Source organism: Cryptomeria japonica, chromosome 1 (genome assembly GCF_030272615.1).
Source record: "Cryptomeria japonica chromosome 1, Sugi_1.0, whole genome shotgun sequence".
Lineage (NCBI taxonomy): Eukaryota > Viridiplantae > Streptophyta > Pinopsida > Cupressales > Cupressaceae > Cryptomeria > Cryptomeria japonica.
Genome location: NC_081405.1, coordinates 250,927,983 through 251,000,071, shown reverse-complemented (window position 1 = coordinate 251,000,071; position 72,089 = coordinate 250,927,983). Strand labels below are relative to the sequence as shown.

Below are 72,089 nucleotides of genomic sequence, written 5' to 3'. Positions count from 1 at the left end.
TTATTAGTTAACAAGATCTAAATATTGATAATTTGTTGTAAAAAAATGTGTTTTGGGTTGACCAAGATACTTTAGCAATTCTTGGAAGATTCTACTTAACCTAAAAATTATTCAATAATCTCCAAAAGATTTGAGTGTTGGAAACAATTTCATTAACTCCAAGGGTTGCAAGCTTAGGAAAAGAGGGAAGCAAAATAACTAGCTTTAGAGGCCCTTCAAATTCAAAGAAGTGTATAGAAATAAAAAGATGTCACCTTATGAACAACAACCCCCATGCTTTGATTAGTTGAGTTCTCAACAAGAAGTAATTTATATCCTTTATTGATAGGTTAATTACCAATTTTCTTAGTTTCTATACTTTTTTGTTTCTTTTAAGGGTTTTTTTTCGATGATTTTGACTATGTTTAGGATAATGTTGACAATTTGGTAGACATGATGAAGAATATGGATAACAATGATGATGAGTTGGAGGACAATATGGAGGGCATGGATGAGGATCAAATTGAAATTCATAGTTGTTGTGGTAGTGGTCAAGGAAACAATTGTGGTTTGCCTGGCAATGGTAATGGTTTGGGTGATTGTAGTAGTGGTTATAATGTCATAGGAGTATTCAAGTTTATAGTAGTAATGACACTAGAACTATCCAATGAAATTCATTGTTGAGGATAAAAGATTATGTTGATCATGGACAAGGAATGCTCTATAATGGATACAAGTAACAACAAATTTAGAGGATGAAAATATAATAGTTTGTTATTTTAAAAAAAATCTTAAAATCCCAATAAATGTACAATAAAATATATTTAATTTTTTTTGTAAACATGATGACATCAAATAAAATCTTATTAGTTACAAGAATAATCGTTATAATATTCAAGTCTCCATCAATAACCCAGGGTCATTTAGAGTACCCTATCAAAAACATGGATAATTTGAGTATAGTTTTGACACCTTGTTCTACATAGGAGGCCATAAGTATTCATTCAAGACTTCAATCTCATATATACCTTAATATTGTTAATGTTGATGTTATAACATTTATTTACAAGAAGAAGAAAACTAATCATATTAGAAGAGATTAAAATGTCATATTACGTGACAAAATTAAGGAAGGCATGCAATTTATTACAAGCAAATAGATTAGATACAAAGCTTCTTACAAATTGTTATTTAGAGAATATCAACATTGTTTAAAAAAAGGTTTGAAAAGCATAGTGTAGGTTTTAATCTAGTTTTAATCAAATTCAAAATCTAGAATTAAGAAATTTGATAGGATCTAGTTGCTATTAAAGACAAATTTATTTAATATGTTATTATATGCAAATAAATGTGCAAATCATTTGAGGGGAGCACAAATGACAAAACTTCCATGATTTTGACTTTATATTTTACTCAAAAATCAACTTTTGGTAATTTATGTTGAATTTTAAAAATGTGGAAAACTATTGAAAATAAGATTAATTTAATTACATCTTAAGCTATTAATAAAGTGCACAAAAGATGATTAGACAATTCCAAGTGCTTCCCATAAATTTCATTAAACTTGTTTGAGAGATTCATAGAAATTAGTCATATAAAAAAATCTTGTAATTAATACATATAGAATTTGGTGATTAAATAGCAAAATTATGTCAAATGAGGGGAAAAAAAAGATAAATCAAAATGTAAATAGAATTTCAAATAATCTTTTATTTCAATTTTAAGAAAAATTATTTTGTCAATAAAATAAAATAAAGTGTGTTATCTATACTCTTGAATTTTGCATACAACAAACTACTCTTAAAGACAAATAAAATCTACTTTGATATGATTGATTTCCTTGAGTGTTCCTATATAAATAAGAGAAAATGCCTTTTGAAGATCAATTTATATTTAAATTATGTATCAATATTGATGAATATTCAAAATGCCATAAATATTCAAAATGCCTTATTTCGTATATGAATGAGACAAATATGGAGACAACATCTCTTGATCCTCTATATGGGTTTTTTTCACTTTAATGTAATTAACCAAATCATTAATCATAATCAAATAAATAGTTACCTATTTACGGGTGTGCTCTTTAAAATGGGAAATCAACCCAAACCAATTAAACTATTGGGCATTGTTTCTCTTTGTAAAAAGATAACCAATTAGACAATTTTGATGCACTATTTGAGGATCTGATGCATCCTAGAAGAATTAAGAGTAGGCATTTTGAGTATCCTTCAATAAAATAGGTTCAAACTAAGAAAAATGTTATTTAATATATTTTATTGAGAAGTTTTTATATTTCACTCTTGGGAATTAGAATGTTAAGTAATGGGCGGACATGTTTCAAGATGATAAGAGGAATTATAGAGAACAATTAAAATATTAAATAAATATTAGAATATAAAAAATATTAAATATTTATATGATAAGACATTCATCATATTGATTATATAACTAGCATATATATAAAGTAAGTTTTTTCTGAGATTTGTTTGGAAGGAGACTCACAATATAATCTTTAACATGTCTACTCTCCACAACTTCCAAATGAATGATCAAAGGAATGAAAAGATTATGGTCACGTAAGGCTTTATCCTCCAACTAATAATCCCTCCTGAAACTAATCTTCTCACCCTTACCCAGCCTCCAAGTTAAGTCAAGTCTGAGATAAAGACAACATGCCTTCAGGGAAATCCAAATACTCAAATCTCTAGGCAACTCACAAAAGAACAAATTGTCCACTCTTTTCTACAAATACTTAGCATAGGGAACCTTGCTTCAAAGCTTATCCTTCTCAAAGTAAATCCTCCATAACAACTTAGTGCCTAATGCAAGATTCATATCCTTACCATTTCTAATGCCAAGGCCACCCTAAACCATTGGCATGCATACTTGACAAGATTGTACTTGAATTGTTCTTCACACACTCTCCATAAAAAGCTACACCTTGCGTCTTCCATGTATTTCACAATCTTGCTCGACACTTGAAAGATAGATATAATATAAACTAGCAATGTAGACAAAGAGGCTTTGATAAGGGAGATTCTACTTGCCAAGGAGAGCCACTTGCCTTTCCACGAAGCCAACATAGTTTGCAATCTATTAGTGACATCACTCCATTTGAAGATCTATTGTTGAAAAGAGGTATGCCCAAGTACTTGTTCGAGAGGTAATCAAACTCAAAGCCTAATATCCACTGAATTCTCCAATTGCTCCGAACACCTATCTTTTTAAAAAAAAACTTTGGACTTAGAGATGTTGAATTTTTGCCAAGCAACACCCTCATACTTTCTCAAAATTTTCTTCAAATTGCTTGCCTCATAAGCCTTAGCCACCCTGAAAATGTGGAGTTTCATCAATAAATTGAAGGTGAGATATATTATCAGTGCCTCCTGAAACTTGTAATCCAACCTAGTTGTCATCTCTCCTCTCCTTAATTAGAATACGAACCAAAACCCCAACAACAATGAGAAAGAGAAAGGGAGACAAAGGGTCCCCTTGGAGTAAATCTTTTTTGGCATTGAAAAAATATGTAGGAACATCATTCACCAAAACAACATAGGTTGGAGTTGATATGCAACTGTAAACCCAATGACACCATGACTCACTGAAGCCAAACTTTCTCATGACCCTAATCAATAACTCCCAAGCAACCTTATTTATAAGCTTTGTTCATATCCATCTTGATGATCATTTCATCCCTCTTCCTACATTGCATCAAATGAATAGCCTCAACAACAGTTATGATACCATATGAAATTTGCCTATCCTTAAAAAAGTTGTTCTTTTCTTCAAAGATAATTTTGTTGAGACGCACCCTTAACTTTGAAGCCATGGACTTGGAAATAATCTTGTAAATAATATTGCAAAACGCAATAGGCCTAAAATGACCAAAGGATAAGGGCTCCTTAGATTCGGGAATCAAGGATAGTGTTGGCAATAACAATGAGAGAAAACTGAGAGGGGGATGAATTAGTTTTCTACCAGATCTACAAACTCAACCACACATATAAATCTGATAAACTGCAACAATAACAAAGATAAGCAAATTGATAGCACAACACACAACACCGAGATTTTGATGTGGAAAACTCGGTTAAGGGAAAAACCACGATGGGAACCTACCCACAATAAGATGATACTCTGCAGTAGTATGTGAAAATATTACAATGGGGAATGCACCAACATTTAGGCACACTGCCTAGAGCTTACAGCTCATAATACAAATACCAGAAGGCTACAACTCTCAAGGAAGGTTCACTACCTTCCAAGGAAGTCTCACTGACTTACAAAATGTCCGGACAACAATCTGGAATCAAATGAACTACAATAATAGCATCTGCAAATGCCTGATGACAGTTCCAGTTAAGCACATATGTTTGCTCCGCAATACCAATCTCTATTCAATCACAATGTCGAAGGATGAATCACTTGTTCGCACATACATCACTCTCAGATAATGCAGACACAACATCGACACCTAAATTACATGACAATACCATCTATTTATACAAATCATCAACCTTGACAATAAGGTCGGCTAAACCCTCAACTCACAATTACAAAATAACATCACACGATACAAAGATCGACCACTGGACCAATATAATGATATACATGATATAACATGGACCTAAATCAAATTCCCAAATGCTCATCACCACTGGTAATCATGCCAAGATCAACCACAACACGCTACACCACCAAGAATACTGTATAACATGAAGAACATCACCGATTTAGAAAAATCACCAAGAACTCACACAACGATCAATGTGGATCATCAAAACAAATAGGAAACAATTAGGAAACACCAGCAAGCATGTTAGAATCATCAGTAATAGTTGTACCAATACCACTTATCAAATCTTCATCAATCAACATCTGAACCTCAAAAACACTCAAGCAACTGTCATGAAGAAAAATAAATTGCGAAGCACCAAATCACGAACGATCTGAAATGAAGATACACGAGACCATCCCAAACAATCTCCCAAAATCTTAGCTCAAGATCTAATCACACCGGAATATACTAGAGGAAATACTGAACTCTGCAAAACACTGATAAAAAAAGCAAACTACAAACCGAATCATATGATATGATCAATTAAGCTTTCTGGATCACCAAAATCAATATAGAGAATATAATGATACTAGAGATACTTCCTACACCAAACCATGATCCCAATAAACCAATCTGCAATCATCGGAGCAGGAATATGTTGACATCAATCTCCCCCTTTGGCATTGATGGCAACATATGAATGTGAAAAACAATCAATGCAAAGAAAGAAAAAAACATCTCCAACAAACTCCCCCTAAGATCAAGTAGATAAAACAATTTTTCACATGCTTCTCTCCCCCTTTGACAACAATGCCAAAGATTCCAAAACATAAAATCAAACTCTCTTCCTTAGATAAGAAAATCATGATTCGCTCCCATATAACCAATCCAATAGACTACTCCACTAGAGGAGCAACACCAACTCATCAATCCAGACAAAGAGATAAGACTATGAAGTCCACTTGATTGATGCAACTCAATGCATCTAGTTCTCATCAAGAGGGGTGGATACCCCTAACTTGTCTCTCAAATAGACAAATGTATCTGCAAGTAAAGGATTAGTGAAAATATCAGCAATTTGTTCCTTTGTACACACATATTCCATCTTCACTTCATCTTCACTGACTTTTTCCCTCAAGAAATGATATTTGATTAACACATGTTTAGTCTTTGAATGTTGCACCAAATTCTTTGACATATTAATAACACTAGAATTATCACAATATATAACAGTGGGCTCATCATAGAGAACTCTAATATCCTTCAACATTTGCTTCATCCAAACTATCTGAGTGCAGTTACTAGCAACAACAATGTACTCAGCTTCAGCAGTAGATAAGGACACTGAATCTTGTTTCTTATTAGCCCATGAAACCAATTTCTTGCCCAAAAAGAAAGCACCATCGAAGGTACTCTTTCGGTCATCAACATCACCGACCCAATCATCATCAGTGTAAGCACACAACATGAAATCATCATTCTTCAAATACCACAAGCCATAATCCACAGTCCCCTTCAAATATCTGAATATCCTCTTTACAACAATGACATGACTCTTTTTCGGATTAGCTTGATATCTAGTAGCCATGCACATAGCATGCATAATGTCCGGTCTAGTCTGAGTAAGATATAGCAATCCACCAACCATAGATTTATACAAAGAGTGATTAGCTTTCGGAGATTCATCATTTTTAGAAAATTTGCAGCCAGTCACCATAGGAGTTCCAACTGGTTTGGAGTCATCTAACCCAAACTTCTTCAATAATTATTTCACATATTTAGTTTGAGATATAAAAATACCTCTCCTATCATAGACATCTCAAATTCTTTATGTATATCACCCACAAACTTCATACGCAAGTTATCATCTCCTCCAAAGATAATATCATCAACAAAGACTTCGACAATCAAGATTTTATCATTCTCAATCTTAAAGTGAAAATTACTATCAATAGTACCTTTATTAAATCCTAATTTCAACAAATATTTATCCAATCTAACATACCAGGCTCTAGGGGCTTGTTTCAATCCATAAAGAGCTTTCTTTAGTTTGCATACCATGTCTCCATCTTTTGATAATGAAAATCCACCAGGTAGCTCAATGTAGACTTCTTCCTCAAGATCACCATTCAAAAAGGCTGACTTGACATCCATCTCATATACCTTGAAATCCTTATAGGCAACATATGCAAGCAACAGTTTAACAACTTCAAGTCTGCCTACTGGAGCAAAAGTCTCCTCATAATCAATTCCTTCTTTCTATGAATATCCTTTGCATACCAATCTTGCTTTATTTCTAACAACTTCATCAGCTTCATTCAATTTGTTCCTGAATACCCATTTAGTACCAATCACATTCTTGTCTTTAGGTATAGGCACAAGTTCCTATGTGTTATTTTTTTCAATCTGATCTAATTCTTCTTACATTGCTCTTATCCAATTGTCATCTTTGCAAGTTTCAACAACATCTTAGGTTCAAATTTAAAAATCAAACATACATCTTCAGCAACTAGCCTTCTTCTAGTCATCACACCTTTATTCTTATCACCAATAATCTAATTTTCGGAATGATTCAATCTTACATACCTCAGAGTCTTCTGATTATTCTGACTTTCAGGTTCCTACACCTCTCTACCGACAACAATAATATCTGGATTAACTGTCTCTACCAGATCATTTTGCTTCAATTCTTCAGTTTGAATAGGAGTCAGAACAACATGCTGACCATCATCATATCCGCATGCTTTGATCTCTTTTCCATAGTTCTCATCAACCTTCACATTTGCACTTTCCACTATCTTTCTCAGTCTCTTATTGTAGCACCGATAGGCTTTGCTCTTTGTTGAATATCCCAAGAAAATTCCTTCATCACTTCTTACATCACACTTTCCTATATTCTCATCTCTCTTGATATAACACTTGCTACCAAAAATTTTGTAATATCTCACAGTAGGAACATGACCAAACTATAGCTCATAAGGAGTCTTACCTGTATCACCTTTTATATGAACTCAGTTGAATGTGTAAACAACAAATTGCTAACATCTTATGTCCAATAGATCTCGGAACATTCCCTTCAATCAGCATAGTCCTTGCAACATCCAATACAGTCATGTTCTTCCTTTCAACAACTCCATTCTATTGTGGGATTCTAGGAGCAGATAATTGTTTTCTAATCCCATGCTTCTCATAGAATGGATCAAACTCACCAAAACAAAATTCTTCTCCTTTGTCAAATCTCAGATATTTCACCTTCAGTCCTATCTCAGTCTCAACCTTTGCTTTGAATATCTTGAATTTGTTCACTGCTTCTGATTTTTCCTTCAAAAAGACAACCCACATAATCCTGGAATAATCATCAATTAGTAACATAAAATATATGTCACCCTGCACACTTTTAATGTTTGTAAGTCCACATAGGTCAGTATGCACAAGATCTAGTAATCCATCAGATGTATACTACTTTCTCTTGAAAGAAGTCCTTGTTTTCTTACCCATCTGACATTCCTTACATACTGGATTAGCAGGCTTAACAATTTTAAGCAAATCTCTAATAGCTTGTGTAGAATTGATCTTAATCATTGAATCAAAATTAACATGACACATTCTCCTATGCCACAACCAACTCTCATCAATCTGAAATCAAACAACTTTTCTCACCAGCATTCAAATGAAAGATATTACCTTCGGGCTTAGTTCCAGATGCAATCTCTATATCGGAGGCATTTAGGATCTTGCATTTACTATTCTTGAATTGTAAGTCATAACCTTTGTCTACCATTTGTCCAACACTTAAAAAATTATGCTTCACACCTTCAACATACAAGACATCATCAGTATTATGTTTATCATAAAAGGAAATAAGACCTCTACCATGGATCACACAGGCTTTGTCATCTCCAAATCTCACTATTCCAACATCATACCTTTCCATACTCACAATTTTTTTTTATCATCAGTCATATGATGTGAACAACCGTTGTTAATCACCCATTCATCTTTCTCTTCAACTTTAGCAGCTAAATCTTTCTCCTCAAAAGTGCATCTTGTGGAATCAACAGGTACCAGTCCATCTTCTTTGATAGCAATAAACACCACTTCATCTCCTTCTAATTCTTCATTTGTTACACCTTCATCAGCAACATAATAACAGTTCTTCTTATGCGTGTACTTCCGGTTAGACTTGTAGGGTTTATCATTATTTTTATGCTTCTCGTATCTATTATTCATATCATGCTTATCAAATTTATCATGCCTATCATATTTAGGCATTCTCTTCGGGCATCTAGAAGCAAAATGTCATATCATATTGCAAGAGAAACATTTCAAAGGTAATTTTCCATCATACTTACGAGCTCCCTTAGGCAATCTTCAGGCAATCAGTGCTTCAAACTCTTCCAATTCTCTTTCTTGCTCTTCCATCTCTCTTCTCTCTCTTTCATATATGGATATTTTGCATTCATGAGAATCATACTTCTTCTTTCCAGATACAAATGCTCTAAATGTCTCAAAATTTACATGTGATTCACCAAACTCACTCAGTTCAAATGCAACAAACTTTCCAACCAACATATCTCTTGTCACAGTAGTCACACTCTAGATCTCATCAACAACAACTACCTTATGTTTGTAAGCAGAAGGTAATGATCTCAACACCTTAGCAACAATTTCATCTTCTTCAAGGGTTCCATCGGCACATCTGATACCCAGGACAAGTTCATTCACCTTAGCCATAAAGGTATTTATGTTCTCATCTTCTCCCATCTTCAACATCTCATACTTCCCTTTCAAACTCTGCAACTTAGCAACTTTTACTTGATTATCTCCTTCATACAAGGTTTCAAGCTTCTCCCAGATCTCATGTGCAGTCTGAAGTCCCATCATATTAGCCATCTTTGAATCAATCAATGCACTCAACAATGCTTCCTTTTCTCTAATATCATTTTCATCTTCCTTGATCTCATCAACAGTAACTAGTCCATTCAGAGGAACAAAGTAGGCATTCTTAGTAATCTTCCAATAATATTCCCCAAGACATCTTAAGTGCACTTCCATTCGGTTCTTCCATATAGCATAGTTACTTCCATCAAATCTCGGACTCTCCTTCTTAAAGATAACACCTCCAGTTGCCATCTCGGATCTCCTCAAGCGGTTAAGCTTCTTCCGAAGGATCTAGCTCTGATACCAATTGTTGGCAACAACAATGAGAAAAAACTGAGAGGGGGGGTGAATCGGTTTTCTACCAGATTGACAAACTCAACCACAAATATAAATTCGATAAACTGCAACAATAACAAAGATAAGTAAATTGATAGCACAACACACAACACCAAGATTTTGACATAGAAAACCTGGTTAAGGGAAAAACCACGGTGGGAACCTACCCACAATAAGATGATACTCTACAGTAGTATGTGAAAATATTACAATGGGGAATGCACCAGCATTCAGGCACATTGCCTAGAGCTTACAGCTCAGAATACAATAACCTGAAAGGCTGCAACCCTCAAGGAAGGTTCACTACCTTACAAGGAAGTCTCACTGACTTACAAAATGTTCGAACAACAATCCGGAATCAAATGAACTGCAATAATAGCATCTGCAAATGCCCGATGACAGTTCTGGTTAAGCACTTATGTCTGCTCTGCAACACCAATCTCTGCTCAATCACAATGTTGAAGGATGAATCACTTGTTCACACATACATCACTCTCTGATAATGCAGACACAACCTCAACACCTAAATTACATGACAATACCATCTATTTATACAAATCATCAACCTTGACAACAAGTTCGACTAAACCCTCAACTCACAATTACAAAATAACATCACATGATACAAAGATCGACCACCAGACCAATATAATGATATACATGACATAACATGGACCTAAATCAAATTCTCAAACGCTCATCACCACCGGTAATCATGCCAAGATCAACTGCAACACACTACACCACTAGGAATATTGCATAACACGAAGAACATCACCAGTTCAACAAAATCACCAAGAACTCGCACAATAATCAATGTGGATCATCAAAACAATTAGGAAACACCAGCAAGCATGGTAGAATTATCAGTAATAGTTGTACCAACACCACTTATCAAATCTTCATCGATCAACATCTGAACCTCAAGAACACTCAAGCAACTGTCACGGAGAAAGATAACTTGAGGAGCACCAAATCATGAACCATCTGAAATGAAGATACAAAAGACCATCCCAAACAATCTCCCAAAATATCAACTCAAGATCTTATCACACCGAAATATACCGGCAGAAATATTGAACTCTGCCTGATCACCAAAACCAATACAGAAGAATATAATGATACTAGAGATACTCCATACACCAAACCATGATCCCAATAAACCAATTTGCAATCATCGGAGCAGGAATATGTTGACATCAATGACAACAACATATCCTAGCAGCATCAATGTCCAACAGATAGAAATGTTGAATTCCAAGACTTCAAAACTGATCTTCTCAATTTGCATTCTTTCATCACCCTCCAAACATCCTCGCCCACAATGTGCCAATAATGCTAAAAAATATTTATTGGAAGTCATCCGACCCTGGGGCCTTCGTCATGCCTCAAGAGAAAAGAACCTTCTTGATTTCCTCCATTGAGAACATAGCAAAAAGGGGCTCATTTTAATTGCCAGAGATAAGGTTGGGGATGCACTCAGTCATTTCCTCGAGTTTGAACTGTTGGGAATTAGTGTTCACATAGGTGTTAGGAATCAAAGGATGCATAAATAACTAAGCATAAAATAATTAGGTTTGTCATCATGGGGGGTGTTGATATATGTGTTATAAATAACTGTCATAATATTAAGTTGTTGAGAAACAACTTAATATTATTATTAGTCACATAGTTTGTTAAATAGGTTAGTATAATGGTTATATAAACTTCTTTGTAGGAAGTTAAGTTGTTAAAACAACTCATATATTTGGGAATTGTTATAGAGTTGTTTCCTATGAAATGGGTTTGGGGAATCCTATAAATATGTAATATGTATTGAATGAAAAAGAGAAAGAAGCACAAATAATTTTGTACAGTATCATTTGCAGCTTCATTTGTCTATGCCTATATTTATCATATGGTATCAAAGCCAATATTAAATCTTGGTCTATGGGCTATGCATTTGTAGTTGCATGTGTCTTGTTAGTGCTTTAAGCTATAAGTTTTAGAATAGGTGAGTTTTGATATAGGCTTTGGATTCTATAGTTTGTTGTTTGACAATAAAACTGAACCACTTCACTTATATTCAAAGAGCTTGTTGCACTAGGATTCTATATTGTTTTGTAGAAATTATTGATTTGAAGGCCTATTCTTCATGATGTTTTAGTTGATGCCTAAAATGATGAGGTTGAATCATGTTCCAAATGCTTTGTTGTAAATATGTTGGAGTTATAGTTGTTGCAATTTTACTTGAGCGCATGTCATTTGTAGCCCTCAATACTATTGCAATTCTAAGGAAATTGAAAAGTGGATATTACATGGTTGCTGAGAAGAATATCTTGATTGAATCAGGAGGAGATTTTGGGGGCTATTGCAATTGTGGAAAAGGATCTGAAAGAGTTTGCATATAGGAGTAGAGTTGGAAGATTTCACAGTTATTGGTAGAGCCAAGACAATGCTATTGGGAGTTGAACAAAACCAATTGGAAAAGGAATTTCTTGAAGAACCACATTATAACAAACAAAGATACACCATGTATTTGACCATCTACAATTAGAGTCTTTGTCTATAGTTTGAGCATGGTGTGATAGGATTTTCCATATTAGGTAGCTTACATTATTAGTGTTCTAAATGTTTAGAGTTTAGTTTTTATATTGTTTTATTTAAATTGTTGTGTCAAATTTGAAAAAGTGTTAAGGTGCATTATAGGTGGAACCTGAAACCTTTTATATTATTTAGATTATGGGGGGTGTCAAATAATTTTTCTTTAAATGGAGAAAAAAATATATATAAATATAAAAATTTGAAGGTTTAGAATTCTACACATGGCAAATCAAATTACAATCGACAATTATTGAAAAGGATATGTGGGATATAGTAAGTGGAACAACAACAAGGCCGACTGATCTTGATGAAAGCGCAAAGTAGACTACGCAGGATTGAAGAGCAATAGCTTCGATTGGTCTTGCGTTGTCAAATGCATACCTCCACCACATTGACTTATCAAAGACCTCAAATGAAGTGTGGGGTAATTTAAATGTTTTGTTTGGATCAAATTGTAATGAATTGCACTCAGCATGTCAAGGATCTCCTTGATGGCAAGTTAAATACAGATAAGGCGTTGGCTGTATATGATGATGAAGAATGTCTTCATGGGGTGGCTACTAAAGACCCTCCACACGAAGATAGTTAGGAGGGATATGTTATCTAAATAAAATCTACTAAAGGTTGGAGGCACAAGAGGTTGGAGGGCATTTAGCGACCTCTCATCAGTCACTAGCGACGGGGTCGTAAAATTGCATTAGTGACAAAACTATTTGTGCAAAAATGACTAAAGCCAAGATTGGTTTCCAAGTGGCAACAGAAACCATCTCATATCATTTGTGATCATAGTGGCAATTATCTATACTGTTGGTTGCATATGTGATAATGAGGGCTTGGTGTTCAAACTTTTTATGTTGTGGTTGGATGTGTTTGTCCCCAATCACATTTCTTGGTTGTATGTGAACAAATGTGAGTCCCTAATCATATTTCTTGGTTGTATGTGAACGGATGTGTTTGTCCCCATTCACAAGATGGTGTAAGTGATTGGAAGTGTTTGTCCCCCAATCACAAAAGTTGATGATTATGATTAGATGTGTGTCCCCAATCATAATTGTTGTGAACAGAAGTGTATGTCTCTATTCATAACCTTGATGTTGGATAGATGTGCTTGTCCCTATTCAAATTTGATGTAAGATATTGGACAGATGTATTAGTCCCTATTCTTGGTTCCATGGGTAGATGTGTTGTCTCACCCTTGGATGAAGGTACATTGAGCATGGTGAGGTCAATTCCACTATTGCTTGACATGAATAGATATGTATGTCCCTACTCTTACCTTATATTTTTGGTGAGCTACTAAAAGTGGTCATCAAGTATTGTGATGTACATTTTCCCCATGTTCACACTAAGGGTGGGTGTTGGGAATTAGTGTTCACATAGGTGTTAGCATTCATAGGATGCATAAATAATTTAGCATAAAATAATTAGGTTTGTCATTATGGAGGGTTGTTGATATATATGTTATAAGTGTCATAATAATAATTGTTGAGGAACAAAGTAATATTATTATTAGTCACATGGTTTGTTAAATTGGTTAGTATAATGTTTATACGAACATCTTTGTAGGAAGTTAAGTTGTTAAAACAACTCATATGTTTTTAGGAGTTGTTATAGAGTTGTTTCCTATGAAGTAGGATTGGAGAATCCTAAAAAATATTTAATATGTATTGAATGAAAATGAAAAAGAAGCACAAATTATTTTGTATTGTATCATTTGCAGCTTCATTTGTTTGTACCCATATTTATCATGAAGATCTTCACCACCAAGGGAACCTAAAAAATCAAAAAAGATTATTTTGCTTATGCTCTAATAACTTCAATATCCTCAAACATTCTGTTGTCCACCTTTTGAATGTTCCGAATCTTGTTGTGTTCCCTCCTGATCTTAGTAGATAGTTGAAAGAACCTAGTATCTCTATCACCTTCCTTGATCCACTTGACCCTAGACTTTTGCAGCCGGAAAATCTATTCCATTCTTAACATTCTATTGTGCTCTTCCACAAGATTAACCTCTTTATCCCTACTTGCTTGAGTGAAACTAAAATTGGAAATGATTTCCTCAATATTCTTCAGCTCCTTTCAACCTTACTTTTTTTAACAAACAGATTACCCATTGCCTCCTTATTCTAGCTCCTAGCCTCCTTCCTCAACCTGCAGTTTCTTTTCAACTACATATCTCTTGCAACCTCTAACCTCGATATTCCACCATTTACCCACCAAATTGTCAAAATCAAGGTCTTCAAACCAAAAATATTCCATCTTAAAAAGGATGCCAAGCAGCTTGTTGGAGCAACTTAGGGTAATAGAGATGGGCTTATGATCAACCCCCCCATACTGCACTACCTCCGAAGAGAGCCCTCCGATATCTAACAACCATTCAAAATTAAGGAAGAAACAATCCAATCTGCATTGAATGAAATCAACATCCAACCTCTTATTGCTCCAAGTGAACTAGTCATCTTTAGGCCTGATAGATTTGCAATAGCATTGGAGCTGACCCCCCTCATTGTCTTTTGGAGCCAAAATAGAATTAAAGCCGCCCCCAACAACCAATTTGTCACAGGGATGAGAGAGTTTGGAAGAGTGGAGGTAGTTCCAAAGCATAATTTGATCTAAATCCATATGAGGCCTATAACATTAGAAACCATCATGTGATACCCATTCCTCACATCCTTGCAAGTAATACAAAGGCCAAAAAAAGTTGCCTCAATGATAGAACCGCATAAATTATTTTCATTCCAAAGCACAACCAGCCCACTGTTAGAGCCACCAACACTATGAGCGAGCCCATCACCATTTTTTAGATCCTAATGATTATCTCCCTGAATCTCTCAACATCAATTTTGTTTTCTTATATAAGCACCATGTTTAGAATCTCTATCTCAATCAATCGCTTTACAAAGCGACATTTTTCAAGGCCATTGAGGCCCCTTCTATTCCAACTTAGCACCTTCATTGAGCATTGGTAGAAGGGAGGTGCTCACCTCCAAGAGAGATAAACATTCTCATCAACACCTAAGATCCATTTTCCAATTTCTCTAGTGCCTTAGACTTAGCCTTACGCACCTCTGACTTCCTACCCTTGTTGTTACTACCCCCAGTGGCAACCAAGAGAATAGGCTTGCCACCAAATTTATTGGTTTTCCTGATTGCTATGCTCTAGCCATTCTCCTTATCATCTAATTGGCTCACAGTCCCCACATCCTCTTTATCTTGAAGATTCTCACACTCTACTGACCTCTTCCCATTGTTTTCTAGAACTTTGTTAACATCAATTGTTTGGTAAGAGAGTTCTTTTGAAGAACACTATTGTTTCTAATTGAAGGTAAGTTGAATTCAACTAAATCATTATTATAGAATGTTTTAATTAGTAATCATTCTGCTAAATTTATCCTTGACTTGAATCTAACCTCATTTCTTATAGTGACAATCTTTTACACAACAAAAATTGATCCCCAGTAGATTCTTTGTGCACCAAACATTCTCACCCGTAAAACCAATAACCCTTTTTAACCTCTAACACTCCAATGAATCAATTAAAACAAATTTGCAAGGCAATTATATCTTACAACTTTCAGAATGTAATTGGATCAAATACTTACATGATATACTCATCTAACTATCCAAAGAGACTCAAAGTCAATAACATGACACAACTTTAATTAGGTTTTTCTAATTAATTCTTTTATAAACTAAGGATGATTCTGATTTTTCCCTTTCTTCAAATAAGAAAAATTCTTTTGAAAATAATGTTTTTTCCAATTGAATGCAAGGTGAAGCCAATTAATGAATAAAATTGAACAAGATAAGAATAAAAATACAGACACTGCAGTCAATTTGTTATACCTTCAATGTTCTGAAACTAGCAATGAGGTTAAGTAACAGACATCATCAAAGGGTCTTAATTATCCATAATCAGCACCAGTGATCATACTTGGAAACTTTTTCCTTTCATAGGGATAATTTTCTGATACGCATAACATTTATGTTGGGAAGTGATACTTTGATGCATATTGAGTTTGCGAATCTGTTCAACACCACAACTTATTATACTACTAAAATTACAGCAGGAAAAAATATTAGCTTCATTTTTTAAAATATATATTTTTAATTGGAAAAATATGGTGTTAGGGTTAGGATTCAGGGAAATTAGAAACACACCTTAACACAAATTGAGAAAACTTAAAAACCTTGAACTTTTTATTAAAAAATCATGAAAAAATGTCATAAATCTTTATTTTTCCAAATTTATCACGACTTATCCACAATTCAATCACCAGAAAATCGTGATTTATTAAAGAACTTTTGGGAATATATGTTGCAACAATTTGTTTCAGAAAGTATGTTTTCTTAGATGAAAAAAACCATTTTCTGATCTAATTTCCAATAAATCACTTTTTATGTGATATTTACTACTATGAATATAACTATCAAATGTTTGGAAAATTTAGTTTTGAAGTTCAAGTTGTGGCACCCTCCGAGACAAAAAACTTAAATACTAAAAGATTATCCACAAATAAATAAATAAATATAAACTTCATTTACCATTTCGAAACAAGTTCAACTAATGACAGGGATTTTCATATATGTATAAATCTAAGTTTGACATAGTTGTCTATGATAAGGAATTTGATACACGTTACCGTTTGAGAGAGGGTTACCTATGATAAAGAATTTCACAGCCAGGAAATCTTGATTCTTGATGCTACTGATTCCTCATCTAAACCATGAAGGGCATCTATCAGGTGCATCCGCAATGAGGCAGGCCCATTTGACTTTTCCATGCCGATTTCACCTGCCATCCCAAAAAGAGCAAGAGCAAAAGCAGTAGCCTCAAATGGAAGAGATGGGTGTGCTGCAACTAAAGTTGCAATAAGTGCAGTAACTGCACAACCGGATGCTGTGATCTTCTGCATCAGAGGTACTCCATTTCTCACACCCAGTAGTCTTTTTCCATCTGTAACAAGATCTACAGCTCCTGACACTGCAACTATAGCTCCAGTTCTACATGCTAAATCTTTTGCAGCTTCCAGTGCATCTGTTGATATGTGGCTGCTGTCTGTTCCCTTCATTATTCACATTAGGACAAGAAAAGCATAAGAAAATGACTTCGAAATGCATATCTATGAATGTTATATCTACTGATGTAGAGAGCTCTGCCCCAGCCCTGTCCATCTCACATTTTTAGTCACGCCACAGTATTGGATATAATATCAAGACTTAAAAAGGTTTTAGGAAGCCACAAATATTATCTTGCAAAACACACAAAAGAACAATTATTCTACAGGAAAGTATTCATCTAATAAAAGAGTAGAATAAGACCATACACTCTAACTAGTAAGATCAATGAGTTATAAGACATTCGTCAGTTCCATGATTGCTGAAGAACAGTATACTGTGTTCTAAAATAATATCTAATGACCATCTCAATAATGAGGTAAAAAGCTTCACAAAAAATCGGAAAAGAAAATGGGGACTACGGGAAAAAGAAAGAGAGAGAACAGTTACATAGATGAGTTAAGCGGTACTGCTTATCCTCTTTCTGAAATTAAGATATCACAAGGCTGTAAAACCAAGGTGGAAGTACCCAGAGGTACCATTGAGGCTTCATAGATTCTTTCAGCAATCAATACTCAGTAAACTCAGGGGCATTTTTAGGATAATATGGTCGACAAGACATTATATCAAAGGATTTTTTGAGGATTCCGTTCCTCTGGAACTGGTCTGTTAACAGCTTTCTCCACATTACCACCAAATATTTTGGGGGGAAACTAAGGGGAAAATCTAGTGCATGAATTGCTGCCTCGTGGAAATACAGCTCTTGAGTGATTGCTGCATATCTTAGCTCCTTCTCCACCACCCATAATAAACTGTTGCTACCCTAAAGTGTGCCTATGTTTGACATAGCAAATTGGTCTTCTCGTAAGCATAGATCAAGGCTGATTTTTATATGATACAAGGATATCATTCTAACAAAATGAGAGAACTGCATGTTTTGCCAACTGCATTGAACAAATATAATGAAACGTGGACAGTTAATCAAAGAGCTTTGTTACTAGAATACAAAACCAGTCTCAGTGGCCTATGTGACCTACAACTGTCTTTCATAACTCCAGCAAAATGGATTTCTGTTGTTGATGGAATTCCAGAAACACTAGGGGGATATTACGTTTCAGGTTAAGCCTATAGATAAAAATGCTATGATTCCCAGCTTGTAGAATTTTGGACATGTTTTGTATCATGACTCGTTAATGTATATTATATTATTCAGTGTTATCAACTGTTGTATAGTCATGAATACACTCACGGTAAGTTGTGAAGTGAGTCGACCTAATGATGAAAGGTTGCACACAGGTAAATGATATATCAGATACATGGAAAATACGATTCCCTTATGGAATTCCAAAAGCGGGTTCTCATGCACCAAATTGGATTCACTTGGTGGTGACCTAAAAAAACACTATATTAATCTTCACTTTCTAGATAGAGTAGAGTGACAACCTATAAAAATCCTGCAGCGATCATGAATATTCAATAAAGAGATCTATATGATTTTAGTTTCACCTAATTTTAAGGATTGACAGTGCTAATCATCACTAACAATAGAGGAAAGCCGTGGGGAACTATCAGCAGAGCTTGAAAATACACAGATGAAAATTGAAGATGGTGGTTCCCGCTGCTTCTACAAACCCTAAGGAGGTCTGTTTTGCAGATTCTGAGCAAATAGGCATGACAGCAAAAGTGGGTTTTAAAGTACATAATAGTGCATTCAGGTAGAGGTCCATTTGACAGACAATATCAACATGGGCCAGGATGAGGTACACAGGTGTGGTTCAATGCCGGGGGCTCCAATCACTCTAAGCAAGCAAGGTCAAGAGATGGTAAAAGGCGAGGGGCAGGTCAATGTGGAGGCAGTTAAGGGATGCAGCCCTAGATTTTGTCAGCATAAGGAATGAGTTAAAGGGACATTGGATGTGTAGATGATGGTAGCAAACTAAATATCAAGGTTTGTGTTGATCCATTGCTTTGGTTTACATCTGGTGCTGCTGTTGGGCAACAGAGTCTTGGGGCAAGAGGAGGGGGGAGGGGGGTTGTGTTATAGAGGGATGCAGGGATGGGGGAACCAAGGGCCTAGACTTGGGGATGGTGGCAGGATGGTGATGGGTGGGCGTTTGGGCAGCACACCTATCAGGGTTGAGGGGCAGCACCCTTTGTGAGGTGGGGCTAGAGCCACTAGTACGCTCTCATCCAAATTAAGGCCTTCAAAACCACACAAATGTTCATGGTGCATGCCATTTTCACTATTTTATCACTTCATTTTCTGCAGCACCAAGTCCTTACTGTTTCTAACCAAATATTCATTCTTCAGAAAACTAATAGTGATAATGAATCTGACAAGTCTAAATGATGAGGCCTGTGCAGTTTTTTCAGTAATCCAAAAAGACTTGCCACTTGCCACTTGCTCTTGCTCTCCCTCTTCCTAATGTTTGCACTGAACTGATGAAGACTTGGCTAATGCTCTCACTTTTCCTATCCTAATACTCTCACTATTGCAGCCTTTCTCATTTTTTGTGACTTCTTATGTGTGGGTGGTCTCCATCAACCATTAGGATTAGGGTTACTAGCAGAAATATTAAAAACACTACAATATTTTTTCTAAAATGAACTTTTGACCTGAATGACATTGTGGATACTTGGGCCTTTTTGGTGCATTCAAGGGATGCAGCTGAGTCCCCTGAGGGTCCCAGATTCCAGCATCTCCTTGCAGCCCTAAAACAGGGGGATACCCTGGAAATATCCCCTCTTTTAGGGAGGTGTCCCAGTTTGTCTTTTAACAAGTGATGGTGGTGGCAGGGCAGCGGGGAGACACTCCCCCAGAGTCCCTGCATCTTGTGGACATCCCTATACCAAAACTGGCTGGCTTTCCGACAGAGACATGTCCCTGTGGAACATCAGTCCTACCAAAGGAGAATACATATTCCAATTTTGTTTTAATATGTAAGTTTGATACCTTCTGCTTCTCTTCTCAAATGGATTTCGAAAACATGAGCTGGGTTTTATAGGATTCAACAGAAATTTTCCCAATACACAAAGATTTTTTATTCTACATTGTAAATCTTTGGAGGATAAAAGTAAATATTGGAGATGGACCTCTGGTTCTTAGATAAACATGTTTATTGGTGAAACCCTAGCTTCCTGTATCCAAGCCAATGACAGAGACCTATCTGGATTTGACTATCTTATCCACCCTTCCGAATTTGGGCAGATTCCTGCTTCCAAGGTATTAGAAATCTGTTAGGGAAATTTATGAAGCTAGATGCAGAAACTGAAGGAATGAATCCTTCCATTCGGCTTGAAAACAAGAGGAAATAGGTATTTCCAAAGATTTGTCAGAAGAAGTTTGGCTACAGGTGGAGGATAGGGTTTGGAAACAAGTTTCAGATTATGAAGAATATAATGTCTAGATGTAGGAAATTCTTTCCAATGGGCATGTAGCTGCTAACTCTTCTGCGAGCAAACCTTTAACAATTAAGAAAGCTGCATTGTAGGAAGGTGCTCGTTTATCACATTTGAGCATGAAAAGGACTCTTTTTGAATCTTTCACTGAAGATGCTAGTCCAAAAGGGAATGTTTGTTTGGTGGGTAGTGGGGAGATTGAAGTTAATACAAATCCTGTGAAACAGAGCGAGCTTCTTGCTTCTTCTTCCCCTTCCCAGCAGTCTTATGCAGATGTTGTGAAGATAGATGAGGCTCAGGATAACCAAGATGAGGTGGCTGATCTAGTAAAAAGAAATGAATGTGAAAGTTTTAGGATAAGTGGTCTGCAGGAACAATTAGAACATTTTGCAACTTCTTGGGTAATATCAATATGTCTCCTGTTGTTCAAAAACTTCTGATTCCAGCTACATTCAAACAGTGAAAAAAGGGATGGTCTTCCTATCTTTATTGCATGAGGAAGAATGGGGATCCGGGGATGGTTTTTCACATTCAATTCTAGCTCAGATTAATCAATCCTTGTCTACTTCTCCAGCGTCTACAGAGCATGAGGAGGAGATTGAGGATGTGAAATGGACATAACTTAAGAATGAAAAGTCAGTTTCAAATAAACAAGCTATAGTTGGACTGATTATTAGATCTCATAAGAAAAGAGGAATGATGTGTAATTTTTGTGGTTGCTTTCTATTTTGTTTTGTGTTTGTTTATTTGTTCTGGGCTGGGGGCCCTTTTATAGACACCCATAATTTATCTAAGAAAAAAAAATTGAGGAAAGCACAATAAGCATGAGGTTTTCGATGGTGGTAAGATGGCAGTGCATCCATCAATAAGTTTAGAAATAAGTAAATATGCATTTGTTAAGTTTTTTGGAGAGGAGCTATAAAGTTTCTCTTTTTATAGTTTGTGCTGGTGAGCCCCAGTGTTCAGATTCTATTTCTGTGTGTATTGGGATGCTTGAGTTCAAAACTACGCTGCAATGAAACTTTTCAACCAGTAAAACGCATGGTACGTCAAATGGTGACCAGAAATCAGGCCATCCTGATGACCCAGGGATGACATCTAATAGCAGAAGGAAACATCCTAGTCTGGGAACATTAAAAGCCCTCACTTATGCACGCATGGTCAGCCGCTTTGCCCCACTTGATTGGGTGTTTGCAAAGAGTGAGGCAGGGACCATTATATAGCATATCTACCTAGCGGCCATGTCTATAATTATCTACCTTGTACTCAGATAGATTGGTAAGAGAATTTATCACAAGATTTGTCGAAGAGTAACAAATTTGCACTATGTATAAGATATTTGGAACGAAAGCTTCATCTTGGCTTTCATAAGACGGATGTCATATGCCAAACTGGCATTTGGCTTGGGCTAAGATATAAAAACAAAAAATTTAAATTTACAGTCTTTTTAAATTAACGCCTATCAATCTGTGATTCAAGACAGAATGAAATAACAAAAATAAATACATCATAAAGGTCTGCAGTAAAGTTGCCCAGTCTATAACAAACTACAAACAAAAATCCATGAGCCCAAGATCCATATACCTTTGGTAACAGAAGCTCTTAAATTAAAAGAACATAACCTCTACAGTATACCATATGTACAAATAGCACTATAACAAACAGCATGCAATTGAGATTTAACAGTAAGATAAAGGACCAACCTTGGATGGCGCAACAGAATTAGCAGCTAGTGCCAAGATCTCTGAAGCATTTCCCCTTATGACCGTGGGGTTAAGCCTGACTAACTCCGTGCACATATCCATTCTGAATTTCGAAGCCCCAACAGCCACAGGATCCAAAACCCAAGGCTTCTGAGACTCAAGAGCCTTAACTGCAGCAGTTTTCATTGAAGTAATCCATTGTGGGGTGAGGGTCCCAATATTGATGCACAAGCCATCCACTTGAGGAGTAAAATCAGGTATTTCTTCTAAAGCATGAATCATGGCAGGAGAAGCCCCAGCAGCCAGTAGTGTGTTTGCCATTATGTCCATCGATACATAATTGGTTATGCATTGTATTAAAGGACACAATTCCCTCACTCTGCAAATACATTTCCAGGCATCACTTCCCCAGTTTTCATTGTTTTTCAAAGCCTCCATTCGATTCCTATAGAGTTCCTGTACTCAAATTCACCTCTACAACCATTCGATTTAGTCTATTTAGGCCTATTTCAACATTTTGACTCTCACCACCCATATCTCGGATGATATTTCTCCGCTTTTATGAAACTGCTAAGTCTTTCTATTGTTTTTTGAATGGTGTTTTTAAGTCGTCGCTGAAGCGGCTCAATGCTGAAAACTTCCCAAATGACAAAACAAGATTCTAATAATAATAACTACCATTTGCATCAAAAAGAGGTGCAAGGTTATGTTAATAGTAAAATATATCTTTTATAATATATTAGAGAGTACAAATCAGAGAAACAATTAATTTGCTGTTCGTCATTGATGTAGATTTCTTAAAATGAAATTTTGAGGGTGTTATATTTATACATTATGTATGAGTTATGGTACTTTTATTTTAAGTTAGTATTGCTCATCAATGTTGAATTTTTTACATTTGTAAAATCTTAGAATTAAAAACTCTTACTTAACATCCAAAAGCAAAAGAAAACTATATATATATATATGTTTAGTGTGCAACATAAAGATATATATAGCACCCAAAACTAAAAGAAAAAAAAAATAGTGAAGCGTGTCGTACGCAATGTAGTAACAAGATCAACTTTGGATATGACATGTATTGGCACGATCAACTTAAGATCACATTTGAAGAAGCCTAATTAATATTCAGTTTTTCTTTTGCCTATGATGCATAGTTTATTTAACACGTCCTTCACTTAAGACTGCACAATACATCGAAGCTGCAAATTTAATCCAAATAATTTCATTTGCATTTTGCATTTAATACTTTAGGGATCTTTTAATTGTCTTCTGAGCACGTGGGGATTTTGTGTTTGTGGTCATGTTTGAGAAACAAACAATAAAATCAAAGAAAGATGACAAACAACATAGGAACCAAATCTAGGAATTTTATTACATAAACAGAAAAGACAATGATACAAAAGAGCATTTAGACACACCACAACTCAAATTTAAAATATTGATCAACTTAGAATATGAAATTGTGCGCCAAAAGATAAATCAGATGAAGATGATGAGCTTAATATAGAGTGCACATCCAACTAAAAGAAAAGAATTTCCTTCATTACTGCTTTTCTTTCAAATAATGATTGTTTTAATATTGGGATAAGTAGGAATGTCGGGGACAAAGTTGTTTTACTTTTTGTTGATAACCAATTAAATATTCAATTTATACGAGTGTGATCGGGATTAATATTAGCTGCAAAAAAAAAAATTGACATTGCCATTCGCTCTTACTAATGTCTTGTTTAACTAGTCCAATAAATGGAGGCAATCAAGGCTAATTTGAGAGACTGTGATGAAGCTCTAAAGTACACTGTAAGAATTTACCTATAGCAACCAAGATTTAGAGGCCAATGGATAGCACAACACAAGAGAGAACAAGATAGACAAGAACAAATTGTATTCTCATCAAGATACAAAAATCGATCAAATATACACCATACATGAGTTTGCTTATAAAGGCAAGACCATAGGGAAATGAGAGCACACAATAATGATATGTGGCCCAATGAGATGCAAGGGTAGGTAGGGTTAGGTAGGAGAAATATTAGATAATTCCACTAAAGGTGGAACTATCATTCCACTATAAGTGGATATGAAAATGTGTTAACAAGATAACACCACCAAAGGTGGAATTTCTCCTACAACCATATTCCCTAGATATGCACTTCCCTAAGTGTCTCATATGCATTACCCTAAGTCAGCTTAAGTAAAGTGTAATTACATGAGACATAAATTACACCAACAACCCCCTTAAGTGCAACTTAGGGGAATGTAGACTCACACTAATAATGCAAGATGGGTACCAACAACTTAGCCATGCTAGGTACCCATGTACAAATGCAATGCAATCTCTCACAAATGAAGAAAGGGAGAAAACCCAATGGGAAAAAAATCCCCCCCCTGCAAAAGAGAGATGAACACACAAAAGAACTCTCAAAGAAGAAGAACAAAACCTCAAGAGAGGAAAAATCCCCCACTATAAGAGAGAATGGAGAAGTCAATTGACCCCCCTGATGAAATATTCTTCCCCCTAGGAGAGCTTGCAACTAATGAAACTTACTCTTAATGAACGGTTTGGTGAAGATGTTTGCAACCTGTTGTACTATGGAACAATACTGCAAATCAATGACTTGCTTTTGAAGCATCTCCCTAATCTAGTGCATGTGGATCTCAATGTGTTTGGTCCTCTAATGGTGAACCAGGTTCTTCAAGATCTGAATGGTACTCTAATTGTCACAATGAAGGATTGTAGGTCGTGGAGTGGTGAAGCAAAACTCTATGAGAATATTGTGAAGCCAAATAGCCTCAATAGCTACATTAATAGCCCCTTGGATACTAAACCTCAGTTGAAGAGAGATCAATAGCATGTTGTTTCTTGCTCTACCAACAAATGGGGCTCGAACCAAGATGAAAGCTCTAAACTGAAGTGGACTTATGATCATCAAGATTTCCAGCCCAATCAAAGTTTGTGTAACCAAGGTAATTCTTGTGCTTGTTGCATAGTGAATCCCAAAGCGACGTGTACCCTATATGTAGTGCAAGATGTGTTTGGCAGCTTTTTAATGAAGCTCATGTGGTCCCTGCATAAAGTGTGAAACCATGCCAATCACAAAGGAAATATCAAGGCATGTGTGAGTCAAGTAGATGAGACTCCCAACAAGTTGATGATACAATGTGGAATCAATAGGTGGAGTAGAACATTTAGCCTCAAGCTTGACTCTTAAAAGAAAGGGAGTTTCCACAAGCTTACAATCAACCATGTGGAATTGTGTTAGAAGATCAATAGCATACTTGGGTTGAGCAAGTTTAATCTCGAAAGAAGACTGAGATATCTCAATCCTAAGAAAGTAGTACAAAAGACCCAGGTCAGTCATAGAAAATCTCTCATACAAAGCGGATATGACACTACCAATGATGGATGAGGTACTCCCTGTAACTATCAAGTCATCAACACAGAGAACAAGTATCAAATGAGAGTCATCCTGTCACAAAATAAAAAAATTTAGATCTCAATGACACTTGGTGAATCCTATGGAGAGAAAAAAGGAATCCATCTTGACATACCAATCCCTAGGAGCCTACTTGAGGCCATAGATAGACGTCCTCAATTTGTAAACCAAAGAAGAATCATGAATGAATCCCTTCGGCTTCTCCATGTAAATATCCTCTTCGAGATCCCCATGAAGAAATGCACTCTTCACATCCATTTGATGTATAGCCCAACCATGAGTTGCAACAATAGCAAGTGTTAAGTGAATGGAGTTCATCTTAGCTACGAGTGCAAAGATCTTAGTATAATCAACACCAGGAACCTGTGAGAAACCTTTCGCAACAAGTTGATCTTTGTACTTATCCACACTACCATCCACTGTGAACTTATTCTAATAGATCCACTTACATTGAACCATCTTTCTCCCCTTAGGGAGAGGGAATAACTCCCATGTGTTGTTCCTCATCAAGGAGCTATATTCTTCCTCCATGGCGAAGTTCCACTTGATAACTCTTGATGCTTCCTAAAAGGATTGTGAATTGAAAGTTGTGAGAAATTTCCAAGATCAAGGGCACAATGAAAGGTATAAAAGAGAGACAAAAGAATGACAAGAACAAATTGTATTCTTATCAATATGAAAATGATCAACTGGATTAACAATACAATGAATATGGGCCTGCTTATATAGGCAAGGCCATATGGATATACGAGCACACAACCATGACATGTGGCTCAATGAGAAACAAGGGTAGGGAAGAAACACTAGGGATAGGTAGGAGAAATAATATAATATTCCACAAGAGGTGGATGACCCACCGAATGTGGAGTGTAACAGCAAAATAAGACCACAAAAGGTGGAATTTTTCCTACAAGCTATATCCCTATGTGCACACTTTCCTAAGTGTCTCATATCCAAACTACGAAGAGATGCAATATCCTAAGTTAACTTAAGTAAAGTGTAATAATATCCCTGATGAATATTTATTTACACCAACACCCCCCCTTAAGTGCAACTTAGGGGAATGAAGACTCAAGTCAACAATGCAAGATGGGTCTCGGCTACGAGGCCATGATAGCTACCCATGTACAATATGCAAATTCAAGCAAAACTATGCAATGCAATCTCTCACAAATGGAGAAAGGGAGAAAACCCAGTGGGAAAAAACTCCCCCCCAAAAGAGAGATGAATGTACAAAAGACTCTCAAAGAAGAAGGACAAAACCTCAAAGAGGAAAAAGTCCCCCCCATAAGAGAGGAAGGAGAAGTCAGTTGACCCCCCCTAATGAGACATCCTGCACCCCCAAGAGAGATCGCAACTGCTGGAACTTACTCTCAATGAAAGGTTTGGTAAAGATGTCAACAACCTGCTCCATTGTAGGACAATACTGCAAATCAATGACCTACTCCTGAATCAACTCTCGGATATAGTGCATATGGATCTCGATGTGTTTGGTCTGCTGGTGCTGGACTAGGTTCTTCGAGATGGCAATAGCACTCTGATTGTCACAATGTAGAACTGTCAGCCGTGGAGTGGTGAACCCAAACTCTATGAAAATCTGCTGAAGCCAAATGGTCTTAGTCACTGCGTTAACAGCTCCTCGATACTTAGCCTCAGTCGAAGAGAGAGCAATAGCATGCCGCTTCTTACTCTACCAACAAATGGGGCTTGAACCAAGGTGAAAACTGTAACCTGAAGTAGACTTACGATCATCAAGATCGCCAGCCTAATCAGAGTCTGTGTAACCAACCAAGCGAAGTCCTGTGCCTGCTGCATAGTCAATCCCATACTGATGTGTACCTTGGATGTAATGAAGGATGTGTTTGGCGGCTTTCCAATGAAGCTCATGTGGTTCCTGCATGAAGCGGGAAACCATGCCAACCACAAATGAAATATCAGGGCATGTATGAGTCAAGTAGATGAGACTACCCACAAGTTGATGATACAATGTGGCATCAATTGGTGGAGAAGAACATTGAGCCTCAAGCTTGACTCTTGAAAGAAAGGGAGTCAGTGCAGGCTTACAATCAGCCATATGAAAGCGTGCAAGTAGATCAAGAGCATACTTGGGCTGGGATAGTGTAATCTCGGAAGGTGACTATGAAAACTATCCTGAGAAAGTAGTGCAAAAGACCCAAGTGAGTCATAGCAAATCTATCATGCAAAGCAGATTTGACCCTGCTAATGATGGATGAGGTGCTCCCTGTAATGATCAAATCATCAACATAGAGCACAAGTATCAAGTGAGATTCATCCTGTCGCAAAATGTAGACATCCAGATTAGAATGACACTTGGTGAACCCTGCTGAGAGAAGAAAGGAATTCATCTTGGCGTACCAAGCCCTAGGGGCCTGCTTAAGGCCATAGAGAGATTTTCTTAGTCGGCAAACCAAGGAAGTATCCTGGATGAAACCCTGTGGCTACTCCATATATATCTCCTCATCAAGATCACCATGAAGAAAAGCACTCTTCACATTCATCTGATGTACAACCCAACCATGAGCTGTAATAATAGCAAGTGTCAGGAGAATGGAGTTCATCTTGGCTATGGGCGCAAAGGTCTCAGTATAGTCAACACCTAGAACCTGAGAGAAACCTTTTGCAACAAGTCGAGCCTTATACTTATCCACACTACCATCCGCTACAAACTTGGTCCGATAGATCCACTTACATCGAACCATCTTTCTCCCCTTAGAGAGATGGACTAAACCCATGTGTTGTTCCTCATCAAGGAACTATACTCTTCCTCCATAGCGTGGTCCCACTCAGGAACCCCTGATGCTTCCTGAAATGTCTATGGATTGGAAGTGGTAGCAATGAATGCATGTGGAAGGTCCTGATGTTGTGATTGAGTCCTCTGTGTATCTAAAGGATCCCCAACAAGAGAACCCACAAACTCAAGTGTCTGTCGAGCCCAACAAGGTCTAGGTGGAGGTGGAGAATGAGGCTCCTCAACTGCAAGTGGGCCCTGCGGAGGTGTAACCCTGCGAGTCAAAGTTGAAGGAGTATCATCATCTAAATCACTAGCATCACTATCCACAATGGAGGAAGGTGGAGGAGGTAGAGAGGCTAAGCTAGGAGAGCTTTCCTCAAAGTGAACACTCCTCTCAATGAAAACCTCATGTGTCTCAAGATCCATCAATCTATATGCCTTAAAGCCCTCAGGATATCCAACAAAAATACAAGGCCTACTCTGAGGTTCCAATGCCTTGCATTTCTGTGGAGGTATGCGAGCCCATGCTGGACACCCAAAGACTCTGAAATGTCTCACATTCGGTTTCCTACCAGCCCAAGCCTCAAAAGGAGTAATACCTTGCAAAGCTTTGTGAGGAACTTGATTCTGGATGTGTGTGGCACAACTAATAGCCTCTACCCAAAAGGTGGGATCAAGAGAATGTGCATGCATCATAATACTAGCCATTTCTTTGAGAGTTCTATTCTCGCACTCTGCAACTTTGTTCTGATGCAGTGTATGCAACATAATGTTGAAGATCAATCCCCTCAAATGTACACAAATCGTCAAGTCAAGTCTCTTGTTTACATATTCCCTTCCATTATCTGTACGAAGAATCTTGACCACTTTCTCGAATTGTTTCTCCACACGAGTCTTGAAGTCCTGAAAGTTGTCAAATACTTCACTCTTATGAATAAGAAAGTAGACCCAAGTGAAGCGAGAGTAGTCATCAATGAAGGTGAGGACATAGTGGGCCTTACTAAATGAAGGTGCTGGAAATGGACCTGCTACATCCCTGTGAACAAGTTGAAGAACTTCCAAAGCTCTCCAAGTTTTCCCCTTATCAAACTTCTCCTCGGGATGCTTGCCCATGGAACAACCTGAACGTACATCCTCTGAAAAACTAATTTGAGGTAGACCTGTGACCATGTCTTTAGTGCTAAGTTGCTAAAGATAGAGGTAGTTGAGGTGACCAAACCACTCATGCCATAACTTACTTTCTGAATTTGAATGAGTAAGCAAGGCCCTAGAAGGAGAACTTGGTACAAAGTGGGAGAATGAATAAAGCCTAGAGTTGTCATTAACTTGTCCCATTGCTACCAAGGCATCATCATCAAGTTCCTTTACCACAACTGAATTAGGTGTAAACTCAACCTTTTTCCCATTCTCATAGTGAGTGATTTGGTAGATAGAGAGAAGGTTGGTAGACAAGTTAGGAACATTAAGAACATTCTCAAATGTTCCATCATCCATGTCAACTGAACCTTTCCCTTCAACCTCAACTTGTGTATCATCACCTATGTAAATGTGAGGTACCTTAGATGGCTCCAATGAAGAAAATTGCTCCTTTGTAGAACCTATGTGATAAGAGGCACCCGAGTCAAGTATCCACTGCTGTGAAGAACCTGTTGTTGCCACAAATGCTTGTCCTTTTTTCTTAGACTATGAGGAAGAGGAAGGAGATGAATCCTTCTTTGTGTAGGCGGATGGCAAGTTGATTTTTTTTTCTTAAGAAGATTTGTCAACTCATCAACTTGCTTGGTGTGGCATCGATGCTCATCATGACCATACTTCTTGCAATATGCACAAGTTGGTTTATCCTTCTTAGGTGGAGTCCCCTTCTTGGAAGAGGATGAAAAATCGCCTTGTGATGGAGAGGATGATTGCCCTTTTTCCTGTTGTGGCTTTGACTTAGATTGCTTCTTCTTGTTGTTGGAATCTTTGCCTTGACTCCCTTGACTCCCTTGATTAGCCACCAAAGCCTTGGACTTTGAAGACTTGAGAAGCCCAATGTTCAACAACTTAGATTGTTCAAATATCAACATTTATGTGAAAGCATCAAATGAAGGCATAATGTAGGAACTCCCCACTGTCAAATGATGAGTTTGGAAGCTAGACACAAATGTTGCATATTCTAGTGCAAGCTTGTCCAGCAAGTTGAATATCAACTGAGCATCCTTTTTGTCAATTCCACAATCTTTAAGCTTTTCTCTTAGCTCATTTGCTTTGGTGACATAATCTTGGATTGTATCAAAACTCTTGGGATCCAAGTTGGTGAGCTCATTGTCAATCTTGTAACCTCTGATCTCATCAACTTGACCATACAATTTCTAAAACATATCCCAAGCCTCTTTGATTGTAGTACACTTCTCAATGTGAAAAATGAGGTCATCTAATACATACTTATGCAAAGTTCCAAGAGCCATGCAATTCTTAGTGAGCCATTCTAACTAAGCATTAGGATCAGCCTTAGGATCAGGGGGCGCTACTATTGTTCCATCTATGTAATGTGTGAGACCTTTTTCCATTAATTTGCTCTATACTTTAATTTTTCATGATGCACAATTATGTGGAGTTAAAGGTGGAAATTTATGAGGACTCATTGCAAAAATGAAAGAGCACAAGGAAAGAGAGGCACAATCACACAAGACACCCCCCAAATTCACTCAATCAAAGAACCCCCCCCCCCCCCCCAAAAAAAAAAATGATGATTTGACACTTTATACTTAGTGTGTGTACAATGGGCCACTTGCAAAAAATGGCAAAGTGGACTTCTGATTTCAAGTTTACAACTACCTCAATAAGGCCAAAGGAGACTCAAACTAATAATGCAAGAGATCTAAACTAAGATCCAAGCAAATTACAAGTACCAATTAGGCCAAATAAGACCAATATCTAAAAGTGCAATTTCCACTCAAAATCTCTGAAAATTGATCATAGATTATGAAATTAGATGAAAAAATATGCACTTTCAAAAAAATGACACCTGAAAAGGAGATCGTATGAGCTCAAACGAAGCCTTTGAAGTTGCAAAATTGAGGATTGGACAGGTACAGCTAAGAGAATCCAAAAATTCTAAAAAACCTGTGCACCAAAATTATAAAATAACCACACCACTGTGAAGAGAAGGAAAAATTAGCCCAAATAAAAAAAAATTGCACCCAAAAAGGAGCAAAAATGAGCAAGTTATGAGCCTCCAAAGTTGACTCAAAAATCCAAACTGCTCAGAGGGGTCTAAAAAATTTCCAAAAAATGTTGATTGGGCGCTGACTGTGCAAAAATGTCAGGTGGTGCTGACTGGACACCTATGAGTGACGTGGTAGGTGACTGGATCAGGTTGTCTGCATGGCAAGTAGAGGTGGGCCCGTTGTTTGCGTGGCTGGCAGAGGTGGACTGCTGGCGGCGGTTGGCAGAGGTCTGTCGGCGACGGCCGAAAGTCAGCCGGAGGGTCGGGGTGGCGGCCGGAGTGGCGGGGCCGGGATCCAAAGCCAGTGGTGGGCTGGGCTAGCGGGAGGGTCCGAAGCTGGCAGTGGGCTGGGCCGGTGGGAGGCGCCATGGCCGGTGGGAGGCGGTTGTTGGTGGGGCTGGGCGATTGTCGGCAGTCGCGTTGAGGCTACTGCACGGGGTCGTTGGCAGGCTGTCGGCGCTACACGGATTCGTCAGATGCTGTGGGCTGTCTACGCTGGACGGCGTGGCCGAGACTACACGAACCTGTGAAGCCTGCAGAAAGGTATGATAGGGCAGGGGGTTTACGGACCCCCAAACAACATTTCTTTTTTTTGAAAAAAAAAATTACCTTTCGCCTTTTCAAATTTTTTTTACAAAAGAATTTTATTTTTTTTTGCAGAAAAAAACTTTAAAAAAAAAAAAATTCGAAATTCATACGGTACTGCCCGAATCGGGCAAAAAATTCCTCCAACACCCAAAATTCAACTTTCACCAAAATAGGTCGAGTTTATACTCAATTTTTATGGATATGACCTCCCAGACGCAATGGTGAGGTTGAAAACGCTCTAAGATGCCTCCAAAAAGTGTTGTTCCTCAAATCCAAAAATAGAACCCTTCCAAAATGTCTCCAAAAACCAATCAGTGAAGCCCCAATGGTTATGATACCATGTGAGATTTTGCCAAGATCAAGGGCATAATGAAAAGTATAAAAGAGAGACAAAAGAATGACAAGGACAAACTACATTCTCATCAATATGAAAATGATCAACTGGATTAACCAATACAATGAATATGGGCTTGCTTATATAGGCAAGGCCATATGGATATACGAGCACACAATCATGACATGTGGCTCAATGAGAAACAAGGGTAGGTAAGAAATACTAGGGGTAGGTAGGAGAAATAATATAATATTCCACAAGAGGTGGATGACCCACTGAATGTGAAGTGTAACAACAAAATAAGACCATAAAAGGTAGAATTTCTCCTACAAGCTATATCCCTATGTGCACACTTCCGTAAGTGTCTCATATCCAAACTACGAAGAGATGCAATATCCTAAGTTAACTTAAGGAAAGTGTAATAATATCCATGATGAATATTTATTTACACCAACAAAAGTTGTATCAATGTAAGCATACAAAATATCCCGATGTTGTGACTGAGTCCTTTGAGTGTCTGAAGGATCCCCAACAAGAGAACTCTTTGACTCAAGAGTCTGTAGAGCTTAACAAGTTCTTGTAGGAGATGAAGGACGAGCTTTCTTATCTGCAAGTGGACCTTGCAGAGGTGTGAGTTTGCAAGTTAGAGTTAAGGAAGAATCATTATTTGAGTCGCTATCATCACTTTCAACTATGGAGGAAGGGTTAGTAGGATGAGAGGCCAAGCTAGGAGAGATTTCCTCAAAGTGAATACTCCTCTCAATGAATACCTCATGTGTATCCGGATCCATAAGTCTATATGCCTTAACACCCTTGAGATATCCAACAAATATGCAAGGCCTACTCATAGGTTCTAATGCCTTGCACCTCTGTGGAGGAATGCGAGCCCATGTTGGAGACCCAAAGACTATGAAATGTCTCACAATCAGTTTTCTACCACACCAAGCCTACCCTTCAAAGCCTTGTGGGGAACGTGATTTTGGATGTGTGTGGTACAACTGATAACTTATGCCCAAAATGATAGACCAAGAGAACGAGCATGGATCATGCAACTAGCCATCTCCTTAAGGGTTCTATTCTTCCTTTCCACAAAATCATTTTTCTATGGAGTGTAGGCAACTAAGTGTTGAAGATCAATCCCTTCAAGAGTACAAAATTTCTCAAGTCTATTATTCATGTATTCCCTTCCATTGTTTGTATAGAGAATCTTGACTAGCTTCCATGATTGCTTCTCAACATGAGCCTTGAAGGCTAGAAATCTATCAAACACTTCACTCTTGTGATCAAGAAAGTAGACCCAAGTGAAGCAGGAGTAGTCATCAATAAAGGTGAGGACCAATTGAAGAGCTTCCAAAGCTCTCCAAGACTTCCCCTTATCAAACATCTTTTCAAGATTCTTTCCCATGGAACAACCTGAATATACACCATCTAAAAAGCTGATTTGAGGTGGACTTATGACTGTGCCCTTAGAGCTTAGCTATTGAAAATAATAGTAGTTGAGGTGTCCAAATTGGTCATGCCATAGCTTACTTTTTGAGTTTGAATGAGTGAGCAAGGCAATAGAATGAGAACAAGGCACATAGTGGGAGAATGAATAAAGTCATGAGTTGTGATTGGCTTGTCCCACTACTACCAAGGCATCATTCTCAAGTTCTTTTACCACAACTGAATTAGGTATAAACTAAAGTTTCTTGCCATTTCCATAGTGGGTGATTTGATAGATGGAAAGAAGGTTAGTGCTCAAGTTACGAACATAGAGAACATTCTCAAATGTTCCATCATCCATGACAACCAGACCCTTACCTTCAACTTTCACTTGTGTATCATCACCAATAAAAATTTCACGTACTTTGGATGGCTCCAATGAAGAAAGTTGCTCCCTTGTAGAACCCATGTGATGCGAGGCACACAAGTCAAGTATCCACTACTATTGAGAACCTATTTTTGCCATAAAAGCTTGCCCTTTTCCTTTCGACTGTGAGGAAGTGGAAGGAGATGAATCCTTCTTCTTGTAGGTGTATCACAAATTGATGTTGTTCTTCTTAATGATGCTTTTCAACTCATCAATTTATTTTGAGTGGCAATGATGCTCATCATGTCCAATTTCTTGCAATATGAACAAGTTGGCTTCTCCTTATTAGGTGTATTTCTCTTCTTGGAAGAAGATGGAATATTTCCTTGTTGTAGAGAGAATGATTATGCTTTATCTTGTTGTGGCTTTGACTTAGATTGCTTTTGGTTCTTGACTTTCCTTGATTCCTTTGATTCCCTTGATTAGCCACCAAAGCCTTGGACTTTGAAAACTTGAGAATCCCCATATCGATCAACTTTGCTTTCTCAAGTATCAACAATATTGTGATATCATCAAATGATGGTGTAGTGAATGAAGCACCCGAAGCCAAGCGATGGGTTTGGAAGCTAAAAAGAAAGGCTACATACTCTGATGGAAGCTTCTCCAACAAATTGTAAACCAATTGAGTATCCTTCTTGTCAATGACACAATCCTTGAGTTTTTATCTTAGCTCAGTTTCTTTCGTGACATAGTCTTGGTGTTGGCTTGATGATGATTGTAATGGATGACTTCATGTGTTGTCATTGATGGCACATGTATACACACACATATGTTCACATTGCCATAGTTATCTTAGTTAACACAAACCAGTATTACTCCTAAGTCTTTGTATTGCAAAACCGGTATTATATGTATAGAGAATTTCAAACGGTTTTGAGGGTGTCTAACCGATATATCAGTCTATGAGTTGGAAGAGGTTAACTCTTAACTGGTATCGGTGTTCCAATTGGTTTCACTGATTATGTGATGAGTTATCCCTAATCGACAGATTTGGCAGCAATCTGTGATGTGTTATGTTAGATTGTCTAGATACACTACACCTACAAAATTGTGATGTGATTCCTGAGCCGACATGAAATCTAATGTCTATATAATGACATTATGATGAACTATTTTTATGCTGCGAGATAGAAGTGTTAAGTTGTTGCGATTTACTCTAGGCATTGCAGAGTATGTCGGTGATGCAGTTTGAGTGAGAAAAAGAGGATCTATTTAAGCAAGATGTGCTACTTCTAGATCACACCACTTGTTGTTTTCTAATCACTACAACAGTCAAATCCCCTAATTGGGTAAGCTCCAACAAGCTTCATTGTACAAATCCTCTAGCCAGGTGATCAATTAGTTTGGGTTTGAAATCCTCTACTGAGGTTACTTTTAATAGGGTACTACCTTTAATTGGATATAGCTCCTAACAGGGCTTTGGGATCTTTAACAGGATTCGCTCCTAGCAAAGCACTTTTGTAGACCTTAACCGGTCAGTTACCTATTACTGCAGATAGTTAACTTGTGAGTCCCATCTCACCGTGGTTTTTCCCAGTTGGGTTTTCCATGTATAAACACTTGTGTTATGGTGGATGTTTTACTTGTTGTGGATGCTTTAATATCATTTTTTATTGCATGCATAGTATTAAGTAAGCTGGCTAACTGTCTTTATAGGTTAGTGTTTGAAGTGGTATTATTTTTGTTGTCATAGATTCACCCCCCTCCCTCTCAGTGCTTTATAAGTCTATCACTTGGATCATATCAAAATCCTTGGGATCCAATATTGTGAGTTCATTTTCAAGCATATAGCCCCTGATCTATTAACTTGGCCATATAATTTTCCAAATATATCTCAAGCCTCTTTAACTTTAGTACATTTATCATTGTGAAATATGAGGTCATCTGATACATATTTTCTCAAAGTTCCAAGAGCCATAGGATTTTTAGTGAGCCATTTCATTTTAGCATTTATGGATCATCTTTAGGATCCACTGGTGTTGTCATTGTTCCATTAATTTAAAGAATTAATCATTTTTCATTAACTTACTCCATGATTTATTTTTCCATGATGCATAATTATATGGAGTTAGTAGTGGAAATTTAGGAGAACCCATAGCAAAAAATGAAAGAGCACAAGATAGAGAGAGGCACAATCACACAAGATACCCCCCAAGTTCACTTAATCAAAGAACTCCCCCCCTCAATGATAATTTGGCACTTTATGCTTAGTGCATACAAAATGGACCACTTGCAAACAAGAGAAAAGTGAACTTCTAATTTCAAGATTACAACTACCTCAAATAGTCTATAGTATAATAAAACCAATAATGCATTGTTGGCATTGTGTTGTCATTGATGTCAACTGGTATAGAGTGGCTATCGGTAGAAGAGATGCATGTGCAACACTGTCATTGATGCATACCGGAGGTGATGTCTTTGATATCACCTAGTATTGCAGGTCATTGGTAAGGGAGAGAATGTCATTCAGCACAATGGCCATTGGAGTCACTGGTACACAAGTTAAAGTTTGACTTGTGTGGAAGATGTGGATAGGAGACCGGTATGATATAACAACCGGTAAATGATGACATCTGTAAGAGAGAAAGATGTTGGTTGGTTGATTGTGATGAAGAGGGGGAATGTTATCTAAATCACATCAACACCCGAGGAGAAGGATGTATAGATCATCGATATGCTATGTGGATGTTAATCAACAGGACTCCCACTAGATAAGGATGCAGTCACCATATGAAGAGAAGACTGACAATGACTGTGCCCCAATTAGATCACATGTGCCTATTTGAAGATATGCTTCTCAAATAGGGAAGCCACATTGGTGCATTGCAGGATGGAGATGACAAGGATCCATTCCCATTGGTAAGTGGAGCTTATCTCCTGTTATGCATGAAATGCATCATAGTTCTTGGAAATAAGACAATGAAGTTAAAGGAAGATGATTGATGGCTCACACCAGATGAACTGGTGAAACACTAAGTTGCCTCAGGTGCATGAAATTAGAGATGTGCATCAGATTAGAAAGAGTTGCCATGTTGTGCTATCGGGATAGAAAAACAAGAGTAAAGAAGTGATGGGTTTGTCACCATGACAAACCAGTTGAGATGATGTCCGAGCTAATGAAGAAAAAGGCAAGGCTGAGCAACTACAGATAAAGAGTGCAATTGGTATGCAAATGCCTTAGATGGAAACAGTTGAAAGTTGATGACATGGTGTCATCAAGGTGGTTAATCGATAAGTATGTCCATCGATAATACTGAAAAAAGTGAAGATGCAGAAGACTCCCATCTGATGAGAATGTGCATAAGGTAGGTTATCAAGAGTGCTGACCAGTTGAGTGGTCCATCGAAAGATGAGCAACAAAGTGCAGACATGTTGGAAATCATCATCTCCTCCAAAAATAATGTCATCAACAAAAACTTCAACAATCAAAATGTTATCATTATCAATCTTAAAGTATAAATTACAATCAACAGTACCTTTAGAGAATCCCAAATTCATCAAATACCTATCCAATCTAGAATACCAATCTTTAGGGGCTTGTTTAATTCCATACAATTCTTTCTTCAATCTTCATACCATGTCTCCTTCGTTTGATAATGAAAATCCTTCTGGTTGCTCAATGTAGAATTCCTCTTCTAAATCACCATTCAAAAAGGTTGACTTAACATCCATCTGATATACCTTGAAATTATTATAAGAAGCATAATAACATTTCTTTTGATATATGTACTTCTGGTTAGGATTATAGGGCTTATCATACTTATCATGATTTTCATATCTATCAAGCTTATCAAATTTATCATGCCTATCATACCTTGAGATTCTTTCGAAACACCTAGAAGCAAAATGTGTTATCTTATTACAAGAGAAACATTTCAAAGGTAACTTCCCATCATACTTACCAGCTCCCTTAGGTAATCTCTAAGCTATAAGTTCTTCAATCTCATCAAACCATTTTTCTTGTTCTTCCATCTCTCTAATTTCTCTTTCATATCTGGAAAGCCTAGATGAAATCTGTCTTGGATCATACTTATGCTTCCCAGATACAGAGGATTTAAATGTAGTCTCGAATTTACCATATGATTCTCAAAATTCACTCAACTCAAATGCAAGAATCTTACCAACTAGCATGTCTCTTGTCATAGTGGTCATAGTCTAGAACTCATCAATAGAATCAACTTTAGATTTGTAAGCAGGAGGCAAAGTTCTCAACACTTAAACAAAAATCTCATCTTCTTCAAGAGTTACATCGGCGCATCTGATGTTCATGACAAGTTCATTCACTTTAGCCATAAAGGATGATATGTTCTCATCTTCTCCCATCTTCAACATCCCACACTTTACTTTCAAACTCTTCAATTTAGCAACTTTGACATGTTTATCTCCTTCATACAAGGTCTTTAACTTTTCCTAGATCTCATGTGTAGTCTGCAGTCCCATCACATTAGTCATTTCTAAATTGGTCTGGGCACTCAGTATTGTTTCTTTAGCTCTTATGCTATGTTCAACATCCTTTATCTAAGTTACAATAACTAGACCATTCTGAGGAACATTATAGGTATTCTTCGCAATCTTCCAATAATCATCTCCAAGACACTTCAAATGACTTTCCATCTATTCCTTCCATATAGTGTAATTATTTCCATCAAATCTCAGACTCTCTTTCTTGAAAACATAAGTTTCCATCCTTTATCTCCTCAAGCAGACAAGCTTCTTCTAGAGGATCTAGCTTTGATACCAATTTTTGGCAACAACAATGAAGTAAAACTGAGAGGGGGATCCAATTTTCACTGGTTCAAACAATTTAAGCACAATTTCAAATCTGATCAAACGTAGCAATATCAAAGATAAACACAATAACAACAACACACATAATACCAAGATTTTGATGTGGAAAACCCAATTAAGGAAAAAACCATGATGGGAACCTACCCACTATAAGATGATACTTTGCAGTATTATGTGTAAATATTACAATGGGAAATGCACATGCATTTAGGCACACTGCCTAGAGCTCACTGGTCAAAACAAGAAGATACCCCTAAAGTCTACAACCCTAGGGAAGGTTCACTTCCTTACAAAGATTCGAACAACAATTTGGATTATGTGAACTAAAAGAATAGCATCTCCTATTGCCTTATGATAGTTCTGGTTAAGCATATTTGTCTACCCTACAACAAACTCTGCTCTACACTTCACACTGAAAGATGAATTTGCTTGTTCGAACACACACCACTCTCTACTAATGCAGACACAACAACCATACCCAGATTACATAAATATAAAACCCATCTATACAAATCATCAACCTTGACTACAAGGTTGACTCAACCCTTAAGACCTAATTATAAAATTACATCACACAATACATAGGTCAACCACCAGACCAATACAATGTCATTGTCAACATAGCATGGACCCAAATCAAATCCACGAACAGGCAACACCACTAGAAATCTCGCCAATATCATCTACTAGACCCATAAGATCTTCAATAGCGTTCACAATTATCAATAAAACAAATAGAGCAGGATTAAGAAACACCAATAAGAACATTTGAACCATCTGCAATAGCTACACCAACACCACTTAATCAAATATTCATCGATCAACATGTTGATACTCAAGAACACTCAAACAAAAGCAATTGGGATTAGAAAGATAACTTGTGGAGCACCAAATCAAGAACCATCTGAATTGTGATGAAGAGGGGGAATGTTATCTAAATCACATCAACACTGGAGGAGAAGGATGTATAGATCATCGATATGCTATGTGGATGTTAATCAACATGACTCCCACCAGATAAGGATGTAGTCACCATATGAAGAGAAGACTGACAATGACTGTGCTCCAACTGGATCACATGTGCCTATTTGAAGATATGCTTCTCAAATAGGGAAGCCACATTGGTGCATTGCAGGATGCAGATGATAAGGATCCATTCCCACTGGTAAGTGGAGCTTATCTCCTGTTATGCATGAAATGCATCATAGTTCTTGGAAATAAGACAATGAAGTTAAAGGAAGATGATTGATGGCTCACACCAGATGAACTGGTGAAACACTAAGTTGCCTCAGGTGCATGAAATCAGAGATGTGCATCAAATTAGAAAGAGTTGGCATGTTGTGCTATCGAGATAGAAAAACAAGAGTAAAGAAGTGATGGGTTTGTCACTGTGACAAACTAGTTGAGATGATGTCCAAGCTAATGAAGAAAAAGGCAAGGCTGAGCAACTACAGATAAAGAGTGCAATTGGTATGCAAATGCCTCAGATGGAAACAATTGAAAGTTGATGACATGGTGTCATCAAGGTGGTTAATCAATAAGTATGTCCATCTATAATACTGAAAAAAGTGAAGATGCAGAAGACTCCCATCTGATGAGAATGTGCATAAGGTAGTTTATCAAGAGTGCTGACCAATTGAGTGGTTCATCGAAAGATGAGCAACAAAGTGCAGACATGTTGGTTAGAGAACTGACAAAGGTGCTCCACCAGAAGAGATGTCAAGTGCAAGGTGATGGAAGACCGGTTAGGGTATAACCAGTAGAGTTAGTAAGTCTGTAGATGAAGCGCTGGTATTGTGTGTTGGTTGGTGATCGACATGGTGACTGGGCTAAGGTACATGTCGATGATGATGACACGTAGGACACAGGTGTCATGCATGCGATGGTTGATGAAGTGTGGGTCGGTGAGGTAGTAGTCATCTGGGTTTGCATTTATGATCGACCTCAAAAATCATGGAAGTGTTGCAGGGGTTTGCAGCTCAAGGTCAGACGAACAACAAAGATCCAACACAATATGTGTGACCAGATTGAGGCAGGTGAAGGAAACCATGAAACCATTCTTGTTGATCGACCAAGAAATCAACTGACAAATTCAAAGCAGGTTGCTAAATATGGAAGGCGTGTTTTGGAAGGCACGAAAATGGCGGGATTGATTGGTGTGTTGTTGTTCATCAATCAAAGTGATCAGATCGGATGAGATCTAATGGGATTTGGTTTTGAGGAAACCCTAACTGCCTGAAGCTTGAATTGGTTTTTGGTGGGAAAACCATTTTATAAATATGCAAGCCAAAATCGATGTTGGTTGCCATTGAATGAGAGAGTGTTGTTGCATGTGAGAGGAGAAGTCAGTCAAGTGCAAAAAAGATAATCTGAGAAGAGACTAAGTGTGAGAGAGAACCGGGTTGAAGAGTTCAACTGGAAATAGTAGGGGAACCGGTAGTCAGCCTTTGAGTCTGACAGAGAATTAAACTAGTAGTGATAGAACCGACAGAGAAGAATTGTAGAAGACCGTAGAGAAGGTAAGAAAAGAACTGGTAGAGTGTACTACCTATGGAGAGCAATAGTGTAGTTGAGAGAAGAGAGAACCGACAGAGAGAAGAATTGATAGAGAAGGATAAGAGGTTGAACCGACAAGGGTGCAACAGAGAGCGAGGTGCAACAGCGAGTGGGTTGCAGCAGGAGATAAGGTTGCTACAAAGAAAATTTGAATAGAGAACCAACAGAGATCTATAGAGAGGAGAACTGGTGGAGAGACATACTTGAGAGTTACAAAGTTATTTTGTAACAAGAAGATAACTTTGGTATTAAAAATATGATTTTGTAATCACTGAGTTGGAGCTCGATGCAGGGGTTGGTGCTCCTTGGGTTGGTGTCCTAAACATTGTAATCAGAGTTTCATTGTGAGGTTGGATTGGAGCAGTAGACTCCAACAACATTTCTCACCGAGGCTTTTCCCATCTTGGGTTTTCCTCGTATATATTGGTGTTATGTGATGCCCTTGTGTATGCTTGCATTTGCATTGTCTTGATTTATCTTATTAGCAACCCTACTAAGTATTAGGATGTTAACTGGTACACATGCTTAAGACTTTAAGGGTAAAGAATTTGGAAATCACTTATTCATCCCCCCATCTCAGTGGCACATTGTGTCTAACAATTGGTATCAGAGCCTAGGTTCCTGGTAAGACAAGATTTCTTCAGCTTGGGTAGATTCTGGCTTAAGGACACAATGGTTTGTTTAGTGTCAATCCCAACTTCAGTATTTTATGGTTCAAACTATTCCATTTGGAGTTGTAGAATGGAAGTTCACTTATCCTCTCTAGGGTATGATGTCTGGATGTCTATTATAAATGGCTGCCCTAGTAAAGTCAATCCTCCCACCGAGTCAGATGCAGAAAGAAGAAACCAGTGCAATGCAGAAGCCATGAAGGCTATATTCAGTGGTCTCTCTGGTGATGTTTCTTCCCAGGTGGACAAGTGCAGATCAACAAAGAGTTTGTGGGATAGATTGAAGAAGCTCTATGGTAATGAGTTGACTACTACTGAATCAAATTGTGGAAGCAAGAAGAACTGCGCAATAGATACATATGTGAGTGATGAAGGCATATCTATTAGCAGGCACATCAATGATGAAGAAGGAACCCACCTTTCATGGCTCAAGAATTAGAGGATGAAAGACACACATTTGTGAATGATCATGCAGATCACTCCTACCGGCAAGATGTATTTGGAAATGATAGTGAAGGGGAAGAAGAAGAAGAAGCAGAAGTTGATATTGAAGGAGAACTTGTATGTGCACTTGAAGAGCTTAGTAGAGGGAGAAATGAATACAATTTTTTCAAGAATGTTGCAATTGTGGAGCAGAATCGGTTGATCACATGTCTTGAAGATTATGAGAAATGCATCTCAGAGTTGAAGACTCAACAAGAAGACACCAAGGAGTGTCGGTCTAAAGATCTAGCATCTGAACTAGAGGCAAAAGATAAATAATATCAGTAGCTAGTTGGATAAATGGAGATTCTCCAAAATGACCTTGAGAGAAATGTCAGGATGAGCTCAAGGTGAGAATCCGGTTTGATGGCAGCAGTGATGCCTTGGAAAAAAAGTTGAAAAAGCAAAAGCATGCGAAGAACACTGGAGGATTAGGAAGTGGTGTCGGTGAATGCTCCACTAGCAAGAATGTCCCCCATAATAACATTTTGTTTGTCTCCTCTAATGGAGAGAACAAGGGGCATACCTTCACTGTTTGGAATACTCCCCAAAAGAAGATTGATTTAACTACAACCAGTGAAGACATGCAGACAAGGATAAAGACTGGTGCTGAAAGAAGGAGGAACAATGCAGATCCCAAAGGAAAAGGGAAGATGGGAGAAGATAACTTCACCGGAAGCAAGAACATGAGAAGAGAACAAAGAAGACCTCCTACCGGTAGAAGACAAGGAAATGCTCCCGCCCACAAGACAAGGTAAGTGTGGGAGAAGAAGAAATCAGATGGAAGAACTACTTAGCATGAACAACCTAGGATCCATCCCCGGAGAAGCAGAAATGGAGATACTAAACCGGTAAGATCTCCCCATGCATGGCAAAATAAATTTGTAAGTTATAAACCTTCCTTCTCAGGTTATTGCTTTTCATGTAATGATCATGGCCATAGGAAAAAAGAATGTAGAAAGGGATCTAGATGGAAAAATCTAGGATCTCATAGATATCATGCATATGAGAAAAAAGTATCAAGGAGTAGATAAATGCATTATTCCTCTCCTGGTTATGCAAATAGTGGTTGTTATAATTGCAATGGTTTTGGCCATAGAGATTTTGAATGTAGGAAGAAGAACTTACAATAATATGGAAGGCAGTATAGCAACCATGCTCAATATAGAAATGAATATAGATCATATGGAAGTTAAAGACCTGGATGGAACCAAAGGAGAAATTCCCTTGCAGGATCAAGTGGTCCACCGGTTCTGGTTGCAGGATACAACAACATGACCAGAAGAAGATGGTCAAACTGGTATGCTAGAAGGTTTACCAATCATGAGATTGGCGTGGATGTTGTGTGCTAATATAGAACTTCTATCGGATATGATGCAGGACTTGGAAATGAAAGGACAAATCAATAGAAGAAGGTAATACCTGCTCCTAGGAGTGAAAATGGGAAGAAGTTTGAGACCATGCAGGTATGGAGGAAGAAGCAAGAAGATGTGACCTTGGACCAACATTGTGCATTCAATGCACACGTGATATCTCCTTAGGTTTAAAGGAGACACATGACCTTAGGGGGAGTTACACATTGACCATATTATTCACCCCCTTAGTGGAAGAGGACAAACTGAAGAACAAGGTGCTACCAGTATAGAGGAAGGAAATGGGATGATGAGTGTGTGTAGTGGCTACCTTGGGTACACACCTACAGATGAGAGATGGTTCATTGCTACATGTGTCAATAGATGTCTACTTAACAATTGGCATCAGATGCAAATTGACACAAGATGTCAGGAGTTACAGGAAGGTGCTTTAGTAGTGATGGTGGACTGGTACAAGAAACCGGTATGTGTAGGATGTTACCGATATGAATGCTAACAAGTACTTATAGGTTATGTAAGACAATGAGGTTCAAGATCATTGCATTAGCCCCAGTAGCATGGAATGAGTAGGTTATGTCTCAGGTGGTATTGGAAAAGACCTGAATGACATATGATGGTTCGGTTGTTGATTATGTATGCATGCATCCTTTGAGGGCTAACCGGTTTGATTTATGGCATGATGATGATATTGTATGGCATTGTGTACATCCAGGATCATGTCATAGGATGTGGTGGATATAATGGAGCTGAAAGATCATCAGATGATCACATTTGCATAGCTCAACTAATATATGGTAAAGATTGGAGCTCCAGCTTTGTACTTGATAGGAAATGAGGACTTGAGATGTATGACTCAGGGGGAGTTCAAGTGCTTATGAAGCAGAATCAACATGCTTGAACTTATGGATGTACTAGCTGCATCAACTGCAGATGATGGAAATTGTTGTAGGAATACCCAAGAGAATTTTATTACTAAGGGTATGGTATCAGAAGGGTGATGATGCAGTTTGACCAGTAGGTATGTTGTATTCACTAACACATGGGCCTTCAATTAGTTTTAGTCTTGTATATGCATCAGGGTTCCGATTTGCATATACACTTGGTTGCTGAGCAATTGGTGGTTGTGCCCTCCATCTCAAGTGTTGTAACTTGAGAAGATGTAACAATTGGTATCAAAGAGAGAAGCATCCAGATTAAGAAAATGGGTGTAGAAAATTGTCGATGCATCTGGTAGAGCAAGAGGAGAGAAACCCTAACGGTGCCCTTTTCCATTGTTGTCAAAGTGGGAGAGAGATTCTGTAGTATACTGCATACTACATGTGTGAGAATCCATGGTTAAAACAAAGGAGGAGAGAGAATATGTAGTATGTCGGATACTACATGTGTTGACATCAATGCCAAAGGGGGAGATTGTTGGCATTGTGTTGTCATTGATGTCAACCGGTATAGAGTGGCTACCGGTAGAAGAGATGCATGCACAACACTATCATTGATGCATATCGGAGGTGATGTCTTTGATTTCACCTAGTATTGTAGGTCACCGGTAAGGGAGAGAATGTCATTCAGCACAATGGCCATTGGAGTCACTGGTACACAATTTAGTGTTTGACTTGTGTGGAAGATATGGACAGGAGATCGGTATGATATAACAACTGGTAAATGATGACATCTATAAGAGAGAAAAATGTTGGTTGGTTGATTATGATGAAGAGGGGGAATGTTATCTAAATCACATCAACACCAAAGGAGAAGGATGTACAAGTCACTGGTATGCTGTATGGATGTTAATCGGTAGGACTTCCACCAGATAAGGATGCAGTCACCATATGAAGAGAAGACTGATAGTGAATATGCCCTAACCGGATCACATGTGTATGTTTGAGGATATGCTGCTCAAATAGGGAAGCCACATTGGTGCATTGCATGATGCAGATGCCAACGATCCACTCCCACCGATAAGTGGATCTTATCTTCTGTTATACATGAAATGAATCATAGTTCTTGGAGATAAGACAACAGAGTTAAAGGCAGATGATTGATGGCTCACACCTGATGAACTGGTGAAACACTAAGTTGCCTTAGGTCCATGAAATCAAAGATGTGCATTAGATCAGAAAGAGTTGGCATGTTGTGCTACTGGGATAGAAAAAGAAGAGTAAAGAAGTGATGGGTTTGTCACTGTGACAAACTGGTTGAGATGATGTCCGGGCTGATCAAGAAGAAGGCAAGGCCAAGCAATTGCAGATAGAGACTGCAACCAATATGCAGATGCCTTAGATGGAAGCAGTTGAAGGTTGATGACATGGTGTCATCAAGGTGGTTAACCAGTAAGTATGTCCATGCTGACAAAGTGCAAATGCAAAAGACTCCCATCTGATGAGGATGTGCATAAGGTAGGTTAGCAAGAGTGCTGACTGATTGAGTGTTCTACTTAAAGACAAGCAACAAAGTGTAGACATGTTGGTTAGAGAACCGACAAAGGTGCTCCACCGGAAGAGATTCCAAGTGCAAGGTGATGGCAGACTGGTTAGGGTATAACCAACACGCTTAGTAAGCTGGTAGATGAAGCACCGGTATTGTGTGTTGGTTGGTGACCGCTATGGTGTCTGAGATAAGGTGCATGCTGACAATGATGACACATAGGACACAAGTGTCATGCATGCGGTGGTCAGTGAAGTGTGGGTTGGTGAGGTAGTTGTCGATTGGGTCTACGTTTATGGTCAACCTAGCAAATCATGGAAGTATTGCAGGGGTTTGTGGCTCGAGGTTAGACAGACAACAGAGATCCAGCACAGGTTGTTTGACTAGATCAAGGCAGGTGAAGGGAACCGCAAAACCATTCTTGCTGGTCGACCAAGAAATCAGTTGACAAATTAAAAGTAGGTTGCTAAATATGGAAGGCGTGTTCTGGAAGGCATGACAATGGTGGGATTGATTGGTGTGTTGTTGTTCATCAATCAAAGTGATCAGATTAGATGAGATCTTATGGGATTTGGTTTGCCTCGAGGTCGATGAGGAAAGCCTAACCGCCTGAAGTTTGAATTGGTTTTTGGCAGGAAAACCAATTTATAATATGTAAGCCAAAATCGATGTTGGTTGCCACTGAATGAGAGAGTGTTGCTGCATGTGAGAGGAGAAGTTAGTCAAGTGCGAAAAAGATAATCTGAGAAGAGACTAAGTGTGAGAGAGAACCGGGTTGAAGAGTTCAACCGACAATAGTATGGGAACCAGTAGTCAGCCTTTGAGTTTGACAGAGAAGTAAACCAATAGTGACAAAACTGACAGAGAAGAATTGTAGAAGACTACAGAGAAGGCGAGCAAAGAACTGACAGAGTGTAGTACCTATGGAGAGCAGCAGTGTAGCTGAGAGAAGAGAGAACCGATAGTGAGAAGAATCGATAGAGAAGGATAAGAGGTTGAACCGACAAGGGTGCAACAAAGAGTGGGTTGCAGCAAGAGATAAGGTTGCTATAGAGAAAAGGTGAATAGAGAACCGATAGAGATCTGTAGAGAGGAGAATCAGTGGAGAGACATACTTGAGAGTCACAAAGTTATTTTGTAACAAGAAGATAACTTTGGTATTAAAAATATGATTTTGTAATCACTGAGTTGTAGCTCTATGCAGGGGTTGGTGCCCTAAACATTATAATCAGAGTTTCATTGTGAGGCTAGATTGGAGCAGTAGACTCCAACAACATTTCTCACCAAGGTTTTTTGCATCTTGGGTTTTCCTTGTATATATTGGTGTTATCTGATGTCCTTGTGTATGCTTGCATTTGCATTGTCTTGGTTTATCTTTTTAGCAATCCTACTAAGTATTAGGCTGTTAACCAATACACATACTTAGGAGCTTAAGGGTAAAGAATTTGGAAACCACTGATTCAGCCCCCCTCTTAGTGGCACATTATGTCTAACATGCACAAGATCTAATATGAGATCCAAGCATGTACATGTGACAAATACGCCAAAAAAGACCAAATTATGAAAGCAATATTTCTAGTAAAAATGGTTAAAAAGTGATAGGACTACATGAAAGTAGATAAAAAATTATGCACTTAAAAAAAAATCGCACCTAAAAAGGAGGTTGTATGAGCTCAAACGGAGCCTAGGAAGTTGCAAAATTGAGGATTGGATAGGTATAGTTCTGAAAATTGAAAATTTTGGAAAATATATCCATCAAAATCATAAAATAACCACACCGCTATGGAGAGCACAAAAAATTATCCCAAATAAAAAATAAAAAAATTGTATTGAAAAAGGCCTCAAAATGATGAAGTTATGAGCCTCCAAAGTTGGATTGCAAAATTGAAAACTTAAATAGTGAGGGGTCAGATTTTTTCAAAAATTATGTTGATGTAGTGCTGACATCGACATTTCACTGCATTAAATTTGATGGCTATATAACTATCATGTTAAAAATATGTCTACCTATGTGGTAGTCCGTTTTATATGAATTGTTGATGTTGCACTATACAGATGATGATGTGGTAGGCTGACTCGACCATACGGATGATGACACATGTGGCACGCTGACTGGACCTACTGACTAGGTAGGTCATGTGATCACGTGGCACTAATTAGGTGTACAAATAGATTGATGTGGCAATCCTAACCAGGTATACGACTGTTGTGTGGCATGCTAATTAGATAGGTTGAGTGTGCAATTTGTACGATGACTAGGCAGACGATTTGGTACCAATTGGGAACTAACTGTGTCTAACATGGCTGAATGATAAATTGACATGTGTGCAGGCATTCAAATCCATGGGGGAGTGGACTTTTTCCACGTGGCAGGCACAAGAACCTCCGGGTTGGCGTCGATGGAAAGTCGGTCATTGATAGTTGTTATGAACGCCAGTGATAGCGGTTGGTGGAGGAAGTGGCTATCAACAATGGTTGTGCCAATGTAGAAACCAGAGAGGTAGTGGAGGATGGGTAGTGATGATACATGATGGGATTATGAGCGGTGGTTGGGATGGTCAGGCTGACGATGGGAAGTACGACCCCTACAAAGATTGCAAGTAAGGCAGTACAAGGGGGTAAAAGCATAAACATGTGTCACACTTTTATAAAAGGAACCGACCAACACAACTAAAATTGTTTAACTTCTACCACATATTTAAGTGACATTTCTAAATTGAATTTTGAAATGATGTAAACTGATCAAATGTAGAAATATTAATGAAATCTATGTCTGTTATTTTTTTTTAAAAATGAAAAAATTGAGATTTTTTTTATAAATTCAAAGACAGATTTTTCATTGCTGAAAAAATGTTGAAAATCAGGGGTTCTAGTCGGTGTCACCAAAAAAAAAAAAAAGAAAACTTTTTTATTTTATTATTTTTTTCCAAATAGAGAACATATATATGCAGTGTTAAAAAAATTAAATTGATGTATATTTTTCTTGTTATAATATTTTGAAGTCCAACATAACTAAATTTGACAATTTTCATTCGACATCACCTTTTGACTACTAAATCTATCATTAACTAAATAAAAAATACCCTTTTCAAGAAGATTCTCTCATCTAGTGAGAAATTTTTTTGAGAATTTTTTTTTTTAATATCATTTAATATTTTTTTTAAAATTTCTAATCAACCTCTTTTTTAACTTGAAAAAGCTACTCGCAATGTTTAACTAATAAATAATATTAAAAATAATCAAAATACTAAAAAAACTATATGATCAGATTCGTGACTTCGAGCTCTACAAAAGGGCATTTTTAAATTTTTGTAAAAAAAAAAGTCTATTTGACATAAAATTAGGTAGAAGTTCAAATTTGTCAAAATGCAGAGTTTTGTGGCATTTTGATGCCACATCATGTGACACCTTGACTAGTCCGGTCGGTCTACCTTGGTGCCAAGTTGGTCTCCCACCTGACCAAGGGATAAAAAGTGATTTTTTGGTGTTTTTTATTTGTCTTATTTAGAAAATCAATCGATTAGGTTATCAGAGTTAATTTGAAGGCCATTTGGACGTATTTTTGTTGACAACTTTTAAAAGGTATTTTTTATTCAATTTAATATGTTTTTGTTAATTTTAATTTATTAATATAAATAAAATTTTAATATTTATATTATGTGTGTAATTTGATATAACAATTTATTAAATTGGATAAAAGTGACAACATTGAGTTTTTACCCATTTTTTCTTTAAAATAATGTTAGAATATTTGTCTACATGTTCATTTGTTTTTCTTTTCTAGTTTAATTAGGATCACATCTTTATTTTATTTTAGGGTTAATTAAGTTGTTTGAAGTGTCTTGTGCCTTTGGCATGCTTTGTGTTTAGATAGAACCCTAAAGATGATAACAAAAGTATCTGAACTCCCCTTGTCTTCCATCGGGCATTGGGTGTAAGAGAAATTGTTATCATCTTCTTTTTAGGTAGAAGGGCTTGTCCTCTCGAGAAGCCCATAAGGTCGGGTGAGAGGGGAACAACCCAAGAAGTACTTCTTCAGCCCGCTATATAAATTAATACGTTAGGTGAAAGTTGCGATGACCTGGTGACGTGTAAATGCACTGACGGTTTTCCCCCAATATCCACACTTGTGTGACATGTGTAAAAACTCTCTTGAGGACTGGGAATGGGTTCTTAAATGAGTCATTGCCACATGGGTAGACACTAGGTACCACTGAAGTTCCCCCACTAGACATCTTAGAGTAGTGGCCCACCCTAATATTTGTCTAAACATCATGATAATTTCTGTGCAAGGGGATAGCTGGTTTTCCCCCCAAGATAATCACAATAAGGCTCCAGTGAGATGAGGCAAAAATGCTTGGCTTAGCATAATCTACTTGTAGTTTTCTGGGGAGAGGGTGATAGGGTCATCCTTCCAGTCCTGGAGGCCCCTAGATGCCCTCTCATGAAAAAGGAAAAATTAATGAATACACCCCTCAAGGTGTCCCTACACTTGAGCTGATGGAGATTCCAGGTTGTGGGCTGAAGTTACCACCATGAGAACATTGACCTTAGGGTAAGAAAGTGTTTGATGTGTTTTCAATTGTGTTTAAACCCGTGAAAATTGGGCTGAATTTGGCCTATGAACATACACACTGAGATTAATTTTTATACTATCACTAGTTGTAACAACCATTGTGTCTTCTTGTTTGCGATGTTTGATATGAATGGATACAAAAAATTATGTACATGTGTTTCTATATGTATACATGTACATGTATGTGTGTATCCATGCATGTGAGTATGAGTACATGTGTGTATGTGTATGTGTATGTGTATATGTATGTGCACATATGTGTGTATATGTATGTATGTGTATGTGTGTGTGTATGTACATGTATGTATGTATGTATGATGTATGTATGTATGAGTATGTACATGTATGTGTGTATGTGTATGTGTGTGTATGTGTGTGTGTATGTGTGAGTATATGTGTGAGTTTATGTATGTGTGTGTGTGTATGTGTATGCGTGAGTATGTGTGTATGAGTATGTGTATGTATATATGTATGTATGTGTACATGTGTGAGTATGTGAGTATGTGTGTAGATGCATATAATATGTATGTAGATGTATGTATGTATGTATGTGTAGATGTATGTAATATGTGTAGATGTATGTATATGCATGTGTGTATGTGTATGTGTACGTGTATGTGTATGTGTATGTGTATGTGTATGTGTATGTGTATGTGTATGTGTATGTGTATGTGTATACATGCATGTGTGTATTTATGTACATGTGTATGCATATGTACATATGTATATGTATGTTCAACGTATATTTGTGTACTTCGTTCAACAAGTTTTCTATTTACTTGAGTATGTATCTTATGGGTCAGAGTTGAATTGCTAAAATAAGTTAATGTGCAGGTAATAGCATACAAAATTCAAGTGAGATAGTAGAATGGTGCAAAAGTCATTTTGGTGCTCGTGATGCAACATACAACAAACACTATTTTTGAGAAGCTAAAGATATTGATTAATCCAATCCTTATAATTACCAAACAATTAATGGCATTAGAAGTTTGTATCAAATGATGACTACAGGACATAGAAAACCTCTTGTGATTCAGTTAAGAGAACTTAGAACTTGCTTTTCTATTAAAATTGCATTAAAAATAAGTCATGTCTATAGAACTTAACAAAGCTCTTGTGAATTAGGTAAGAGAAAAATCATATTTTTGTGTTGATTGCATTGAAAACAACACAAATATTCAACAATGTCAGAACATTAGAGATGGACTTGTTTCACAATGGGAGATGAAACAATTAGTCACAATGCCTCCTTATGAAGATAGTGACATTGTAGATATTCACGATCCTATATATTTAGTTGATTATGAACATGTTTTTGATTTAGTTGTGCCAGGTATAGTTGCATTTTATTTAAATATCCTTACAAATTTTCATGTACTTTGTTTAAATTTTAATTCTTTTTACATTCTACCATACACTTTATAATTTAATTGTTTGTAATTTGTGGTGTATAGGTGATATTGTTGTCATGCTTGCAGATCTTGATAATGTAGAAGGTGTTGCCTATTACCTACTACGATGCACAAAACCAAAATGTAAATTGCCAGAATCAATGGAAGATGTTGATGGGCAACAATATCCCACTGGATCAATCATTTTTGAAGGTACTTATTATCAACAAACGAAGATAGATAACAATGGTGTTACATTTACTAAATACGTGCTCGACCAAAAAGTTTTGCATTATAGTCACTTAGTTATAGCAACAAGATTACATTTTGAAACTTTACAAAAAAGAGGTCGTGGCCCCCAAAAGTGGAGGTTGCCTATCAAAGATCATGAAAGGATATTAGAGATAGTAAAAGACAATGAGGATCCAGATTTTATGTACCATGAGCTCACTTAATTTATTAGAACAAGTGAACTTATGTTTTTTTTTTAATCACGATACATGTCTTTATATGCATATATATGTACATACACACATGTATATATATGCATATATATGTATGCACTTTTTTTTTGGATCGTCATACATATGTACGTATGTACATTCGAGCTATTTTTTGGATCGCTATACATATATACATATGCACACATGTACATTTGAGTTATTTTTTGCAACATATGTACACATGTACACATGTACACATACATATACATATACATATACATATACATATACATATACATATACATATACATATACATATACATTTGAGTTATTTTAAATTGCAATATATACATATGTACACATGTACATTTGAGTTAATTTGTTGCAACTGCTTTGAAATCAAGATTTTCACAATTTGAGGTAATTTGTTGCATGTTATCTTTAATTAATTTGAATCAGTTAGTTGAATTGAATTCATTAATTGATTTGATTTAATTTGATTAATTCATTGGATGTATTTGAATCACTTAATTGAATTGATTTGAATCACTTAATTGAATTGATTTGAATCACTTAATTAATTGATTAATTTGTTGGATTGATTATTTCATTGCATTAATTCATTGGATTGATTTGAATCACTTAATTAATTGATTAATTGATTGGATTGATTTATTTTGATTAATTCATTGGATGTATTTGAATCACTTAATTGAACTGATTTAACTAATTCATTGGTTTGATTTGATTAATTGATTTGAATTAATTGTCTTGATTAATCAATTGATTTGAATTAGTTTGATTAATTCATTGAATTAGTTTGAATTGATTTGATTAATTTAATAATTAAATCAATAATTCAACTAACTAAATCAAATCAACAATTAACAATTCAACTAACTAATTGATTTAATAATTTAATTTATTAAATCAACAATTCAACTAACTAAATATCAAGATTTATCATCTAAAATAACATGATCAATTCTATGTAACTTGAACTAATTATAAAAATATAACATAGACACATCGACACGTGTAATAAAAAAACAAGTAATCTCATCAAACAAGTGTGTGTCCGATATGTATCTAATCTCATCAAACATATACAAGTGTCTGATATGCACAAGTGTCAAATACATAAACAAACATGTACAAGTGTCTGATATGTATATATTCTAATCAAACAAGTGTCAAATGCAATATGTAAAAAAAAGTACATGCACTGTACATATAATCTCATCAAAAAATGATAATATATAAACTAAGTCAATCGACCCTCTACTGATCCATGTCCTGAATGTTGTCCCTTCACATGAAATTAAATGTACACGTAAGCACATGTATATATAAGCACATGAAAATATTATCTAACTATAAGTATGCAAATTTTACTTCAACATAAGTACATGCAAAATTTACTTGGTCTGATCCATCATCTGCACCACCAAAGTGTGCATGGGCCACAAGTATCCGAGATGAAGAACTCAAACGTTGTCCATGAACCTGGATCATATATAATTTAAAATTAAAATTGTGTTAACTAACAATTTTGAAGTTGAAATCCACTATTTAAAATCAATTAAATAATATTACCTTACAATAAAAAACAATGTGTACTTGACTGTGACCATGTGCAGGAGCAGAAGGAGGCTACAAATCTCCTAATGTCTCCAATCTAATAGGATGTTGTATATAATTCAAAATTCAAATTGTATTAATAATTTGAAGTTGAAATCCACTATTTAAAATCACATAAATAATATGACCTTACAAAAAAATAATGTGTACCTCACAAGACTCGAAGGCTCTCCCGATCCTGCTGACCTCGGATGAATGAAAGGACACATGGTCAATGTCTATATCTAGTGATACATCCTCTAAACCGTCAATGAGAAGACTGGTATATTGACCATGAGCTCGAGCAGGAGGTCTAAAAATAACAGGCAATGACATTGTAGGTCATGGTGGCTCAGACATCAGATCACCTAGTGTAGGCTGAATAGGAGGTGTGGGGTCAACTGATGTATGTGGTGGAGGGGTTGTAGGATGCACTATAATTCCCTCCTCTCTCCCCATATCACCCTAAGATTCTCTAACACCATGAATTGTAGATCCACCTATGTGTACATGTCGTCTCACCCGTGCTGGTACATCCTCGAGTGGGATCCAAAGAATCAAGAAAGAAGTGTATATGAATCCAATAAATTGCTAGACAATAATGCACTCATCCATTGCAAAGGATCAACCTTTTTCAATCGTTCAACATCAAGTGGAGATGGTATGTCTACATGGGCATAAGGATCAGTGCCATTTTTAGATGTTGCATCTGTAGCCTGCTGAATGGTACTCTGTGATTGCAACAAATATCTCCCAACATGATCAGATGTCATCTGGTTGACCTAAGTGGCAATGTGTGCAATGCTAGAGTAGATATGTTTCTTGGCATCATTAGTTGTTGTCTGGCATCATCAGTTGCCTATGATAACTCCAAATGTTTTGGTAGAACCAAAAGGTTTGGACCAACTAATACTCATTTATTAACGAGTGTTGGTGCGTTAGGGCATCTATATTTATCACTAAGCCTCCCTCTCCCCTGCCTAGCATTCATTGGTATAGATGTATAATCGAAATCTAAGCCCATATGTTGCTTAGATGTCACTGGTCGACCTAAGTGGAAATGTGTGCAATGATAGAGTAGATATGTTGCTTGACATCATTAGTTGTTGTCTGGCATCATCAACTGCCTATGATAACTCCAAATGTTTTGGTAGAACCAAAAGGTTTGGACCAACTAATACTCATTTGTTAATGAGTGTTGGTGCATTAGGTCGTCTATATTTATCACTAAGCCTCCCTCTCCCCTGCCTAGCATTCACTGCTATAGATTTATAATCGACATCTAAGGCCATATTTTATCTTGTGATGCTTTGATATAGTTCAAAAATAGCTGTATTCAGAGCTTCATATAGTTGAGCCACATAGGCTTGAAGCACATCAACCGGAAACCCTAAAGCTGAGACTACCAACCGGTAGTCATACAATACTTCCATATGCCGGTTCACCATGAACAAGCACACTGCTTCACTTTGGCACAAATGCCAGTTCACAATGTTATACCAGTTCTCACATATGCCAGTTCACACCTCTTCATCATATTGACATCAATGACAACATACAATGTCATTATGTCCTCATACCGGTTCACATAATGTCAACAATCTCCTCCTTTGGCATTGATGGCAATATACAAAGATATCTCTCCGCTTCACATCTTCTCCCCCAATTTCTGCAGATATCTTCTCCGCTTCACATCTTCTCCCCCTTTGACAATAATGCCAAAGTGGAGGCACAAGCTACCATGTTCCATTATGTTGCTCCCCCTAAGGAGTAGCATCCTTCAACAGATCAATCCAAAATAAATTTGACTATGCAATACCTGACTGATGTGGAACATATGCTTTTAGTTCACCTCCTGAAGGGGCAGTACCCCTAATTCACCTCTTAAGTATATGAATGTAGTCTTTGGGAGAGGCTTGGTGAATATGTCTGCTAACTGCTCCTTACTGGAAACATGCTCCAGTGCAATCTCTTTGTTCTGAACTTTTTCCCTCAAGAAATGATACTTAAGCTCAAAGTGCTTGGTTCTAGAATGTAAAACCGAATTCTTGGAGATATTAATTGCACTAGTATTTTCACAAAATATACTTACCGGTTCATATACAGGAACTTGGAAGCCATTCAATACATGCTTCATCCAAATTGTCTGAGTGTAGTTCATGAAAGCTGCAACATACTCCGCTTCCGCTGTAGACTGAGAGATACAACTCTACTTTTTACTCATCCATGAGACCAGTCTACCACCAAGGAAGAATGCACCATCGGTTGTGCTCTTCTGGTCATCTACATTACCAACCCAATAAGCATCTATGAACACTTTCAGGTTAAAATCATTATTGTATGGATACCATAACCCATAGTCAATAGTTCCTTTCAAATACCTAAGAATCCGCTTGACTGCAACCAAGTGGGATTCTCTTGGACTTTTCTAGAATCTTGCAGTAATGCCAATAGCATGTGCAATATCCGGTCTACTATGCACTACATAATGCAACTTACTAATCATTGATCGGTATTCCTTCTCATCAACCAATGCAGAGTCATCCTCTTTGGATAGTTTACAACCGGTCACCATCGGTGTACCAACCGGTTTTCTATCTTCAATGCCAAAGGTCTTCAACACCTCTTTGACATACTTGGACTGAGTGATGAAGATTCCATCCTTCATCTGTTGGATCTGCAGTCCAATGAAGAACTTAATCTCCCCTATGAGTGACATCTCAAACTCTTTCTTCATCTCATCTGCAAATTCATGACTCATCTTGTCATCTCCACCAAAGATAATGTCATCAACAAATACCTCACAGATCAGGATCTGATCTCCTTTAGAGTTCAAGTAGATATTGCTATCTTCACTTGTTCTCTCAAATCCAATCTTCACAAGATGGGAATGCAGGCATTCATACCATGCTCTAGGTGCCTGCTTTAGCCCATATAAGGCTTTATGTAGCCTACATACCATGTCACTGTCTTCAGATAGGGCAAACCCATCTAGTTTCTCTATATACACCTCCTCTTCAAGTACACCATTTAGGAATGCAGATTTTACATATATTTGATATACTTTGAAGCCTTTAAAAGCTGCATATGCAAGAAGCATATGAACTCCTTCCAATTTGGCTATAGGAGCAAAGGTTTCTCCATAGTCTTCTTCTTCTTCTTCTTGAGCATACTCTTTGCATACCAATCTGACTTTGTTTCTAATCACTGTGCCATCCTCATTCAGCTTATTTTTGAAGACCCATTCGGTACCAATGACATTTTTATGCTCCGGTCTGGGTACCAAAGACCATGTACCATTTTTCTCTATCTGGTCAAGTTCCTCTTCCATTGCCTTGATCTAGTCTTCATCTTTATGTGCCTCTTTAAATGATTTAGGCTCAAATTCAGAGATCATACATGAGTTTTCTCTGACCTTTCTTCTTGTAAGGATTCCTGCATCCTTATCTCCTATGATCTGATTAGGATCATGATTCAGCTTGACATACCGAGGAATGGTCTTGATGGATTCTTCTTGCTTTTCTTCTTCATCCTCATCTCCATCAGTATCAGCATCTACAGTTGCCGGTGTAGGAACACTGTTACTGGTACTCGATTGACTGACAACCAGTTCCTAGAATGTTGCAACCAGTTCGTTTACTGCTTGCTCACTGTCGGTTTCCTCAGTTTTCTCAGAGGTTTCATCGACTCTTACATTGATGCTTTCCATAATTCTCCGAGTCCTATTGTTGAAACATTTGAGAGCTTTGCTCTTGGTGGAATATCCAAGTAATATTCCCTCATCACATTTCACATCAAATTTGCTCTGGTGTTCACTCCTCTTGATGTAACATTTTCTACCAAACACTCTAAAGTAGCTAACCACAGGTGTCTTGCCGGTCCAATACTCATAAGGAGTTTTATCCTTACCTTTCTTGATGAGTACCTGGTTCATTGTGTAGACTGCAGTGCTCACCGCTTCTCTCCAAAAGGTGTGAGCTACCTTTCCTTGAATCAATATGGTTCTAGCTACTTCAACCATAGTCTGGTTATTCCTTTCTGCTAGGCCATTCTGTTATGGAGTCCGGGGGGTAGACAATTGCCTCTTGATGCCATGTTCTTCACAGTACTTGTTGAATTCACCGGAAATGAATTCCCGTCCTTGATCAGTTCTCAGGCACTTGATCCTTTTACCACTTTCCTTCTCCACTAAAGCTCTAAAAGCTTGGAACTTTAAAAAGGCTTCAAACTTGTCTTTCAAGAATGTGACCTACATCATTCTTGAGCAGTCATCAGTGAGAATCATGAAATACCTATCACCCTACACACTTCTAGTTTTCATAGGACCACACAAATCAGTATGCACAAGATCAAGCAAGTTGTCAACAGTGAAAGATTTACCTTTAAAGGTTGAGGAAGACATTTTCCCCAATTGACACTCTCTACACAAGGTATTATTCAGTTTGCTTAACACCGACAACTCTCTAACTGCCTTGATCATACTAGCTTTCACAATGTTATCAAAGTTTACATGGCAGAGTCTCCTATGCCATATCCAGCTCTCATCAAATTTTGCCATAAGACATGTACTTATATTTGCATTCAGATGAAATAGGTTACCTTTGGTCTGCAGCTGGTGGCTACCAATTCACCATTCTTTCCTTTGATTTTGCAAGTTCCATTCTTGAATTTTAGAGTGAGGCCACTGTCATTCAGCTGGGCAACACTTAGAAGGTTGTGTTTGAGACCATCAACCCAATACTCATTATCAACACTACTCTTTCCATTCAGAGAGATGGACCCTCTACCTTTGACCATGCATGGTGCATCATTGCCAAAGTGAACCACACCACCATCATACTCCTCCAATGATAGAAACTTGCTCCGATCACCAGTCATATGGTGAGAACAACCACTGTCAATGATCCACTCATTGGAATTATCAAACCGGGAGACAAGAGCCTTCTTGTCTGACACATCTTCCTTGATAGAAACAAACACAATATCTTCATTTTCTTCATCCTTTGATTCTTCATTTGTGACACCTTCATCAACTACCACAAAATAGTTTCTCCGGTTTCCTCCTTTGAATTTCTTGAACCTTTCTGGTTTGTCCTTGTTGTCGCCATTAGGACAATTTACAACAATATGTCCTATCCGGTTGCAAGAAAAGCATTTCAAAGGTAGCTTACCTTTGTATTTGCCGGTTCCTTTTGGAAGTTTCCTGGCAAGGAGAGCTTCAAATGCCATCAAAATCTCCTCATGATCCATTTCTCTGCTCTGTCTTGGTTCACCACTAGTGCTAGCTTCTTTTCCTTTTCTGGATGGTATAGCAGAAGCTTTAAAAGTTGATTCAGTCTTTTGAACACTACCATCAAAAGTTCTATTTAGCTCATAGGCTATCAACTTTGCTATGATGGAGTCTAAGGATACCTTAGTCTTGTCTATTGATCTCAGCTCCTCAATAGCAGCAACCCTTATTGCATAGACTAGCAATAGGGATCTTAGGACTTTGCTTACCATAGTGGCATCTTCTATTTTACCACCCGCACTCTTGATATCTCTAACAATGGTTTTGATCCTTATTCCATACTATTGAATGCTCTCACCTTCAACCATCCGCATATCTTCAAACTTCCCTCTAAGGCTTTCTTCCTTAGTCTATTTTACATGCTCATCACCACCATAGATATTTTCAAGAGTATCCCATACCTCTTAGGGATTTACCTTATCCTGAACATCAATAAACTCAATGTTAGATAAACTGCTGATTAGGGCTTCCATGACTTGCCCATTCTCCTGCATCTCTCTCTTTTGATCATCGGTAAGGGTACTGGTAGGAGAAACATAGACAGTCTCAACATAGCTTCAGTGTTGAGCACCCATGCTTCTGATGAATATCTTCATTCCGTCTTTCCATATACTGAAATTTTCTCTGTTAAACTTTGGACCTTCCCTCTTCATCATTAGACCGGGATCTTTACCTCAAGCAGTTAAGCTTATAACACAAAGGACCTAGAGAATGCTTTGATACCAATTGACAACTTAATGATGAGCGAATAGTACCAAACTGGTACTGAGAGGGGGGGGGGCTGAATCAGTATAGACAAAAATACAGTCCAAAACCGGTTTGACAGTAGACACTTCAAATGACTGGCAGACAGTGACACCGGTTTGAAATAGAGTGCAACCAATAAAGCTAAGAATTTCTGAGACAAGCATTAACCGGTTACTCACTTAGCTTTTCACTCAACTCGAGACTACACTACCATTTCACCCTTATGCATAAACAGGTAATCTATCATCAGATCATAATAACAGCTAGTTCAACATGTTTTATTGATAGACATAAAACACAAAACCATCATATGCTTGACAGACAATAGCAAAGCATCACAAGATAAAAGCATCACACATGACACACATATTTTTCACATGGAAACCCAACTGGGAAAAACCATGGTGGGGATGAATACCCACAAGCTATTTTTGAACTCTTTAGAAGTCCGCTCTATTAGGAGCCTTGTCCGGTTAGAGATATTACAAAAGGTTCTGCTAGGAACCGATCCTGGTAGAGATCACCTGGTTAAGGGATGGCTACAATACCCGGTTAAGGGTTAAACCCTGTTAAAGGTTACCTTGTTAGAGGATTTCAAGAAATCAATAGCTAAAGGATTCCAAACTTAGTAGCTTTGAGTTACCCTGTTAAAGGATTTTCAGCAAGCCGGTTAAGGCTACCCTGTTAAGGGATTTTCCAATTGTTGAGGTGGTTAGAGATCAATAGGTATTACAATGATCTGGTAACAACACTCAATGCCAATGTAGATCTGCTTAAGCTCCTCTTCACCTTCTACACTTACACTCTGCAGGTATCACTTCTCTCCTTTTGGTCTGGCAAGAATCATGTATCCTTTCTCTTGGATACACACACACAACTTTTGCCAACAACCTCAGAAAGAGACACAACATCGACCTTATAGGAAAACAAATAGGTCGGTAGCATAAACTCTAAACCCTAAACCTGTTAGGTTAAGGAATTCAAACGGTTCAATCCTGACTGTTGAGCACACTGCATTAAATGCAACAGATCTTGATCCAAACTCAAGACATTCTCCATCGTCCATTTCCACCGATTTTATGGTGGCTGATAACCCAACACATGTTAACACCATTTTACAGACTTTGCACATTCTTGAGGTAGATAGGAACAATCTCCCTCATGCAAGATCCTTCACGCACACAGGCTTGCGTGGCAACATGATCTGTTCTTCTTTACAATGCTAACTCATCACACAATATCATCGATTGAGCCACACAGGCTTGAAGCACATCAACCAGAAACCCTAAAGTTGAGACTACCAACCGATAGTCATACAATACTTCCATATGCCGGTTCCCATAACTATATGCCAGTTCACCATGAACAAGCACACCGCTTCACTTTGGCACAAATGCCGGTTCACAGTGCTATACCGGTTCTCACATATGCCGGTTCACACCTCTTCATCATATTGACATCAATGACAACATACAATGTCATTATGTCCTCATACCGGTTCACATAATGCCAACACATACATACATACATAAATACACATGCATATAAATTTATACATACATACATATACACACACACATACACCCACAGACACACATACATATACACATGCATACATACATACATACACATACACACATACGTGCACATACACACACATACACGGATATGTATACACATGCATACACACATACATGTGAGTTTATGTGCATGCACATGTACATGCATAAACACATATGCACATACATGTACACGTGTATGTATGTGTGTACATATGTGTGTATGCGTGTGCATGAGCATGCATATGTGTACGTGTATGTATGTATGCATGTGTATGTGTATGTGTGTATGTGGGTGTATGTTTGTGTGTATGTATGTATGTGTATATGTGTATGCATGTGGGTATGTATGTATGTATGTAGGTGTATGTGCATGTGTATGTATGCATGTGTGTATGTGTATGTACATGTATGTGTGTGTATGTGTGTACGAGTGTATGTATGTCTTTATATATGCAAGTTGGTGTATGTGTGTATGTATGTTTATGTGTGTATGTGTATATATATGTATGTATGTGTGTGTATGTTTATGTATGTGTCTATGTATACACCCATAAGCACACATACACCCACATACACACATACACCCATACACATGCATGCATACATACACACACATACACACACATACGTACACATGTATACACACACATACATATATGCACATACACATGCACACACATGTACATCTATGTATGCATGTGTATGTGTATTTGTATGTATGTGCATGTGAGTTTGGGTGTGGGTGTGGGTGGGTGTATGTGTCTATGTCTTTGTATGAGTATGAGGATTTATTTTTTTGTGTAGTGTATTGATTATAATTTTTTATGGTTTATATGTAAGGGTAATGAGAAAATGATTTTTTAAAATTATTTAATAGGTATATGTGCATACTTATTTAATAATTTCATAGTGTCAGTTTTCAAATTTTGCTAGGTTTATTTTTTACATTTTTCTAATGTTTTCATTTAAAAAAATTTCAAAAAATTAATAAACTACAAAATAAATATAATTATAACAATAAATATATTATTTTTTAAAATTACAAATAGAAAACAAAAAAAAGGAAAAAAAATGAACCTACTTGGAAAAATGGGGGCTAGAAATAAGATCTTTGTGAGTCCAGCCGAACTCCCAAACCTCCTTAGGGTTCAAATGAGGGTCGGTGGGAAAAATATCGGTTTATATAATCGATAGTTTGGTCGGACTCGGTTCGACCCGACTCCCGATGCCATTTCGGCACCACATGGCCTAGGGTTAGTCTGGCTGGACTACCCTTAGTTGGCCCAAAGTGTGACACAGGTCCATGCTTTAGCCGAGGGGTAGGGTCCATTGGTGGTGGTCCCCAACTAGAAGGAGTTGTAGTGAAGGAGAAAAGTGGATGGCTAGGGGCATGAGTGACTGGTTATAGTGGGAGGGGCCATGGACAGGGTATTGCACAACAACAATGATGTAGGACATGATAGCGATGATGCAAGACATGACAACGACAATAACTATTTTCATAGGGAGCAACTGGAGAGGGTGGGGCCGGTGCGGAGCAGATGTTAGAAGTTGCACAACAACTAGAGAATGGGGCACAACAATGGTAGTATGAGGTAGTATGACATCTACAAACAACTATAGAGATAGTGGTAAGAGGGTGGGGTCTAGTCTATGTACCCCCCCTCCGCCCCACAATATATATATATATATATATATATATATATATATAGGTATGGCCATACGACTCGGCCTACTAAAAATTTTTGCCCCAAAAATGACTTTTACCTAATATAGGAAAAATATAGTCAAAATTTATGGAAACAATCTCCTGAACACATTGGTTAGTTCGGATTTGGTGTAGGATGCTCCAAAAATTCCTAGCTCCTTGAATATGAAAATGTGTGAATCTACAAATGCACCAAGATCTCTCCAAAATGACTACACAATGGTGCCCCAATGACTTGATACCATGTAAGAATTTGCCTATAACAACTAAGATCTAGAGGCCAATGAATAGCACAATGCAAGAGAGAACAAGATAGACAACAACAAACTGTATTCTTATCAAGATGCAAAAATCAATGAACTTACAATGTACACAAGCTTGCTTATAAAGGCAAGGCCAAAGGGAAATGAGACCACACAATAATGACATGTAGTCCAATGAGATGCAAGGGTAGGTAGGGGTAGGTAGGAGAAATAATAGATAATTTCACTAAAGGGAAATCACCCATCGAAGGTGGAATTATGATTCCACTATAAGTGGATATAAAAATGTGATAACAAGATAGCACCACCAAAGGTGGAATTTCTCCTACAACCATATTCCCTAGATATGCAATCCCCTAAGTGTCTCATATGAAAATTACTATGATATGTATTGTCCTAAATCAACTTAAGTAAAGTCTAATTACATGAGACATAAATTACACCAACACACACATTAATTAAAAAATAGAATAAAATGGAAAAAAAGGGAACAATTGGAGCGACCATATTGACAACGATGTTGTTGTTGTGCCTTGTTTTCAACAAAAGTTGGAATAAACATTGGTTTAAATAGGGACAATTGTGTTTTCAATATTTTTCTGATTTCATAGAAGAATTACCTACTCAAAAATAGCCCAGGATCGATGTTTTAGGGTTTGGAACAAAGTAGAAAGTTTAGCAGATAACAGTGGGTGGTGGTGCTTTGGAGGTATGCAATCAACTTCTTGTGAAGTTTAAGACAAATATGGTATTTGTGATAATGAAACTATTGGTAGTGTTGCTTCTTTTCTTGTGAGAGCTAATGCATAAATGGCAGAGTGTTGTAAGTTTGATAGAATGAAGGTCCCCTTTACTCTTAAGGATTTTGATGGAAGTAAAGGCAAAGCTCCAATGAGTTCATCTCGAAATGAAGCCTTAAGCCAGGATTTCTCCACTCAAACTAATAATCTTTCAGCATGGCTTGGTGAACAATGATACATTCATTGCCATATTATAGTAGTATATACAAATCTGTATTATTGTAGTGGTTTAATCATTGTTTGTGTAGAGCCAGCTCGCATCTTTCTAGCCTTGATCGATATTTTTTGTAGGTTGTTTGCGGCATCTTAAGGATTACAAATCTATCATTGGCCAATATACCAGTTTTCTCATCCAAATCATGGCAGAATATAGATCTCCAATTTGTAGGTCACACATTGAACTTTGTTATTGCCTATGAGGATTGCACTCATCATTTGGAAACTTGTTTGGCATAGCCATATATATACCATGCTTTTGCCTCAAAATAAGTTGTTTTTGTCGAGATGATTTGTGAACAAGGATCGGTCTGGCAAATACAGATCTGGCCCAAGATATGTTGAAAAATTCATCCACACACTTAACCAGTATAGCACAGTTCAATGGGTTCTTGCCTATAGATAATGAATACACACAACCATTCATTAAAGAGACAATCATTTTCCTTTACTATGGACGAAAAACTTATTTTCTACTATGGATGCTAAATGTCTTTTCCAGCACTGTGAGAAAAAAGCCCAATGGGCACTTGCCCACATAATAGCCTATCAACTAACTAGCACTTGCACCTTGGTGTGCAATGTGTAAACTGAAGAGGTTTAGAAGGTTTATAAGGAAATAAATGTCTATTTTTTTATACAATTTTGTGTAGTTAATGAGATCAATTGATATAACATTTCGCAAATGATGTTGTTTATACAATTAATGTTTAAATGGAGAAGTGATGACTTCAAATCAACTATGCATTCACTTACAGGGATCCAAACACGACCGAAACAAAACCTCTTAGCCTTTCGATGTTGATAGAGCATTCAGAGTTTTCCTTTAAAAAACTTGTCAAGGTCATGACCTGCATATATTATCATTCTATGGACCTAAGCACGATTTTAATGTTTGGAATATGTTGTTTGAGTTTAAACTTATCATTTTAGATTTTGGGTTATGCTTAAATATTTAGATTAGAAAGAGGGAGATATTATGTTTAATACATGATTGTAGATATAATATATGGTCGAGGATGTGATTATAATAATATTATCAGTTATATAATTCTTAGAGATACATTGAAAATTATCCTAAATTGTCATTTATGAAACATTTTAATTGAAGCTGAGATTCATTTTTACAATAAAGTTGAGATTCCTATAAAATTGTATCATTGTATCATTTTAGGTTAGTAAATGCTTACTTTTTACAATCACACTATTTCCAACTTACATTATTACAAATTTCTCACATAGAGAGATTTTTTTTTGTCTCCCTACTCATGTTGTAAAAGATATGAGAACATAAACAATAGTTGAAGATCATTATATTATATAATTCTCAATACAATTTTTTTTATTTGTATGAATATACCTTAAAATATATTATCTAGATGTGTGTCATGATGTGTCCAATTTCATCACAATCTTATTTTTATTTTAAATTGTAAATGTATAATGATATCAATGATGCCTTATCCCCTTTCTCAAAATATTAGTTCTTCACTATTTCATAAATATATACATATTTCCATGTACCTTCATAAGAATCCCAAACATCATAACAATGTTGGTGGAAAAGAGAAATTATAGAAAAGCCTACTACTTTGAAACATACTAATAATAAAGGTCACCAACCTTGTCACAAGGTTTTTAAAGTGATTAAATCTAAAGTCCATCACCTACATGGGGTTCAACAATCATATAATAGATCATTTTTTGTCTTTACCTTTGGTACTTTTCTTGCACACATTAGTGGTTTTGGCTGGGGGGGATTATTTGCACCCACCCCATAGTATTATTATAAGTGTTGACTGATAATAACACTCTGAGGAGGGTGCAAATAATCCCCCCCATAGTTGGCACCCACAATAGTGGTGTGTCTCTCAATGTTATGACCTCTAGAACTTTGTCCCTTGGTGACAATATTATCCATTGATGCTCCTTACACAACATCCCAAAAATAATCAACATTATTTCACTCACCTAATTTAATGCTGGAAGAATTCGATAAGGGAGCCATATAGACTTGGGGATTATTAAACCTAAAATTTTACCTTTTATATTAAAAGTTACAAATGAAACCTATTTAAAAAGTCAAAAGTCAATTCATTTATTTATTTAATTAGTTCAAATTATATATGAATAATAATTATTAATATCATTATTTCAAAAAAAACTTATTAAAAACTTATTTGATATTTATATAAATCAAATAATATTCTTATTAAATTTTTTTTATATTTTTAATTAATATTAATTATTTATATATTATATTGATTATATATTATAATATTATAATGATTATTAAAATCTCTAATAATAAAAGTTGGAACTTGATAAGAAAATAAATGGCTAATAAAAAAAGACATACAAATATCAAGAAAGAATTATTTTTAAAATAAGCATTCAAAAAATTATATGGGTATTCCACATAGCATTGGGAAAATTTAAGTTTAAAAAGTTTAAACTAAAAAGTTGTATTTGAATAGTCTTTTGTTCATTTAACATCATATAGTATGTCTAACATTTCCCTTGCATTGATTCATGTGAGAAGCTAACATGTCTAAAATTCAAAATATTAAGCATGCATGATAAATGTTAAAATATTCCTACTTTTATTGACATTATGGTGTGGTAGGTGAAGGCATCGATTTCTAACAAAGCATTCCTAAAAAATTACAATTCTTGCAGCAATGTTTTTCTCATGTTATAATGGAAAAAAAATTGACCAAAAAACGATCCAATGATTGTCATCATTTCAATCATCTTGCACACTTCTTGGGAAATGTGGATCATTGATTTTGGCTATTAAGTCATCCATCTCAAATAATGAGACACCTTTGGTGTAATAATTATTTATCCTTTTTTTCATATAAAAAGTAAGAAGGGTCTCTAGCTTATATATGATGGGAGGGCATCTTAACTCGACTTTCACTCAAACACTAAAGACTTTTAATTATTTTCTCTATTTTGAAAGATAATTTAATTGTAAGGTTTTGATTTGGCTTGGTTTGCATGTTCTTGCTTGTTTCATTTTATTTGCATCATCACTTTTGTGTTATTTTGATGCTTGGAGTAGTATATCTTCCCATTTATTGCAAGATTTCTCACCTTTAGGTAGTATTTTTTGTTCTTCATTTCTTTAAATGGTCATTAGCCATTATAGGCCCAACATCATGTTTGTTAATTTGGACACCCAAGAAAATGGCTCCCCAACATTTGTGCAAGTTCATACTAAAGGTAGTTCACAAGGTAATTCTTCTACCTCTTAAGTTATCTTCTTTGCTCATGATTTTGAGAATGTTTGCAAATGGCTTGAAATTACTCTTGTTCATTATTCTATGGAAAAAAATCCCTTTGAAAGCATGCCTTGAAGCTAGGTCAATTATACTTGGGCTCCACATGGGATTCACCTAGTGGATACACAAAATCTTGTTAAAGGATTTTTCTCTTTAATATTGTTGATGTCAAGTTCTCTTAGACCATTTCTTAGCATGCCCCTCGATACATTTGAGAATATTTTCTAGTTTTTTCCCTATAATCTATAAAATTTATTTTCTTTGAGGAGGGAATTGTTTGAGTCCTAATATGAGTTCAATTCCCTACTCTTCACCACCTCAACCCTTCTTAGACCACATTCTAACATTATGAGACAAGTGGTTCATATTGAGAAATAATGTTTATTTTTTGCTTGCTCTCAAAAAAGGGGATGCATCCAATTTTTATCCAAAGAATTTAAAGAAATCCATTAAAACTTAAGTTGTGACTTGGCTTTTTACCTAGAAAGTCATGTATCTTAATCCACCAAATAATTTTTATCATATCAATTCTTAGACCACAAAATTTGATATTTTTTGTATTTAATCAATGGTCCAAGCCTCCACCTAAGCAACCCTCTAGGGAGCCTTCATCTCAAAAAGTGGGGATGGATGGACCATAGTGAGCAACAAAAAAATGCTCATGCTTCAAGTGATAAAGGAGCTCCACAATTGTTGATTGTTGGACCACAAATTTCAAAGTTGATTAAGGCTATTAAGGTTTGTGATTTCCAACCCAAAGGGGAGTCATCACAAGTGGCCAACATGCCTTGTTCTTGTTGTCACTTGGATATGCACCCTTGCTAAGCACGTAGCTTAGCTATCCAATCAAACATGGGAAGATCTCTCAAAGTGTGGGCTCTAATAACTTGAGATCAACCTTTAGAGAGGATTGGTTCCCATGGTACCTCACCTAATGTAACTTATGCTATTGTTTCTTTACTGAGAAAATAAGAGAATGACATGAAATGATATATAAATTCTCAGGGTATGATGCACCAGATTACTTTGATACTCATACTACCATTTTGAAACACAAATTCTCAATTACTTAGCTAGTTTTCACATAACTCAATCATTTCACATGCTTATGCATCAGGTTTTTGCAAGAAGGTTTGAAGCTACAAAATTTTGAGAATGAAAATTGCATTTTTCACAACTAATGATTAGTTATAGTGGTACATATTTTGAAACTACTTGACATTTTCTTGAAAAAGTGAAATACAATGTTGTCTTCAATATGAAAACTGAGTTTGAGTTACAAATCTTAGCCTTTAAACTAGAAAGAACTTCATATAAGTTATAATTCTTAGTTTGGACTAGTGAGAACTAAAACGACATCCTATTTTCTCATCCAACATTGAAGAGAAAGTAGGACATATTATAAAGGTTATTATATGACCTCTACTTTCTCCTTATTAATTTTTTGACTTATAAATAGGTACTTGAAGAACATTCTCCCTTGGTTGAATTCATAAAATCATAAAGGAGGTGTTGAAGAAAGATGAATATGTTGGTCTCTTTCTTTGTTAATCAAGGATGATCCTAAATTAGCTCCTATATTCTTTCATAATTGTTCATTCCAATAGTTCCTAGATGCTCCCCACTTTCTTATAAATCATCCAAATAGGCATGACTATCCTCTCCCTACTTTTAGAACATGTGAAGATGGTTGAAAAGTGGTTCAAAGTGATTAAATTCATTAGGGGTGTGTGGGAGGTCTTTAAGGACCAAAATTTGATATGTTATTCATCTACAATTCCTAGATCCTCACATCTTCATCATATATGCAACAAAACTCTATCATTCTTCTTAACCTAACATTTATTTATTCTCTACTATGACTTATTCTATTTAGGACCTATAGAATGTTATTAGAATTGTCTTCTTGGTTTTACATGTCTTTCCATGCATTCCTATCCCTTGAACCCCCCTACATTAGATCACTATCTAGGTTACTGTCACTCTTTGTGTGTGAACTATAATTTTCTCTGTGTAGAACCTAGCATATTTAACAAAATATTCTTTGCCCTCCATACCTTCTCACTATACTCTACTCTTTGTATGCATGCATTGATTTTCTTGGCTTTGTGCTTGGAGCTTTAGTTTTTAAAACCTTACAAAAATATCACCTCACCTCTCATGCATAGTTACCCTATCACATCTTTGTGTAGACTATCCACTATTTTAAACTATACCTTTTTTCAATAGCACTAAAATTTTTGGTGGTCATGGTTCCTTAATAGGGTTTTGAAGAGATTATCTATCACATTTATTTCAATGTTAACATTATTCCTTTGAAGATCTAAGAGATCACTTTGGACCAAGATTTAGGAGATTTATGAAGATCCTCGTGACTCCATTTCCAAATGATCCTATTTTAGATTGCCTCATTCCTCTTGATGATGTAGATAACATACCCTTTGATGATGATAATTGGAGAATATTGAATATAGTGAATGCCTTGAATGTATAGTTCACAAAGAGAATTTTCTTCTTTCTTCATCTCCATATATTGTTTTCGATAATGATACTTTTGTTGTTATAGTTATAGCTACTTATGATGTAGTACAACAAGACATCCATCATCTTCTAGATATGACTATTTGGGTTGATTACTTGTCAAACATTTTAGGGTTTTTTTATAAGTTCTATGTTGTATACTTGGAGGAGACTATTTATTTTATTCATCTTCTCCTTGATGGAGATGATTCTTCTTTAGTTTTTACGAGGGAACACTTTGACCCTCTTATTCATTCTATACATGATCATTCATCTTAGTTTCACATGAGTGTGGATACTTTTGAGAGTATTTGGAGATCTCTTTATCTTTAGAGGAGATACTAAAGTATTTGGATATTGATCTACATAGATCTCCAGATTTTGGATTGTCATTTTTAGTAGTGTCGCCTAGAACATCTAATTTGGAAGGGGAAACTTTTAGCATTGACATGGGGATTCTCAAGAACCTTTCTGAGACTCCATACATCTTGAGATTTATTCACTCATTTTCCTTTCAAGAATGGGTAGACATAATACATACACCTTTAGTTTTTTTTTTCTTCCTGTTGGTTAGCATATTTATCACCTTACTCTATATTATCATGCCACAAAGGTGGTAAATGTAACCACAGTTGAACTGGTCTCAAATAACCATTTACCGACTGATTCTCTGCTTATTTTACAAGGTGGAAACTACCTTCAT

General features: G+C 36.8%; 1 protein-coding gene across 1 annotated transcript; it reads right to left on the bottom strand.

Moving 5' to 3' along the window:
* Positions 1–16,861: 16,861 nt before the first annotated feature.
* Positions 16,862–23,141, bottom strand: LOC131053697 (hydroxyethylthiazole kinase). Its single transcript, XM_057988300.2, has 2 exons — positions 22,501–23,141; positions 16,862–17,406 (listed from the first exon to the last, which is right to left on the bottom strand). Exons 1-2 carry the CDS (start codon positions 22,936–22,938, stop codon positions 17,017–17,019), a joined length of 828 nt encoding a protein of 275 aa, XP_057844283.2. The 5' UTR covers positions 22,939–23,141; the 3' UTR covers positions 16,862–17,016.
* Between the last annotated feature and the right edge of the window lie 48,948 nt (positions 23,142–72,089).

Bases quoted from the DNA above. Each gene is read 5' to 3' on its own strand.
- LOC131053697 (XM_057988300.2), bottom strand. From the start codon at position 22,938: ATGGAGGCTTTGAAAAACAATGAAAACTGGGGAAGTGATGCCTGGAAA. The intron at 17,407-22,500 runs GTTGGTCCTTTA...TGAATAATGAAG, and splicing joins ATTCTGTTGCGCCATCCAAG to GGAACAGACAGCAGCCACAT.